Source organism: Loxodonta africana, chromosome 11 (genome assembly GCF_030014295.1).
Source record: "Loxodonta africana isolate mLoxAfr1 chromosome 11, mLoxAfr1.hap2, whole genome shotgun sequence".
Taxonomy (NCBI): domain Eukaryota; kingdom Metazoa; phylum Chordata; class Mammalia; order Proboscidea; family Elephantidae; genus Loxodonta; species Loxodonta africana.
The window spans coordinates 22208371-22280459 of record NC_087352.1 but is presented as its reverse complement, the minus strand read 5'-3'; the positions used below and the strand labels follow the sequence as shown (position 1 = coordinate 22280459).

Sequence of the window (72089 nt, the reverse complement as noted above, 5' to 3'; positions counted from 1 at the left end):
TCGAAATATTACAAAGCATCTTCTCAGACCACAAGGCAATAAAACTAGAAATCAATAACAGAAAAACTAGGGAAAAGAAATCAAATACTTGGAAAATGAACAATACCCTCCTGAAAAAAGACTGGGTTATAGAAGACATCAAGGAGGGAATAAGGGAATTCATAGAAAGCAACGAGAATGAAAATACTTCCCATCAAAACCTCTAGGACACAGCAAAAGCAGTGCTCAGAGGCCAATTTATATCGATAAATGCACACATACAAAAAGAAGAAAGAGCCAAAAGCAGAGAACTGTCCTGAAAACATGAACAAATAGAAAGTGAGCAACAAAAGAACCCATCAGGCACCAGAAGAAAACAAATAATAAAAATTAGAGCTGAACTAAATGAATTAGAGAACAGAAAAACAATTGAAAGAATTAACAAAGCCAAAAGCTGGTTCTTTGAAAAAATTAACAAAATTGATAAACCATTGGCTAGACTGACTAAAGAAATACAGGAAAGGAAACAACCCGAATAAGAAACGAGAAGGACCACATCACAACAGAACCAAATGAAATTAAAAGAATCATTTCAGATTAGTATGAAAAATTGTACTCTAAGAAATTTGAAAACCTAGAAGAAATGGATGAATTCTTGGAAAAACACTACCTACCTAAACTAACACAATCAGAAGCAGAACAACTAAATAGACCCATAACAAAAAAAGAGATTGAAACGGTAATCAAAAAACTCCCAACAAAAAAAAGCCCTGGCCCGGACGGCTTCACTGCAGAGTTCTACCAAACTTTCAAAGAAGAGTTAACACCACTACTACTGAAGGTATTTCAAAGCATAGAAAATGACGGAATACTACCCAACTCATTCTATGAAGCCACCATCTCCCTGATACCAAAACCAGGTAAACACATTACAAAAAAAGAAAATTATAGACCTATATCCCTCATGAACATAGATGCAAAAATCCTCAACAAAATTCTAGCCAATAGAATCCAACAACACATCAAAAAAATAATTCACCCTGATCAAGTGGGATTTATACCAGGTATGCAAGGCTGGTTTAATATCAGAAAAACCATTAATGTAATCCATCACATAAATAAAACAAAAGACACAAACCACATGATCTTATCAATTGATGCAGAAAAGGCATTTGACAAAGTCCAACACCCATTTATGATAAAAACTCTTACCAAAATAGGAATTGAAAGAAAATTCCTCAACATAATAAAGGGCATCTATGCAAAGCCAACAGCCAATATCACTCTAAATGGAGAGAACCTGAAAGCATTTCCCTTGAGAACGGGAACCAGACAAGGATGCCCTTTATCACCGCTCTTATTCAACATCGTACTTGAAGTCCTAGCCAGGGCAATTAGGCTAGACAAAGAAATAAAGGGTATCCGGATTGGCAAGGAGGAAGTAAAGTTATCACTATTTGCAGATGACATGATCTTATACACAGAAAACCCTAAGGAATCCTCCAGAAAACTCCTGAAACTAATAGAAGAGTTTGGCAGAGTCTCAGGTTATAAAATAAACATGCAAAAATCACTTGGATTCCTCTACATCAACAAAAAGAACACCGAAGAGGAAATAACCAAATCGATACCATTCACAGTAGCCCCCAAGAAGATAAAATACTTAGGAATAAATCTTACCAAGGATGTAAAAGACCTATACAAAGAAAACTACAAAGCTCTACTACAAGAAATTCAAAAGGACATACTTAAGTGGAAAAACATACCTTGCTCATGGATAGGAAGACTTAACATAGTAAAAATGTCTATTCTACCAAAAGCCATCTATACATTTAACGCACTTCCGATCCAAATTCCAGTGTCATATTTTAAGGGGATAGAGAAACAAATCACCAATTTCATATGGAAGGGAAAGAAGCCCCGGATAAGCAAAGCACTACTGAAAAAGAAGAAGAAAGTGGGAGGCCTCACTTTACCTGATTTCAGAACCTATTATACAGCCACAGTAGTCAAAACAGCCTGGTACTGGTACAACAACAGGCACATAGACCAATGGAACAGAATTGAGAACCCAGATATAAATCCATCCACGTATGAGCAGCTGATATTTGACAAAGGCCCAGTGTCAGTTAATTGGGGAAAAGATAGTCTTTTTAACAAATGGTGCTGGCATAACTGGATATCCATTTGCAAAAGAATGAAATAGGACCCATACCTCACACCATGCACAAAAACTAACTCCAAGTGAATCAAAGACCTAAACATAAAGACTAAAACAATAAAGATCATGGAAGAAAAAATTGGGACAACCCTAGGAGCCCTAATACAAGGCATAAACAGAATACAAAACATTACCAAAAATGATGAAGAGAAACCCGATAACTGGGAGCTCCTAAAAATCAAACACCTATGCTCATCTAAAGACTTCACCAAAAGAGTAAAAAGACCACCTACAGACTGGGAAAGAATTTTCAGCTATGACATCTCCGACCAGCGCCTGATCTCTAAAATCTACATGATTCTGTCAAAACTCAACCACAAAAAGCCAAACAACCCAATCAAGAAGTGGGCAAAGGATATGAACGCACATTTCACTAAAGAAGATATTCAGGCAGCCAACAGATACATGAGAAAATGCTCTCAATCATTAGCCATTAGAGAAATGCAAATTAAAACTACGATGAGATTCCATCTCACACCAACAAGGCTGGCATTAATCCAAAAAACACAAAATAATAAGTGTTGGAGAGGCTGCGGAGAGATTGGAACTCTTATACACTGCTGGTGGGAATGTAAAATGGTACAACCACTTTGGAAATCTATCTGGCGTTATCTTAAACAGTTAGAAATAGAACTACCATACAACCCAGAAATCCCACTCCTCGGAATATACCCTAGAGATACAAGAACCTTCACACAAACAGATATATGCACACCCATGTTTATTGCAGCTCTGTTTACAATAGCAAAAAGCTGGAAGCAACCAAGGTGTCCATCAACGGATGAATGGTTAAATAAATTGTGGTATATTCACACAATGGAATACTACGCATCGATAAAGAACAGTGACGAATCTGTGAAACATTTCATAACATGGAGGAACCTGGAAGGCATTATGCTGAGCGAAATTAGTCAGAGGCAAAAGGACAAATATTGTATAAGACCACTATTATAAGATCTTGAGAAATAGTAAAAACTGAGAAGAACACATACTTTTGTGGTTATGAAGGGGGGAGGGAGGGAGGGAGGGAGAGGGTTTTTTTATTGATTAATCAGTAGATAAGAACTGCTTTAGGTGAAGGGAAAGACAACACTCAATACATGGAAGGTCAGCTCAATTGGACTGGACCAAGAGCAAAGAAGTTTCCGGGATAAAATGAATGCTTCAAAGGTCAGCGGAGCAAGGGCGGGGGTCTGGGGAACATGGTTTGAGGGGACTTCTAAGTCAATTGGCAACATAATTCTATTATGAAAACATTCTGCATCCCACTTTGAAATGTGGCGTCTGGTGTCTTAAAAGCTAACAAGTGGCCATCTAAGATGCATCAATTGGTCTCAACCCACCTGGAGCAAAGGAAAATGAAGAACACCAAGGTCACACGACAACTAAGAGCCCAAGAGACAGAAAGGGCCACATGAACCAGAGACCTACATCATCCTGAGACCAGAAGAACTAGTTGGTGCCCGGCCACAATCGATGACTGCCCTGACAGGGAGCACAACAGAGAACTCCTGAGGGAGCGGGAGATCAGTGGGATGCAGACCCCAAATTCTCATAAAAAGACCATACTTAATGGTCTGACTGAGACTAGAGGAATCCCGGCGGCCATGGTCCCCAGACCTTCTGTTGGCACAGGACAGGAACCATCCCCGAACACAACTCATCAGACATGAAAGGGACTGGTCAGCGGGTGGGAGAGAGATGCTGATGAAGAGTGAGCTAATTATATCAGGTGGACACTGGGGATTGTGTTGGCAGCTCTTGTCTGGAGGGGGGATGGGAGGATAGAGAGAGAGGGAAGCTGGCAAAATTGTCACGAAAGGAGAGACTGAAAGGGCTGACTCAATAGGGGGAGAGCAAGTGGGAGTAGGGAGTAAGATGTATGTAAACTTATATGTGACAGACTGATTGGATTTGTAAATGTTCACTTGAAGCTTAATAAAAGTTAATAAAAAAAAAATACCAGTTTAAACAATCAGTCATAAAGCTTTTATTTGTGAGGGATTCATAAACTCTTTCAGTGGACTTTGTTCTGTTTAGGCCCCCTATCACTGCTGGAGGAGTCAATAATGGTAAAGTATATTTTCTTACAAAATGTTCATATTCATTGGCACTGAGTTATGGGAGTGAGTCCAGTGATTTGTCATGTAAATTATCACTATATTTTTCCAAATTATTCCACCGCCATTAATATAAACTCATTTCCTCCTAAACAAAAATTCCCTCTCCCCTCCTCTCCTGGAAACCACTAATAATCTTTGGATTCTATATGTTTGCTTTTTTCAAATAAGTGAAATCATACAGAATTTGTCCGTTTGTGTTTGACTCATTTTGCTAAGCATGGTGTTTTCGAGGTTCATACATGTTGTCGCATGCATCAGGACTTCATTTCTCTTTATGGCTGAGTAGTATTCCATTGTATGTATATGACAGATTTTGTTCATTCATCTATTGAAGGGCATTTTGTTTTTTTCCAGCTTTTACCTGTTGTAAAAGGTGTTGCCATGGACATTGTTGTACAAGACTTTGTGTTCCTCACTTTACTTCTTCTGGGTATGTACCAAAGACTGGGATGGCTGGGCCTTGGAAACAGTATGTTGGTGCCATAAAAAAGGCATATTCTGAAAACTCAGGTGTGATTTCTCAAAAGGATCTCCTTTGAGAAAGATTTCCAAAAAAGGAGCAGAGGAGGAAATGGCTGGTTCTCAGGTGAATGTCCTGTCCCAGGTCAGTTGCCATATTCCCATTTTCTCCTGAAATGTTATAATTTTAGAATTTGAAATCCTTTACTTTTCTACCTTGGATACTCCTGAATGTTTCCAATGACTTTATTTCCTTCTCTTCTGAGGCAAGTGAAGATTAGGTCTCTAGAATATATCTTCCCTGTGCTCCAGAGCTTTCTCTCTGTTTGGTCGTCTCTCCACTCTCCCTTGTTATATTCTGTGAAGAATTCTCTTCTTGAATTAATGATGTGGAAGTATTGAAAAGTTTCCTTTTGGGCAGATCACCCTGGGAAGGCCTTAATGCCCAAGATTCCTGAAGATTGTGGTCAGGTCTGGGGGTGTCAGTGAAGTGGGACAGCATGGTCTGTTTAGTGGCCATCTGGATTCTCCACCAGCTGAATGCTGACCAAGACTGGTGAAACCGCATTTTTAAACAGGATGGAATTAAGGGGTGGGAATAGTAAGGAAAATTCTGAAAAAGAAGAGCAGTAAACTTTCTTTCCACCACCTTTCTGTCAGCTTGCAGTAATATGGTTGCCTTCGTGATGCTTTGATACTTGAAACCATGGCACCAGTATTTCAAATACTAGCCAGGTCACCCATTGTGAAAAGGTTTTTATGGAGGTTCTAAACCTAGGAAGAAAGACCTGAGGATCTACTTCCAAAAATTAGACAATGAAATCCTTAAAGATCATGGGAGAACATTGTCCAACCCTCTTGCTTTGGACACATCATCAAGAGGGATCAACCATTGGATGAGAACACCATATTTGGTGAAGTAGAGGATCAGCTAGGGCAAGGGAGACCCTTGGTGAAATGAATGGGCACAATAGCTACAGTGATAGATCTGAACATGCTAACAATTGTGTGGATGACGCAGGACTGGCAATGTTTTGTTCTGTTGTACATAAAGTCACCATGTGTCAGAGTCTACTCCATGGCAGCTAACAACAAACTGTCTCTGTCACATGTATTAGGCATCTACAGATAGTGAATAAATATGCTACTGTAAGCATCATAGAAGATTTTTTAGAATAGAGTAGATAATTGTATAAAATAAGATCACTGAAATATAAAGCCTGCCTTTCAAATTAGATGATAAATTGAGCTTATTCAGTAATTGATTAACAACCACTAACAACATAGATATCTAATGACAGACAGTCCATGAAATAATCCTTCCAACCATACGGCAGTTATACATTCAGTGATTCTTCTGTAGAATTCATGATAATAATAAATTTCTACAAAGTAACAGAGAAACTAGCACAGAATTTAGCTTTGTTTTCAAACAGACTTACTTGAAATTCTGGTTCCACTGAATAGTAACCAAGTATAACACTTTTTCTTTTTATTTTTTAATTGTAGCAAAAAAAAGATAACAATATGTGCCCATTCAACATTTTTCCAGTGTACAATTCAGTGACACCATTTACATCGATCATGTTGTTCAACCATCACCAATAACTGTTGACACATTTTTTTTCCATTTTAAACAGAAATGCAATGCTTTCTCAACAATCACTCACTATTACATTTCTTGTATTATGTATTTACTTTGAGTAAAATTTCAAATACTTCTGAAATAACTGAGTAAGAGGTAAAGTATTTCTTTCCCTTCCATATCCCCCAATATCAATCACTCTCTCCAGAAGTAAACACTCATATCGGTACTATATCCCTCCAAATAGTTTTGAAATGCATGTAGAGATACCTGGTTATGTTTATGTATTCTATTTATTTAAACATCATATTTTATGCAAAGTTTGGGGATTTTTTCAAAACTTAAGTGATTTATTCTGTAGATATTTTCTACTTAGTAAATATAGATTTAGGTCCCTGGGTGAGGCAAATAATTTAGCGCTTCTCTGCAAACCAAAAGGTTGGCAGATCAAACCCAGCCCAAGGAGCCTTGGAAGAAAAGCCAGGCAATCTATTTCCAAATGGTCACAGCCATGAAAACTCAATTGTTCTATTTCCAAATGGTCACAGCTTTGGAAACCCAATTGTTCTTAGTTCTATTCTGAAACACATGTGGTCTCTATGAATCAGAATTGACTCAACAGCAACTGGTTTAAATATATATTTAGTCTTAAATCCATCTTTAGATATATTTAGTACATATTTTAAATTCCTCATGTAAGCATTCTCCTATTGATGACATGTTAGTTATGATCAAATTCAAAGGATGCTGCAATGATTGTCTTCAAACAAATCAAGTTTTACAAGTGCTTATTTCTCTAGGTTGGAGGTTGTGACCTGTAACTGCTGGGTCCAGGGTCACTGCATTTAAAATTCTGAAAGATACTGGCAAGTGGCCTTTCCTCAAAGCTGTACCAATGTTCTACAGCGCCAACAATGTATGAGTTTGACCCCACAGTCTCACCAATAGTCTTTATTACCACTCATTTTAACTCTACCAATCAGGTAGGTAATAATGACTATAATATTTACTTGTATTCTGCTTATTACATGTGAAATTGAGCACGGTTCATTATTTAATTATCACTTATTCATCATTTACTGCTATTTAATGTTCATATGTATTCTATAAAATAGATGTTCCTATAAAAAAATTTTTTTTTTTTTTTTACAAAAATAAGTTCTTAATGGTATTGTTGTTGTTAGGTGCCCTTGAGTAGGCCCCAGCTCATGGGGACTTTATGTGTAACAGAACAAAACATTGCTAGGTCCTGTGCCATCTTCATGATCATTGGTACACTTGAGTCCCTTGTTTTGGCCTAGTGTCAGTCTATCTCATTGAGGGGTTTCCCTCATTTTTTGCTGACCATCTACTTTCAAACAGCATGCCTTTTTCTAATGATTCAATGGTTGTTGTTGTTGTTAGGTGCCATTGAGTTGGTTCTGACTCATAGCAACCCTATGTACAACAGAACGAAACACTGCCCAGTCCTGTGCCTTCCTCACAATCATTGTTATGCTTCAGCCCGTTGTTGCAGTTACTGTGTTAATCCATCTCGCTGAGGGTCTTCCTCTTTTTCACTCATTCTCTACTTTACCGAGCAAAAGGTATTTGCAATGAAGAACTCGTTGGTCTTGCAAAATTCTATCATGCGATCTCTGTCATTGTTTCTATCACCAAGGCCATATTTTCAACTACTGATCCTTCTTTTTTTCTGATTTTTGCATTCCAATCACCATTAATTATCAGTGCATCCTGAATGCATGTTCAATCAATTTCAAGCAGCAGAAGTTGGTAAAAATCTTCAATTTCTTCATTTTTGGCCTTAGTGTGTAAATTTGACTAATAGTCGTATTAACTGGTCTTCTTTGTAGGCGTATGGGTATTATCCTATCACTGACAGCATTGTACTTCAGGATAGATCTTGAAATATTCTTTTTGATGATGAATGCAATGCCATTCCTCTTCAAATTATCATTCCTGGTATAGTATACCATATGATTGTCCAAATCCAAATGGCTGATACCAGTCCATTTCAGCTCACTAATGCCTGGGATATGGATGTTTATGTGTTTCATTTCATTTTTGATGATTTCGAATTTTCCTAGGTTAATACTTCCTACATTCCACATTCCAATTCTTAATGGATGTTTGCTACTGTTTCTTCTCATTTTGAATCATGCCACATCAGCAAATAGTCCTGGGAGCTTTACTCCATCCACGTCGTTAAGGTCGACTCTACTTTGAGAAGGAAGCTCTTCCCCAGTCGTGTTCTGAGTGCCTTCCAACCTGAGGGGCTCATCTTCCGGCACTATATCAGACCATGTTCCGCTGCTATTCATATAAGGTTTTCACTGACCCATTTTTTTCAGAAGTAGACTGCCAAGTCCTTCTTTCTAGTCTCTCTTAGTCTGAAAGTTCAGCTGAAGCCTGTCCTCCGTGGGTAACCCTGCTGATATTTGAATCCTGGTGGCATAGCTTCTAGCTTCACAACACACAAGGCCCCACTGTACAGCAAACTGACAGACGCATGGGGGGATTCAATGGTAGATTTTTTTTTTTTAATACTGTTCATTTTAATGCTATTTAGATAATACCTTGCAAATGATTTCTGATCCCTACTACCCAGAGCTAGGCCAAACTTCACAGGAGCCTGAAGATAAACAGGCAATTATATCTTTGGACAATGATCTTCTCAGATAGAGAAGCACAGGATACAGTGAGATATACTTACTTCACTGCCAGTCCCTCAAGTGTCAGATCTCAGTACTTCCTGCTTCACCTGTCAGCTTCAGGGATTATGGAAAAGGAATAGTGTCTCCCAAACACTCAACCTGACTGGCTGCAATGAGTCTTTAAACAAAAGCCAACTTTTACAAGTGTCTGTCTACAGGGCTCATGTGAAAGATCTCTCTCAAAAACACCAGAGACCTCTTTGGAGATGCTCACTAGAAGCTTCTAATTGTTTCTGAGAACTGGGAACTGGGAAAAAGTTTTTTACGAAATATTCTCTACTGCCCAATTGTGAAGTGTCTCCCAGGCCATCACCATCAGCCCCAGGAACGCAAGGTGGGCAGAGCTTGGAGTGAAAGCTCCCAAGTACACGGGCTTCTCTGTATTCTTGTGCTGGATCCTGCACATGCTGGTAAATATGATAGTCCCTATCTATGTGACTAGCAAGTGGAGTAATAAAACCATCACAAAGAAAAACCATTATGGATCCTGTTCTTCTGTTTGTCATGACAAAACTGCAGACTCACTGTTTGCGGCATTAACATTCCCTGATGTTGTATCTTTGGGACTCATGATCTGGGCCAGCAGCTCCATTGTTTTCATCCTGCACAGACACAAGCAGCGGGTCCAACACATTCATGGGAACGACATCTCCCCCAGGTGCTCCCCTGAGACCAGAGCTACCCAAATCATCCTTGTGCTGGTGAGCACCTTTGTATCTCTTTACACCCTTTCCTCCATCTTGCAAGTTTGTGTGGCTCTTTTTCATGAACCCAGTCAGTGTCTGATGAATATTTCTGCCATAATCACTGTGAGTTTCCCAACTGTCAGCCCTTTCCTTCTCGTGAGCCATGACTCCTGTCCAGGCTCTGCTGTATGTGTGCTGGAGCGAAAATACAATCCCCCATCTTGTCAGAAAAATATAAATTGTTTGTGTTTCACCAAGTTCACTTTCTGACATACTAATCATTCACAGAATCTTAAGCTCAATTACAAGCAAGTCTCATTGCACATAGGTGTATAAGACAGAGATTCTTTTCCAATAATAAGTGGTATATAATAGTAACAATGGTAAACAAAACCTATTGGAATTATTATATGAATACTTATATAATTGTATCTTACTAAACATATATAGTGGAGAAGTTCAGAGTCCAGTCAGTAATAAAACAGTTAGATACAGTGCAGAGATACCGGTAAGTTCTTCCTTCTGAGGTATTTTTGGATAGACTTGAACAGCCAGCCTTCCAGTGTGTAGCCTAGTGCTTAATCATTTACACCACTCAGGGACTAATGTATGCAATACGAGCAGCATTTAATACGTCTAATTAATGTATTTGCACCGCTCCCAACCCCAAGCTGAGTCCTGTGGTTGGGAAAGTCACAAAGTCATCATTGTTTTCCTCGTTGTCTATCCAAGTTTCTCTCCCTGTGAAGATCATTGCCTCAAGAGTGAGAACAGGTAATGGATCCAGAAACTTCCTATGTGACTAGTTCATATCATCACCATTATCTGATCTTGGCAGATATTTAAAGCTGCCACTTTTATTCATGAGAGAATTTTGGGATTTCATGATGTATCAGTGGCACTTAATTTTATTCCACAGATATTCAACAGTTTTGTAAAACTCTGACCTCATTTAAGATGGGATGTAAAATTTTAATTCAAAGAAAATATTGCTGCAAAAAATACAATTTTCAGAAAATTGGAAATATTTACACATAACACTAAACATTTCACATCATCACAAAAAGGTGTGTATGAAATATTTATAACATTATAGCCTAATCTCCAAAGTTGGGAACAACCCAAATGTCTAACAACTAGTGTATGGATAGAGAAATCGTGGCCCATCCATACAATGGAATACGACTCAGGGATAAAAAAGAGTCAACTATTGATATAAAAAACAGCATGGTTGAATTATAGGTATTAGGTTGAGCAAATGAAACCAGATTCAAAAAGTTATATCCTGTGTGATGTTAACCCAAAACAAGCCAGTTCTGTTGAGTGTCCTACTGTTAGCCCTTTCTTTAAAGGCGCATCTAGTGGACTCCATGCTGCCAACCTTTCATTTGGTACCCAGCAGGTAACCATTTAAGCCACCCAGTGATTCTTAAATGGTTCCATGTATATGATATTCTGTAAAACCTAAAGATACAGGAAATTGGATCAGTGTATCCCACAGTGTGAATTGGGGGATGGGTAGTAATTGTAAAGAGGCAGGAAAGAAATTTTTGAAGTGATGGAAAATTTCTGTACCATAATGGAAGCCTGTCTGAAGTCAGGGAATACCGGTACTTATATAAGGAGCACTACTCAGCAATTAAAAGGAATGAGCTCTGTCTACATGCAGCGACATAGATGAAGCTCAAAATCATCATCCTAAGGGAAAAGGACCAGAAAAAAGAGTACATTCTGTATGATTTCATTTACATAAAATTCTAGGGAGTGCAAACTAGCCTATAATGACAGAAAGCAGATCAGTGGTTGCCTAGGGAGTGGAGGGTATGGTCAGAGGGAGGATTACAAAGGGGTGCAAAAAACTATGGGTGATGATGGATATGTCCATTATCTTGGATGTGGTGATGGTTCCGCAGGCTTAGATATATGTCAAAGCTTATCAAATTGTATACCTTAGATATGTGCAATTTATTGTATGCCAATTATATCTCAATACAGCCGTTTTTAAAAAAGAAAGGAAAATCTCTCCACCTAGACCATTTTGGTCTTTACAGGACGGTATGTTGTTTGTGATCTTCAAGTTGATTCCTGCTCATGGCAATTCCCTGTGTTCAGAGTAGAACTGCTCCATAGGATTTTCTTAGTTGTAATCTTTTTTTTTTTTAATTGAGCTAGGAAGAAAAGAGAACACAAAAATGTGGAAGAGTAGATTGTAATTACGGGATTGTGTTTATTGAGAGGCAGTTTCACCAAGAAGGATGCCACAGTAGGGGTCAGAATAGGGTCTCCAGTGAGAAGTAATAAGAGAAATGTTTGAAAAAGAGTCAAAAGAGAAATCATGTGTATTTTAGCAATTTTATTTTTTCCATGTGGCAGTTCTATCTAGATAAATATACACCTGAGACTTGTGACTTTTTATGTTGACTTTTTTTTTAAAGATGAAACTATTCTCTTTTAGTTGCTGGAACTTATTTATTTTTCATTATTGTACTTTAGATGAAGGTTTACAGAACAAACTAGCTTCTCATTAAACAATCAGTTCATGTATTGTTTCGTGATATTGGTTACCAACTCCACAACATGTCAACGCTATCCCTTGTCTATCTTGGGTTCCCTATTACCAGCTCTCCTGTCCACTCCTGCCTTCTAGTCCTTGCCACTGGGCTAGTAGTGTGCCCCTTTAGTCTCATTTTGTTTTATGGGCCTGTCTAATCTTTGGCTGAAGGGTGAACCTTAGGAGCGACTTCATTACTGAGCTAAAAGCGTGTCTGAGGGCTGTACTCTCAGGATTTCTTCAGTCTCTGTCAGGCCAGAAAGTCTGGTCTTTTTTGTGAGTTAGAATTTTGTTCTACATTTTTCTCCAGCTCTGTCTGGGACCCTCTGTTGTAATCCCTGTCAGAGCATTCAGTGGTGGTAGTTGGGTACCATCCGGTTGTGGTGGACTCAGTCTGGTGGAGGCTGTGGTAGTTGTGGTCAATAGTTCCTTGGACAAATCTTTCCCTGCGTCTTTGGTTTTCTTCATTCTCCCTTTTTTCAGACGGGGTGGGACCAGTGGAGTATCTTAGTTGGCCGCTCACATGCTTTTAAGACCCCAGACACTAGTCACCAAAGTAGGATGTAGAATATTTTCTTTATAAACTATGTTATGCCAATTGAGCTAGATATTCCCCTGAGACCAAAATCCCCAGCCCTCAGGCCAGTAATTTGGTCCCTCAGGCAATTTGGATGTGTTTATGAAGCTTCCATGACCTTGCCTTGGTTAAGTTGTGCTGATTTCCCCAGTATTGTGTACTGTCTTATTCTAGGTGGGAAGAAATTTTGCCTGAGGATGGAACACAACTCAGAGTAAATCAATTCTTGATTTAAATGATTGAGAAGATAAGATTTTGGACTTAGAGTTGATGCTGGAGTGGATTAAAACTTCTGAGATGATGTGATAGAGTGACTGTGTTTTGCATGTGGGAAGGACATGAACTTTGAGTGGCCAAAGGGTGAATGTTATGGATTGAATCGTGGCCCCCCAAAATACGTGTTGGAATCCTATCCCCTATACCTGTGGATATAACTCCAGTTAGAAATAGAGTTCCTTTGTTATGTTAATGAGGCAATATCTGCGAAGGGTGTGTCTTAAACCAATCACTTATTTTTTTCTTGTAAAGAGCTTTCTTTAAAAATTTTCTGTCTTAGAGGTTTTCTGGTATCTTTTGCTCTTTGTAGTTTCATTGTGCTTTAGTTGAAAAAATACAGCAAAAGTTATTTTCTTATGCAAAATTTATACACAAATTGTTTTGTAACATTGGTTGCAATACCCACAATGTGACATCATTCTCCCACTTTACACCCTGGTTTCTCTGCGTCCTTTTATACAGTTTTTCTGTCCCTTCCTGGCTTCTCGTCTTGGTTTGGGGCAGGAGTTGCCCATTTCTTCTTATATTTTTGATTGAACTGAGAAGTACATGTGTTATTTTTTATTTTATAGGCCTGTCTAATCTCTATCTGAAAAGATGGCTTGGGGAGTGACTTTAGTTCTGCGTTAGTAGGGTGTCCGGGGGCCGTAGTCTCAGGGGTTCCTCTGGTCTATAAGACCAGGAAGTCTTGTCTTTTTTCCGTGAATTTGAATTTTGTTGTACATTTTCTCCCACTCTGTATAGGACTCTCAATTGTGGTCCCTGTCAGAGTGGATGGTGGTAGTAGTCGGGCATCATCTAGTTCTTCTGGGCCCGGGCTAGTGGAGGCTCTGGTTTATGTGGTTCTTTAGTTCTTTGGGCTAATATTGTCCTTGTGTCTTTGGTTTTCTTAATTCTTCTTTGCTCCAGATGGGATGGACCAGGAGATATATCTTAGTTGGCCGTTTGCAAGCTTGTAAGACTCCAGACTACTCACCGAAGTAAGATGTAGAACATTTTCTTTATTGACTTAAATGTCCCTTGAGGTATGGTCCCCAGCCCTCAGCCCCAGCAACTTGGTGCCTCAAGGTATTTGGATGTTTCTAGGAAGCTTCTATGACTTTGCCTTGGTCAAGTTGTGCTGACTTCCCCTATACTGTGTGTTGTCTGTCCCTACCAAGGTTGACACTTTTCTACTGTCTGGTTAGTGGTTTCCCCTCCCTAGGTGTGCCCTCCCTAATAACCATCAAAGATTTTTTTTTCCTGCATATAAAACTTCTCATGAGTTTTTATAATAGTGGTCTCATGCAATATTTGTCTTTTTGTGATTGACTTATTTTACTCAGCATAATACCCTCCAGATTCACCCATGTTGTGACATGTTTCATGGATTCATCATTGTTCTTTATCATTGTGTGGTATTCTATGTTTGATATAGTGCCAGAATATGAGTCCCTCAGATTAGAAGATACTCAAAATATGACTGGGAAAGAGGTGTTTCATGGATTGAAAAACATCCCCCCAAAAATGTGTATCAATTTGTCTGGGCCTTGATTCCCAGTATTGTGTGGTTGTCCTCTTTTTTGTGATTGTAATTTTATGTTAAAGAGGATTGGGGTGGGATTGTAACACTCTTACTAAGGTCACACCATTGATCCAATGCAAAGGGAGTTTCCCTCCGCTGTAGCCTGCACCACCTTTTATTTTACAAGAGATAAAAAGAAAGGGAAGCAAGCAGAGAGTTGGGGACCTCATACCACTAAGGAAGCAGCACCAGGAGCAGAGCATGTCCTTTGGACCTGAGGTTCCTGTGCTGAGATGCTCCCAGAACAAGGGAAGATGGATAACAAGGACCTTCCTCCAGAGCTGACAGAAAGAGAGAAACTTCCCCTGGAGCTGACGACCTGAATTTGGACTTGTAGCCTACTAGACAGTGAGAGAATAAATTTCTCTTTGTTAAAGCCATCCACTTGAGGTATTTCTGTTATAGCAGGACTAGATGATTAAGGCAAGCTGCCTCTTCAAAGTTGAGTAGACCTTAATGATATGGCTTAATGATAAGGCTTTCAGGACCTTATCTGCTGATGTGGCATGATTCAAAATGAGAAGAAACAGCTGCAGATATCCATTAATAATCAGAACTTGAAATATATGAAGTACGAATCTAGTAGCTCAATATGAAATGCAACGTGTAAAGATCAATATCCTAGGTATTAGCTGAAATGGACTGGTACTGGCTTTCAGAGCTGAACAGGATTGTGAATCAGACAATTGATGATCTACTATATCAAGAATGACAAATTGAAGAGGAATGGTGTTGCATGTATTGTCAAAAGAACATTTCAAGATATTTCCTGAAGTATAAAGATATCAGTGACAGAGTAATATCCATACATGTACAAGGAAAACTAGTTGATATGATTATTATTCAAACTTGTGCAACAACCACTCATGCCAAAGGTAAAGAAACTGAAGTTTTTACCAGCTTGTGCAGATTGGAATTGATCAAACATGCAATCAGGATGCATTGATAATTACTGGCTATTGGAATGGAAAAGTTGGAAACAAAGAGGAAGGATCAATAATTGGAAAATACAGCCCTGGTGATAGAAATGACACGTGATAGAATTTTGCAAGACCAACCACTTATTCATTGCAAATACCTTTTTGTTAACATTAATGGTGGCTATACACGTGAACCTCACCAGATGGAAAAACACAGGAATCAAATCAGCTGCATCTGTGGAAAGAGATGATGAAAAACTCAGTATCATCAATCAGAACAAGGCCAGTGGCCGACTGTACAACAGACCATCAATAGCTCATATGCAAATTCAAGTTGAAGCTAAAGAAAATTAAAACAAGTTCACAAGAGCCAAAATACGACCTTGAGTATATTCTACCTGAATTTGGAGACCATCTCAAGAACAAACTTGTTGCACTGAACACTAATGACCGAAGACCAGACCAGTTGTGGGATGACATCAAGGACATCATACATGAAGAAAGGAAAAGGCCGTTAAAAAAACAGGGAAGAATTGAAAGGCCAAAATGGAAGTCAGGAGAGACTCTGAAACTGGAATGGAAGAAATGATGAAGTAAAAGAGCTGAACGGAAGATTTTGAATGTCTGCTTGAGAAGACAAAATAAAGTACAGTAATAAAATGTGCAAAGACCTGGAGCTAGGAAACCAAAAGGGAAGGACATGCTCAGCAATTCCTTCACCAAAAGTGGTCTGTTGAAGTCTCCTACTATTATTGTCAAACTGTCAATTTCTCTCTTCAATGCTGTTAGAGTTTGTTTTATGTATTTGGAGTCCTGCCATTGGGTGCATATGTATTTTTTATGGTTATGTCCTCCTGGTGTATCGACCCTTTAATCACTATATAGTGTCCTTCCTTATCCTTTATGGTGGATTTTGTTTTAAAGTCTATTTTATCAGAGATTAATATTGCCAGTCTTGCTTTTTTTTTGGTTATTGTTTCCTCAATAGATTTTTTTTCTATCCTTTGAGTTTTAATTTGTCTTTGTGTTTAATGTATGCTTCTTGTAAACAGTATAGAGATGAATTTTTTTTTTTATTCATTCTGTCATTCTTTGTCTCTTTATTAGTGCACTTAAGCCATCTACATCCAGTGTAATTATCAATGAGTATGAGGCAACTGCTGTCATTTTGTATGTGTGTGGGTGGGGGCTTAAGGGTTTCTTTATTCCATTTAATTTTCTATGCTGAGTTCTTTTGTTTATAGATTTTCTTTTCATTTCTTTTGTTATTGTTGATTTTGAGTTTACTGAGTATGTTTTTCTTTTTCTTTTAATTTTGGTAGGTAAGTTTGTTAGCTTCCTTTGTGGTTACCTTGAAATGCATCTTTGTTTTCCTAAGTTTAAACCAAGCTTTTATTTCTTGATATTGCCCTGACCTAATCTTGGATTGTTGTCTGATGATGTTGGTTCTCTAACCGAAGGACTGCTTTTAATATTTCGTAACTTTGGTCTGGTTTTTACAAACTCCTTTGATTTCTCTTAATTTGGAAATGTCTTAATTTTGCAGTTGTATTTGAGAGACAATTTTGCTGGGTATATAATTCTTGGCTGGCAATTTTTTTCTTCAAGGCTTTAATATGTCATCCCATTGCATCTTGCCTGCATGTTATCTGCTGAGTAATGAGAGCTTAGTCTTATTGGTTCTACTTTGCAGGTGACTTCATTTTTCCCTAGCTGCTCTCAGGATTCATTCTTTGGTTTTGGCAAGTTTGATTATGATATGCCCTGGTGACTTGCTTTTGGAGTCTATCCTATATGGGGTTTATTGAGCTTCTTGAATGGATATCGTCTTGTCGGTCATGGTATTAGAGACGTTTTCTGCCAGCAAGTCTTCAACAATTCTGTGTTTTCCATTGTCCTCCCTGTTCTGGAACTCTGATTACACATAAGTTTTTCTTCTTCATAGTGTGTCACATAATTCTTAGGCTTTCTTCATTTTTCTTTCTGATTTTTCCTCTAAAAAATTGTTTGGTACATCTTGAATTTTTCTTTTGCTTTCTTTTGATATACCCAAGTAGGCTGAGTGTGTGTGCTACTCTTGTCGCTAATCTGGCTGCATTGAAGCTCTCACCTCCTGTCTCCAAGTGGGTGCAGCAGTGACTAGGTGTATGAGCACTGTTCTTGTGGGGCTGCTGAGGATGTAGGTGGCATTTTTCTTGAGGTGATGTATCTGCCCTGCTGGTTACATGTCCATAGGTGCATGGGATGTTCTCCTTGTTCACTGGGTTGGACGTTGTGTGTGCACTCTGCGATTTGCCAGTAATTTGGGGTAAAGGTGTCTGGGTCATCAGTCAACTGGTGGGTGTTGCAGATATTCTAACCAACATTCCCCAGTGGATGGGCTGCTTGGGGTGTTTGGAGCAGGCACAACCCTCAGGTTGGGGTGGTAGCTGGGGGGAGGAAAGCAGGTGATATCGCCTGCCCATGAGTGCCCATTTGGAGGCCATGCTCCTGTCCACTACAGCGTGTCATAAAGGAGGTTGTGCAGCCACGCCTTGTGTGCCCAGTGCTGTTAACAGGAGGGATTGGGTGCTGCCATTGGTCTTTTGGCATGGTGAAAGCCACAGGTCTGCAGTTGCAAGGAGTAGGGGGAGGGGATGTGCAAGTACAGTGGGAGTGCTTCTCAGGCCTGTGGACCTTTGGCACGGGGGACTGGTTTGTGTGTGGTAAGTAGGGCTGGTGCAGTTAACTTTTGCAGGGCATGAAACACTCCTGTCTGACCTTGGCCATGAGTACAGAAACTCCCCTGCTTGTTTGTACCAGGTGGAGTTGGTTGTGGCTGGGGACACTACTTCTTTGCTCAAAATGGCCACACTGTGCAGGATTGATCAACAGGGCACTGGCTCAGGTACCCAAAGGCGGTAGAAGGCATGCAAGTCCCTAGATACCCTGCACCAGTGGATAGGTGAAGGGGAGGATGCCCCAGACCAAGCCAAGGGCTACTATCTTAGAGGGTGGGGCAGTGTGGAATGCCACAGGTCTGCAGCTTCCTCTTAGCTTCTGGAAGTGAAGTGGGCTTCAGTGGTGAATTCCACCTGCCTTGTCCCAATATGGCTGTGCTGTGTTGGCTCACCCTGGTGGCACAGTGGTTAAGAGCCGGGCTGCTAACCAAAGATCCTCCACTGGAATTCACCAGCTACTCCTTGGAAACCCTATGTGGCAGTTCTACTCTGTCCTATACGATCGCTATGAGTCAGAATTGACTCGATGGCAATGGGTTTTTTGGTAATGTCCCAACATGGTTGCACAGTGCTGGCTTGGCCAGCATTGCACTGGCATTGGTGGCTGGAGAGGCTAGAGGGTGCTAAAAATCTGTGGACCCCCAGCTCTGGTGGCTGAGTGGAGGGACAGGCACCTCCAGACTGGGTTTGTGGGCTCTCAGCTTAGGGGATATGGCACTGTTGAATGCCCCCAGACTGATGTATCTGAGTGGGGAAAGGGCATGGATGAGGCGGTGGGAGTGCTCCTTGCCCCATAGTGCTGTGGGGCGTGGGGTGGGGCTGGGGCGTGTGTGATGGGTTGAGTGCGTTCAGCTAAAACTTTCACAGGGCTTGAAGCACTCCTGGATGACTCTTGAGGTATCTGTACTGTTGCTGCTGTTTAGCTGTACCAAGTTGGTTGGGTTTTGACTGAGAATGCTGTTTGGTTGTCTCAATATGTCTGTGCTGTGCAGATTTGACTAGCAGGATGCCAGTGATCCGTATTTCTCCATTTCTGCTGTTTTTGAATTGTCTCTTCTTCCACCCATCTCTCAGTCCAATTCTTCAGCTTTCTCTTTGATACTTAGGGTTCCTAAGTTGTCTAATATATCTGATTCATTTGGTTTTTTTTGGAGCATCTGACTATTCTGCCATCTTAGCCCCAAACTCAATCACTTTCTGAGTGATACAAAGAGCAACACTAAGAAACAAAGATAGAGTGAAATAAAGAACACACTTTTAAGAGTTATAAAATAAACTGAATCGTGTACAAAGCAAAGATGCTGAATTTTAACTTTTGACTTTGCAAAGTTATGATCTAAGAGGTGACATTGGACGGCCTCTTTACATAGAAGATTTTTCCTCCTAATATGGTGGAGCACAAGTCTTTTTGCTCAGTTCTCCTAGCTACCCCTTGGTGTCTTTGCTTCCTCGACATTCATGTTCTAGTGTCCCAAACACTCTCTTTTTGTAGATAGTGCCTGACTGACCCCATTTTCACAACAACACTCTTACTTGCTCTGTCTGCCTGAGGACTCTCTTTCTTCTTTAAGATGGATGTTCTCTGAATTTCCCTGCATTTTTCCCAGGGATTACCCCAATAAAGGAGGGATGTGAGCCTCATGGGATCCCCAGGAGGTCAGAGCTCTCAGGAGCAAGGAAGGACGTGGCTGGTATGGAGCGGGCACATAGGCAGTGTCCAAGAAAGGAGCAATGAATCTAAACACATTAATGCTGACCTCTTTCTTTCTTTAAAAAAATTTTTTTTGTGCTTTAAGTGAAAGTTTACAAATCAAGTCAGTCTCTCATACAAAAATTTATATACACCTTGCTATATACTCCTAATTGCTCTCCCCCTAATGAGATAGCCCACTCCTTCCCTCCATTCTCTTTTCTTTTTCATTCCACCAGCTTCTAACCCCCTCTCCCCTCCAGATAGGAGATGCCAACATAGTCTCAAGTGTCCACTTGATCCACGAAGCTCATTGTTCATCAGCATCTTTTTCTATCCCATTGTCCAGTCCAAACCCTGTCTGAAGAGTTGGCTTCGGGAATGGTTCCTGTCCTGGGCTAACACAAGGTCTCGGGGCCATGACCACCAGAGTCCTTCTAGTCTCAGTCACACCTAAGTCTGGTCTTTTTATGAGAATTTGGTGTCTGCATCCCACTGCTCTCCTGCTCCTTCAGGGGTTCTCTGTTGCATTCCCTGTCAGCGCAGTCATCGATTGTAGCTGGGTACCGTCTAGTTCTTCTGGTCTCAGGCTGATGTAGTCTCTGGTTTATGTGGCCCTTTCAGTCTCTTGGGCTCATAATTACCTTGTGTCCTTGGTGTTCTTCATTCTCCTTTGCTCCAGGTGGGTTGAAACCAGTGGATGCATCTTAGATGGCTGCTTGCTAGCATTTAAGACCCAGATGCTGCTCTCTAAAGTGGGATGCAGAATGTTTTCTTAATAGATTTTATTATGCCAGTGGATTTAGATGTACCCTGAAATCATGGTCCCCAAGCCCCCGTCCCTGCTACACTGGCCTTCGAAGCATTCAGTTTATTCAGGAAACTTCTTTGTTTTTGGTTTAGTCCAGTTGTGCTGACCTCACCTATATTGTGTGTTGTCTTTCCCTTCACCTAAAGTATTCTTATCTCTACTATCTAATTAGTGAATACCCCTTTTCCTCCTTCTCTCCCTCCCTTCTCTCGTAACCACCAAAGAATATTTTCTTCTCTGTTTAAACCATTTCTCGAGTTCTTAACAATAGTGGTCTTATACAATATTTGTCCTTTTGCAACTGACTAATTTAACTCAGCATAATGCCTTCCAGATTCCTCCACGTTATGAAATGTTTCACAGGTTCATCATTGTTCTTTATTGATGCATAGTATTCCATTGTGTGAATATACCATAATTTATTTATCCATTCATCCGTTGATGGGCACCTTCGTTGCTTCCATCTTTTTGCTGCCGTAAACAGTGCTACAATGAACGTGGGTATACATATATCTGCTCATGTAAAGGCTCTTATTTCTCTAGGATATATTCCAAGGAGTGAGATTGCTGGATCGTATGGTAGTTCTATTTCTAGCTTTTTAAAGAAGCACCAAATCGATTTCCAAAGTGGTTTTACCATTTTACATTCCCACCAGCAGTGTATAAGTGTTTCAGTCTCTCCACAACCTCTCCAACATTTATTATTCTGTGTTTTTTGTATTAATGCCAGCCTTGTTGTAGCAAGATGGAATCTCACTGTAGTTTTGATTTGCATTTCTCTGATGGCTAATGATCATGAGCATTTCCTCATGTATCTGTAAGCTACCTGAATGTCTTCTTTAGTGAAGCGTCTGTTCACATATTTGCTCATTTTTTAATTGGGTTATTTGTCTTTTTGTAGTTGAGTTTTTGCAGTATCATGTAGATTTTAGAGATGAGGTGCTGATCGGAAATGTCAGAGCTAAAAACTTTTTCCCAGTGTGTAGGTAATCTTTTTACTCTTTTGGTGAAGTCTTTGGATGAGCATAGGTGTTTGATTTTTAGGAGCTCCCAGTTATCTAGTTTTTCTTCTGCATTGTTAGTAATGTTTTGTATGCTGTTTATGCCACGTATTAGGGCTCCTAACATTGTCCCTATTTTTTCTTTCATGATCTTTGTTGTTTTAAATTTTATGTTTCAGTCTTTGATCCATTTTGAGTTTTTTTTTTTTATGGTGTGAATTATGGGTCTTGTTTCATTTTTTTTGCAGATGGATATCCAGTTATGCCAGCACCATTTGTTAAAAAAGACTGCCTTTTCCCCATTTAACTGCTTTGGGGCCTTTGTCAAATATCAGCTGCTCATATGTGGATGGATTTATGTCTGGATTCTTAATTCTGTTCCATTGGTCTGTGTATCTGTTGTTGTACCAGTAACAGGCTGTTTTGACTACTGTGGCAGTATAATAGTTTCTAAAATCAGGTAGACTGAGGCCTCCCACTTTGTTCTTTTTCAGTAATGCTTTACTTATCTGAGGCCTCTTTCCCTTCCATATGAAGTTGGTGATTTGTTTCTCCATCTCATTAAAAAATGTTGTTGGAATTTGGATTGGAATTGCATTAAATCTGTAGATCGCTTTTGGTAGAATAGACATTTTTACAGTGGTAAGTCTTCCTATCCATGAGCAAGGTATGTTTTTTCACTTACGTTGGTCTCTTTTGGTTTCTTGCAGAAGTGTTTTGTAGTTTTCTTTGTATAAGTCTTTTACATCCCTGGTAAGATTTATTCCTAAATATTTTCTTTTCTTGGGGGCTACTGTAAAGGGCATTGATTTGGTGATTTCCTCTTTGATGTTCTTTCTGTTCACGTAGAGGAATCCAACTGATTTTTGTATGTTTATCCTGTATCCTGATAATCTGCTGAACTCTTCTATTAGTTTCAGTAGTTTTCTGGAGGATTCCTTAGGGTTTTCTGTGTATAAGACCATGTCATCTGCAAATACAGATGCTTTTACTTCTTCCTCGCCAATCTGGATGCCCTTTATTTCTTTATCTAGCCTAATTGCTCTGGCTAGGACTTCCAGCACAATGTTGAATGAGTGGTGGTAAAGGGCATCCTTGTCTGGTTCCTGATCTCTAGGGGAATGCTTTTAGGTTCTTTCCATTTAGGATGATGTTGAGTTTTGGCTTTGTATAAATGCCCTTTATTATGTTGAGGAATTATCCTTCTATTCCTCTTTTGCTGAGAGTTTTTATCATGAATGGGTGTTGAACTTTGTCAAATGCCTTTTCTGCATCAATTGATAAAATCATGTGAATCTTGTCTTTTGTTTTATTTATATGATGGATTACATTAATTGTTTTTCTAATGTTGAACCATCCCTGCATACCTGGTATGCATCCCACTTTTTCACGGTGAATTATTTTTTTGTTACGTTGTTGAATTGTATTGGCTAGAATTTTGTTGAGGATTTTTGCGTCCAAGTTCATGAGGGTTGTAGGTCTGTAATTTTCTTTTCTTGTGGTGTCTTTACCTGGTTTTGGTATCAGGGCTATACTGGCTTCATGGAATGAATTTGGGAGTATTCCGTCCTTTTCTATGCTCTGAAATACCTTTAGTAGTAGTGGTGTTAACTATTCTCTGAAAGTTTGGTAGAACTCTGCAGTGAAGCCATCCAGGTCAGGGCTTTTTTTTGTATTGGGAGTTTTTTTGATTACTTTTTCAATCTCTTCTTTTGTTATGGGTCTATTTAGTTCTACCTCTGTTTGTGTCTTTCTTTCTTTAACTTTCTTAAAACCAGGGTTTCACATTCATAGTTATTTCTCTGTGTTATTTTGCATCATTCACATTTCACTTTGTAAATTTGTTATCTTATATCTGTTTTAATACATTTTCTCTTGTGGACTTGTTAAGGTGTTTGTTTCCTTACCTTTCATTTAGTGTTGTTTTAGCTAGATTAACCATGGAATGGTGAAAACGATTAAGTGCTGGACAACTACCTGAATGTTTGGTGGTTTGAACTCATCCAACCTCTAAATGGAGGCTTATCCTAAATGGAGGTTCAATATTAGGTGATCAATTAAACTTTATCAATATTAACAGAGAGTAAGAGGAAAATAATGTTATCACCACAATTTATGTGGGAGATAAATTAAAGAACACAAAAACCAGAAAACCAAACCAGTTGCCATGGAGCCAATTCCAACTTATAACGACCCTATAGGACACAGTAGAACTTCCCCGTAGGATTTCCAAGGAGTGCCTGGTGGATTCAAACTGCTGACCTCTCGGTTAGCAGCTGCAGCTCTTAACCACTACACCACCAGGGTTTCCAATGAACACAACGTCATGCCAAATAGGGAAAAAATATTTTTTTTGTACCAGAATTGTTCAGCAAATATCATGTACTGATTTAATTGTCAAGTACTTCCCCTAAAGGCAGGGATGGGACAAGGAGAACTGTCAGGACTAAAACTGTTTACCACAGCATTGGAGATCTAGGGCAAAAAAAAAAAAAAAAGGTGAAAAGAGAAGTCTACATCTTAAAAATTTAAATAAAGAAGGTAAAACTCTTACTGTTCCTAATTAGGCAACTGCAAGCCTAGGATTGATTGGAGAATTTTTTTCATCTTCAAATATTAGAACTAAAAAGAACAATGAGCAATGGGGCAAAACCAGCCTTTATATACAAAAATCAATATATTTCCACTTACACAGCAATAATAAAGGAGAGACAGGAGAAAAAGACATAGAGGGCACCTACAGAATATCAGAAAACGGAAAGAAATATATAATAAACGTTACAGGTTTTAATTGACATGGAGTCAATCCTGACTCATGGCGACCCATGAGAGAGTTTTCAAGGCTGTGACCTTTCAGAAGGAGATCACCAGGCCCACCTTCCCAAGTGACTCTGAGGATTTGAACTACTAGACTTCCGGTTAGTAGTTTGCCTTAACCATTTGCACCACGCAGAGACTTCTAAGCTTTCTCCGTAAGCATTATTGTGTTTCTAGTGTCCACCATTTATCTTATGATGTAAAGCACAATCTTCACAACCTTACCTCCAATTCCCATAAAAACTAAAACTTAATTTTTCCTCCATTTTCACCCCAGGGCATATGCATGACAATGTAGGCTACTGCCCCCACCCCTAGCTTCTAGAAGGATCATCCCACATGCTATTTATTTTTTCATGGAATGCCCTTACAATCTCATGCCCAGTTAAATCTTGGGAAAGTGTAATATCTCAGATTAAAAGCTACACACTCAAAGACATTTCCAGGACCTCTGCGTTATTTCATTGCAAAGTGTTTTATTATTGACTGGACTCTGAACTTGTTTACTACATACATTAATAAGGTAGAATTATATAAGTATTTACATGATAACCCCATAAGATTGCACTTATTATTGCTATTATTATTTATTACTGGAAAAGAATCTCCATCTTATTCACCAGCACTCAAGGAGACTGGCTCATAAATGGGATTAAGATTCTGTGATGGATGACTACATCAATAACTGAACTCGGTGAAAACTAGACAATTTATATGTTTTTGATGAGATGAGAGAATTGTGTTTTCTTTCCAGTGCACACACAGCACAGCCTGGACACACTGGAGTCACTGCTAAGGAGAAAAAAGGGGCTGACAGTTGGGAAACATGCAACAAACAGTGGTGAGATGTTTATCAGCCACCAACTTGGAGTATTAAAAAGAGTCACACAAGCATAGAAGATGGAGGAGAGGGAATAAAAAGATACAAAGGTGCTGAACAGAACAAGGATGGTTTGAGTGGCTCTGGACTCAGGGGAGGAGCTAGGGGAGAGGTTATTCCTATGAATGTGTTGGACCCGCTTCTTGTGTCTGTACAGAATGAAAACCATGAAGCCACCAGCCGAGGACATGAGTCTCAAATACACAACATCGAGGAATGAAAACAACATTGAATGTGGTAAGCGTGTGGTTGTGTCACGAACTACAGAAGAACAGTATCCAAAATCTTTTATCTTTGTGATGGTTTTATTGTTCCAATTGCCAGCCACACAAAAAGGAACTACGATATTTACCAGCATGTGCAGGATCCAGGAGAGGATATTGGAGGGACCAATGAACTTGTCAGCTTTTACCTTAAGCTCTGCCCATCTGGCATTCCTGGGGCTGATGCTGATGGCCTGGAAGACACTCAAGAGGCAGGTGGTACCAATGAACACTCCCCTGCCCACTCTTTGAACATATAAAACAAGTTTGCATCCAAAATCATTGAGGAAGCCTTTCCACCCAAAAGCTACCGTTGTCTGCGGGATTCCTTTAGAGAGAATGACCAAGGTGTTGGCTACAGTCATGTGCCTGAGAATCAAGTCTGTAGGCCTTAACCTGTACCCAGTGAGGTAGAGGAAGAGATAATGGTAAAGAAGAGAGAAATTCCCCAGGATTCCCAATGTAGTCTGTGATAAGAAGATCATGCCTATTGTAAAATCCCTGGAGAACATCCTCTTAGTTTCTGGTGACTGATATCTGCCTTTAGATCCAGAGGGTCCTGAATGGGAAGATGAGACGTGGGTCATATGTATCATGTCAACTGAAATCCACTGGGCTCCGCCTACCATTAATTTCCACTCAGAAACATTGACTTAAAGTTTGTTTTTTTTAAATTCCTTTTGGCAAGTGGTTTCCACAAGTTGAATAAAAAACCTTTAAAGGACACTTACAAATAAGGAATCACTGCTATGAAGTCAGTACATGTGGCAACTTCTCTGTTCTTCACAAACCTACAAACAGAAAATACCATTAATCACATTATAAGGGGATGATTAGGCACAGAGAAGTTAAGAGATTTGTCTAAATTCATAAGCTGGTTAGGGTCAGGGAGGGAACTTGAAACTGGCTGGGCTGGTAACCAAGATCACACACTTAACCTACATACTAACCTATGAAGCAAAGCAGCTGTGTTCTTCAAATAACCCTGGTGTGTATTCAGGTTTGTTTTTACACCTCATCATTTAATTTTAGATTGGTGGTACTTGATTTCATAATTCAGCTGTAACAGGTTTGCATTTATGCTGAATGATTTATTCTGTTGGCCAATATCCACAACAAATAAAGCTTTAGGTATCTTATTGAATCTACATGCACTGCTTGCCGTATAATACTACAGAAACCTGCCCCATGGTAAGTTGGTGAGTGCAAGAATGGCTCAATATTGACAAGGCAAAGTCTCATTTTCTTTTATGGCCAGAACAAAAGTACAATGGCACACACCACCAGAATTACTGAACATTCGTAATTCATGTCTCAAACTATGGGCCATGAAACACTAATATGGAATACGGTAGTGTATGGTAGAAACTGAGTTATTACTAATTTCAAATTATATCCCTATCTGTTTATTAATACCTCAGTTAAGCAAAACTATTAGTAATAAGGTGAGATTTTTGAAAGATACTAAGATGTAAGATACTTATGCTAAATGGAATCTGTACGGTGTCAAATCTTATGTGTTTTATGAATTAAAAGAGTAGATTTTGGGATTAATATTGGACTGTTTTTTAAACTCCCCATGTGTCTGTCAGTTTGCTGTACTGTGGGGGCTGGCATGTTGCTGTGATGCTGAAAGTTATGCCACTGGTATTCAAAAACCGGCAAGGTCCCCCATGGTGCACAGGTTTCAGCTGAGCTTCCAGATTAAGACAGTCTAGGAAGGACCTGGTGGTTTACTTCTAAAAAAAATTATCAGTGAAAACCTTATGAATAACAGCAGAACATTGTCTAAAGTTTTAAAAATAAAGATATCACCTCATGCCACCCAAGCTTGGGACTTGTGTCCTGAGGGGGTAATGTATAAAGATGTTCATCTTTCTAAGTAATCATAGAAATACCAATAAATCCACTACTTGATACCGTGACATATAAACCGGAAGACTAAAATGAAAATAACTGAAAATACCAAGTGTGGAAACAGCTGTTTTTACCTCAGAAAACTCACACCCTCTTGGAGGGTGTGAAAATTAGTACAAACATCTTAGAAAACTATTTGGCAGAATCTCCTAAAGCTGAAGGAGTGCAAACGTATGCCAGAAAAATTTCATTACTACATATGGACCAAAGATTTGAACACGACACCAAAACGCCAGTAAGCAACATCATGATAAACAGAGAAAATATTGAAGTTATCAAGGATTTCATTTTACTCAGATCTACAGCCAATGCCCATGGAAGCAGCAGTCAAGAAATCAAATGACATATTGCATTGGGCAAATCTGCTGCAAAAGAACTCTTCAGAGTGTAAAGAAACAAAGATGTCACCTTGACTAAGGTGTGCCTGACCCAAGCCATGGTATTTTCAATCACCTCATATGCATGTGGAAGCTGGACAACAAATAAGGAAGACTGAAGAAGAATTGATGCATTTAAATTATGGTGTTGGCAAAGAATATTAAATATACCATGGGCTGCCAGAATGAACAAATCCCTCTTGTAAGTACAGCCAGAATGTTCCTTAGAAGCAAGGATGGTGACACTTCATTTGGACATGTTATCAGGAGGGACTGGAGCCCTGGTGGCACAGTCGTTAAGACCCTGGCTGCTAATCAGTAGGTTGGCAGTTTGAATCCACCAGAAATCCTATGCGGCAGTTCTACTCTGTTGTATAAGGTGGCTATGAGTTGGAACCAACTCAATGGCAGTGGGTAGGGGCAGGCAGGAGGGAGGGCAGAAATGAAGACACAATGTTTAGGGAACACTGTCCTCTGTTGAGGGAGATACAAAAATTCAAGAATGGTGATCTACCCACTGCCATTGAGTCAGATCTGACTCGTAGCCACCGTATAGGACAGAGTAGAACTTTCCCACAGAGTTTCCAAGGAGTGCCTGGTGGGTTCCAAGCGCCGACCTTTTGGTTAGCAGTTGTAGCTCTTAAGGTCTGTGCCACTGAGGCTTCCAGAATGGTGATAGTTGAATAAAATGGTGAATATATTTAATATTAGTGCATTGTACATGTGAAGATGGTTGAGTTGGAAAATGTTCTGTCACCATATATTAATAACAATAAAGAAAGAAAAAAATATTCAAAAACTATAAATTCAAAACAATGTATGGAATATAAAAAGCCAAATGCAAAATAGTTACACTGTATAATTTCCTTTATATAAAATACATAAGAAGAAGGAAGAGGGGGACAGGAGCTGGTTGAACGGACACGGGGAATACAGGGTGGAGAGGAGAAATCTGCTGTCTCGTTAAGAGGAGAGCAGCTAGGAGCACACAGCAAGGTATGTATAACTTTTTGTATGAGAGACTGACTTGATTTGTAAAATTTCACCTAAAGCACAATAAAAATAAATAAATAAAATACGTAAGAGTTGAAAGTGATTTCTGCTCTTAGTTATGAGAATAGTGGTTAGTTACTCCTGAGAGTAGTGATTAGGAGGGTATACAAGGAGGCAAATTTAATGCATTGTAAAATGGTATTAAGGTATCCTCATCACTTAGTATATATTTAAATATTTAATAATTAAATTAAAATATTAACTAAAATAAATAAATAAAATATTAATTAAAATAATTAATAAAATATCTATTTAAATATTTAAAATGCGTACCAGAATTTTTTTAAGTTGAGAGAAGGTGAATAGCTCAGTGTTGCACTATTGTCCTTACATAGCCAGGGTGGAGGTGAAAGGTATTAACTACCTTGCCACCGTGATTACTTTTTAGTGTATGCTGTAATTTCTGGGTTAAAACCTAAAAGACAACATTCAGCTTCCATAGAAAAGGGCAAAATACAGAATTATTTAAAAATAACATCTAGAGAAAAAAATAAAATACAGCAGGTGCCATGAAGAGCACATAATGAGTTGCTAAATCCAGTCCCAAATATATCCATTATCATGTTACACACAGGTATACTAACTGATCCTGTGAAAGTCAAATATTGCTTGACTATATTCAATTGGATATTTTTTCAAGCAATACAATATAGCCAAGACAGAAAGAATCAAATAGAAAAATGAAAAATGCATTCTATGTAATTTTAACCAACTGATCAGCTAGCAAGGTGATGTAAATGTCAGATAAAACAGGCTGTAAGGCTAAAGCAGTTTATCATTGTTGTAGTTAGTATTATTTTTACATTTCTTACTGGGAATTTTCCAATATTATTCCTTGATGAATTAGAAACAATCTGGGCAATATATATACACGACATCATACACACACACACAGATTTATACATACAGAAACGTATAGATGTGTGTGTTTGTACCACCTCTCTCTCGTAATATGATTGGTTCATATGTGCTTGGTTTCTCTCTGTGTGATGAATAAGCAAACAACTGAACCTTGTGCAAAAACATACTATCAGGTATTTCCGATAATATGAAGGAGTCTTGTTTACTTATCCAGGCAAGCAAAGCCTGGAGACACTGGAGTCCTGGCCCATAAGGGCAAAGGGGCTGACAGTTGGGAAACACACAGAAGTCAGTGCAGATGTGTTCACCAGCCACCAATTGCGATGATTAAAAACAGCCAGAAAAATCTGAATGATGGAGGAGAGTGTAAAAAGATACAAAGGTACTCACCAGAACAGGGCTGTTTTGGGTGTCTCTGGACTCAGGGGAGGATGTGGGGGCGGCGTTGTTCCTATGAATGTTTCGGACTTGCTGTTTGTGTCTGTGCAGGTCGAAAACCATGGAGCCACTGGCCCAGATCATGAGTCCCAAACACACAATATCATAGAATGAAAACAGGGCCACATACAGTGAACTTGGGATTTTTCCATAAGTGACAGCCCAACAATATCCTAAATCTGTTTTCTCTGTGACAGCTTTATTGCTCCAATTGCTAGTCAGAGTCATAAGAAAACTGATTTACTAGCATTTGCAGAATCCAGCAGAGGAATATGAGGAAGCCCATGTACTTGGGAGCTTTTACTTTAAGCTCTGCCCACCTGGCATTCCTGGGGCTGATGGTGATGGCCTGGAAGATACTCCAGAGGTAGGTACAGCCAGTGGACACACACCCGGCCACTCTGTGAACACAGAAAAAAATTTGTATGCAACCTGACTGAGGAAATCTTTCCATCCCAAAGCTACTATGGACTCTGGGATTTTTCTAGAGATAATGAACAAAGATTTGGCTACAATTAGGTGCCTGGGAATCAAGTCTGTGGACCTTAGCCTGCATTTTGTCAAGTAAAGGAAGATATAATGGAAAAGAAGAGAAAAATTCCCCAGAACACCAAGTGTAGTCTGTGATAAGAAGATCATTTATATTGCCAAATCCCTGGAGGACATTCTCTCAGCTCCCAGTGATGGATGTAGGAATCACTGTTACAAAGACCATTCATGTGGAAACTTCTCGATTCTTCACAAATCTGCGAGGTAGTCACCACTATTACATGCATTATAGAGATAAGGAGAACTTAGGCACAGGCAGGTTAAGGTTAATTCGCAAGCCTTGTTAGGGGTAAAAAGGAGACTTGACGCCAGCTAAGCTGCTTTCAAAGAGTGCATTTAACCACCATGCTGTCGTAACCAAGCTTGATGGCTTTGTTCTTCCAATAATCCAGATCTGTCTTTAGTTTTCTTTTGACGTCTTGTCACTTTAGTTTCTGCTAAGGATGTTTTATTTTAAGATGTGGTTGTAACAAGTATCCATCTATGTGTGAAAAGTTATTCCACAGGCCAATATCGATGATGAATAAAGGTTTAGAGAACTTAATAAAAGATAGATTCACTGATTGTGGTAGAATACTACAGGAAACTTCCTCATGACCAGGTTGGATTTAATGAATCTTGGATATTAGGAGGGCAACAGATTACACATATGCTCTTATGTCAAGAACAAAATACAATGGCCGCTATCACAGGAATTACTGAACAATCTCATATCATGCCTTAAATTATGGAAGCTCAAACATTAATAGGAGATAAAATAATGGAGCTTAGATACTAAATCATTACTACATTCACTTCATATTCTCATTAGTTAATGAATGCATAGTTAGGTAGTAGTATTAGCCAATTGCCACCCACTTACACATATTATGCTAAGAATTAGATAGTCAGGTTAGTTCCATCAAACCCATTGTTGTATGCACAGAGTGTTTATAGAAATAACTACAGTACTACTGAAAATTTCTTTATGATTTTGCACATCGTGTTGAATGGCAGGTTAGTTTAGAAATTGCAACCTTGAGGAACCATAAAATTCAGATTTTGATACCACTTGGATTAAACACCAAGAACCACCTTCTCTGGGGATTTCATTAAATTACCTTGTAGTACCTGTGGGTTGGTGCCAGGTCTCAGACCTCCAATCTCCCTCCAAAAGCTCAGCTCATGCCTCAGGAATTGTCATGCTGGCACTGGACCAATCTCTAGAGTAGAGAAATCCCCTTTCCAGACATTATCGGTCACTCAGCTCCTGATCCTCCTCTTTCACTTCTAGAACCTACCTTTCAGGGTGAAATAGAAAATACTCACCTGACTCCTACCTACTGCCAAGGCAGTGGTCTTAGTGATAGCCACAACATCCAAAACAGTTGAGAAAGAGAGGCAGCCAGACCCTGAGATATGAGTTAGAGATTCTGTGACCTCACCTTTCCGTAGAACTGCAATTATCATCTTACCTGTAATGATGGTCCACCACTGGGAAGCTGAGAAAAGTTCTGAAAAACTTTGTCCCACTTTTTGCTTCCCAGAAAGCCAAGTGTCTGGTGAGCATTCTCCAAAGAAGCCATTGGAGTATTGTGGAGACTCTTCATTTTCAAGCAGAGACGGGGAGGGCATAAGCAACGCATACCCCCGTCTCCCAGAACAAAAGATGGGCCTAGGTTTTTAAAAGTTCTTGGGTGGGAAAAGATTCATATTTATTCACAGGCACAGGTGGGGTTTTCTGGCAAGTAAACAGCTTTGGGCTAGGATAGGTTAACTAAGGTGTGTGTGCAGCAGCTTTCTAAGATGGCTTCTGTAGCCGGAGGCCTCTGGGATTAGTAGCAGGACTTATTATGGGGTGTCACACCTATGCAGACTCTCTCTTCCCGGGTTCAATTCCCTGGCTGCTGCTGCAGCCCCTCACTGCCCCTGGTGGAAGGTCACAGGTGGATGTTCTGCACATGTCCCTGGGGCTGGTTTTCTCCGACTGCTTCTGAAAGACAACTTTAAAGAAGTTTGGGGGCTATTTTCTGATATCTTGCCCCATTGTTCTGGGGAATGGCTTTGTTTCAGTGCCCTCGCCCATTTCTTGTTACTTTGTTTGCAGATTTGGGGGGCCTTCTGTTCCCTGTCTTAGAATTATTGTCCTTAAGTGCTGCCAAATTTCCTGTCACTCTAAACAGAAACTTAGTACTTTACAAATCATGGCCCCCTCCCTCCCACCACCCCTGGTAAACACTAATAAACTTTGGCTTCTATACAATTGCCTGTTTTTGTCATTTCATGTAAGTGAAGTCATTCAAGAGTTGTTCTTTTCTTATTGACTTATTTTACTCAGCATAATGTTTTCAAGGTTCATCCATGTTGTAGCACGTACTATGACTTAATTTCTCTTTATGGATGAGTGGTATCCCATAGTATATATGTACCACATTTTACTTCAGTCCACAATCAATGCCCATGAAAGAAGTAGTCAGCAACTCAAATAACATATTGCATTGGGCACATTTGCTGCAAAAGATATCTTTAAAGTGTTAAAACATGAAGGTGTCATCTTGAGGACTAAGGTGCACCTGACTCAAGCCATGGTATTTCCAGTCACCCCATATGCATGCTAATGTTAGACAAAGAAGAATTGATGTCTTTGAATTATGGTGTTCATGAAGAATATTGAATATACCACGGACTGTCAGAAGAATGAATACATCTGTCTTGTAAGAAGTACATCCAGAACGCTCCTGAGAAGCAAGGATGGGGAGACTTTGTTTCACTTACTTTGGACATGTTATCAGGAGGGACCAGCCCCTAGAGAAGGACATCAGGCTTGGTAGAGGGTCATCGAAAAAGAGGAAGATCCTCAACTAGATGGGTTGACACATGGCTGCAACAATGGGCTCTAGCCTAACGATTGTGAGGATGGCTTCTTTAAGATGGATGTTCTCTGAATTTCCTTGCATTTTTCCCATGGCTTGGCCCAAGAAGAGAGGGATGTGAGCTTCACAGGACCCCCAGCAGGGCAGGGTTCTCAGGAAACAGGAAGGAGATGGGTGGTATGGAGCAGGCACATAGAAGGTGTCCAAGGAAGTGTGCAGGAGGGAGTAATGAACCCAGACACATCAAAGCCGACCTCTTTCTTTCTTTACCTTTCTTAAAACCAGGATTTCACATTCATAATTGTTTCTCTGGGTTATTTCACATTATTTACATTTTACTTTGTAAATTTGTTATCTTATATCTGTTTTAATACAGTTTCTCTTGTGGATTTGTTAAGGTGTTTGTTTTCTTATCTTTCATTTAGTGTTGTTTTGGGTAAACATGGAGTGGAGAAAACTTTTAAGTGCTGGACTACTAACCAAAAGGTTGGTGATTTGAACTCATCCAGCCTCTAAATAGAGGTTTATTCTAAATGGAGGTTCAATATTAGGTTATCCATTAAACTTTATCAATATTAACAGACTGTAAGGGGAAAATAATGTGATCATAACAATGTGTATGGGAGAAAAATTAATGACCACAAGATCGTTCCAAATAGGGAAAAGTATTTTTTGTACAAGAAATATTCAGCAAATATCAGGTACTGATATAATTGTGAAGCACTTTCCCTAAAGGCAGGGATGGGACAAGGAGAACCATTAGGACTAAAACTGTTCACCACAGCACTGGAAATCTAGGACAAAAAAAATAAGAGGGGAAAAGAGAAGTCTACGTCTTAAAAAATTAAATAAACAAGATAAAACCGTTATTATTCCTGATGAGGTGACTGCAAGCCTAGGATTCATAGGAGATTGTTTTTCTTATTTAAATACGAGAACTAAAAAAAGAACAATGAGCGATGGGGCAAACCCAGGCTTCATATACAAAAATCAATATATTTCCACTTACATAGCAATAATACTTAAGAAGAGATGGGAGAAAAAGAAATGAAGTGCCCATGTAGAATATCAGAATAAGGAGAGCAATGTATAGTAAATGTTATAGTTTTTAGTTGCCGTGGAGTCAATCCTATGAGAGAGTTTTCAAGGATGTGACCTTTCAGAAGCAGATAACCAAGCCTGTCTTCCCAAGTGACTCTGACGATTTGAACTGCCAAACTTTTGGTTAGTAGTTCAGCTTGGCCATTTGCACCACCCAGAGACTTCCATGCATTCTCCATAAGCATTATTGTATTTCTAATGCTCACTATTTATTTAATGACGTAAGGCACTATCTTCACAACCTGACCTCCAATTCCCATAAAAACTAAATCTTAATTTTCCCTCTTGTTTCACCACAGGGCACATGCATGGCAATGCAGGCTATTGCCCCACCCCTAGCTTCTAGAAAGACCATCCCACATGCTATTTATTTTTCTATGGAATGTCCTTACAATTCCATGGCCAGTTAAATCCTGGGAAGATTTAATATTTCAGATTAAAATCTACACACAGAAAGACATTTCCATTATCTTTGCATTATTTCATTACACAGTGTTTTATTATTGACTCGACGCTGAGCTTCTCCACTACATACATTAATAAGCTACAATTACATAAGCATTTACATAATAATTCCATATGATTTCATTTATTATTGCTATTATCATTTATTCTTTATTACTGGAAAAGAATATCTTATTCGCCAATGCACAATGAGGCTGGCTTATACTTGGGCTGAAGATTCTGTGAAGGGTGAGTATATCAATAACTGAACTCGGTGAAAAATAGACAATTTATATGTTTTTGATGAGATGAGAGAATTGTGTTTTCTTTCCAGTGCTCACACAGCAGAGCCTGGATACACTGGAGTCACTGCTAAGGAGAACAAAGGGGCTTATAGTTGGGAAACATGCAACAAACAGTGGTGAGATGTTTATCAGCTACAAACTTGGATTATTAAAAAGAGTCACACAAGCTTGGAAGATAGAGGAGAGGGTATAAAAGGATACAAAGGTGCTGACCAGAACAAGGATGGTTTGAGTGGCTCTGGACTCAGGGGAGGATCTAGGGGAGAGGCTGTTCCTATGAATGTGTTGGGCCCGCTCCTTGTGTTTGTACAGAATGAAAACCATGAAGCCACTAGTCCAGGACATGAGTCCCAAACACACAACATCAAGGAATGCAAACGATGCGAATGCAGTAAGCGTGTGGTTTTGTCACAAAGCACAGAACAGTATCCAAAATTTTTTATCTTTGTGATGGCTTTATTGCTCTGCCAGTCACATAGAAAGGAACTATCATATTTATCAGCATGTGCAGGATCCAGGAGAGGATATTGGAGGGACTAATGCACTTAGCAGCTTTTGCCTTAAGCTCTGCCCACCCCTGGGGCTGATGGTGATGGCCTGGAGGACACTCAAGAGGCAGGTGCAGCCAATGGACACTCCCCTGCCCACTCTGTGAACATACAAAGGAAGTTTGCATCCAAAATCATTGAGAAAATCTTTCCACACAAAAGCTACCATTGTCTGCGGGGTTCTTTTAGAGAGAATGACCAAGGTGTTGGCTACAGTCATGTGCCTGAGAATCAAGTCTGTGGACCTTAACCTGCACCCAGTGAAGCAGATGAAGAGATAACGGTAAAGGAGAGAGAAATTCCCCAGGATTCCCAATGTAATCTGTGATAAGAAGGTCGTCCTTATTGTTAAATCCCTGGAGAACATCCCCTCAGTTCCTCGTGAATGATATGCATCTTCAGGTCCAGAGGGTCCTGCATGGGAAGATGAGACATGGTTCACATGTATCATGTCAACTAAAATCCACTGTGCTCTGCCTACCATTAATTCCCACTTAGAAACAGTGACTCAAAGTTTTCTTTTGTTAAGTGGTTTCCAGGAGTTGAATAAAAAATCTTTAAAGGACACTTACAAATCAGGAATCACTATTATGAAGACAGTATATGAGGTAACTTCTTTATTCTTCAAAAACCTGCAAGCAGAAAATACTACTACGCACATTATAAAGTGTGGGAAGGGAGGATTAGGCACAGAGAAGTTAAGAGATTTGTCTGAATTCACATGCTGGTTGGGGCAGGGAGGGAACTTGAAACTGGCTGGGCTGATAACAAAGATCATGCATTTAACCACCATACTAACCTGTGAAGCAAATCAGCTGTGGTCTTCAAATAAAACTAATGTATATTTGGTTGTGTTTTTGCACCTTGTCATTTGAATTTAGATTGGTGGTATTTGATTTGATAATTTAGCTGAAACAGGTTTGCATTTATGCCTAATGGTTTATTCTGGAGGCCAATATCCACACAAATAAAGCTTTAGGTATCTTAGTCAATGTAGATGCGCTGCTTGTAGTATAATACTACAGAAACCTGCCCCGTGGAAAGTTGGTGAATGCAAGAATGGCTCAATATTAGGATGACAAGGCAAAGACTCATTTTCTCTTATGCCAAGATCAAAAGTACAAATGCGCCCATCACAGGAATTACTGAACATTTTTAATTCATGTCTTAAACTATGGGCCATGAAACAGTAATATGGAATATGGTAGTGTATGGTAGAGACTGAGTTATTACTGATTTCAAACTGTACCCCTATCTGTTTATTAATATCTGAGTTAAGTGAAACTACTGGCAATGATGTGAGGTTTTTGAAAGATATTAAAATGTAAGATACATATGCTAAATTGAATCTGTAAGGTATCAAATCTTGTGCATTTTATGAATTAAAATAGTAGATTTTTGGATTACTATTCAACTATTTTTTAAACCCCTCACACGTCTGTCATTTTATCATACTGTGGGGGCTTGTGTGTTGCTGTGACACTGGAAGCTATGCCACTGGTATTCGATACCAGCAGGGTCACCCATGGTGAAGAGGTTTCAGGCGACCTTCCAGATTATCACAGCCTAGAAAGAAGGACCTGCCGGTTTACATCTGAAAAGAATTAGCCAATGGGAACCAAATAATAGCAATGGAACATTGTCTAAAGTATTAAAAAGCAAAGATATCCTGAAGAATAAGGTACGCCTGACCCAAGCCATGGTGTTTTGAATTGCCTAACAAGAATGCAAAAACTGGACAGTGAATAAGGAAGACCAAAGAAGAACTGATTCCCTTGAATTATGATATTGGCGAACAATATTCACTATATCATGGACTGCCAAAAGAAAGAACACATCTGTCTTGAAAGAAGTGCAGCCAGAATGCTGCTTAGAAGTAAGGATGGCGAGACTCCCATTCACATACTTTGGACATGTTATCAGGAGGGATCAGTCCCTGGAGAAGGATATCATGCTTGGTAGAGAGTCAGTGAAAAAGAGAAAGACCCTCAATGAGATGGACTGACACAGTGGCTGCAACAATGGGCTCAAGCATCACAACCATCATGAGAATGGCTCCTGACCAGGCAGTGCTTTGTTGTACACAGGGTTGTTTTGAGTCAGAACCAACTAGATGGCCCCTAACAACAACAACGTTTTTTAAACCAGAGGAATATCACAAATACATTTGAGCCTTACAGCTGCTGCCTGAATCTCATGATTATAAAGTCACCTTTTCTGTAAATGCTGCTTCCGTAACTTCAACAAGGAAACCAGTCTCACCATAATCAACAGACCACTTTTGTTTTCAGTACAGATGAAATTCCTCTCTGCACTAATGCATCATCACCCACAGTTAGAGAACTCACCTCTGTCCCAGCAAAAACCACTGATATGCAGTTTCTTCACAGGATTACATGATTCATACAGATCCATCCTGTGTCTATCACAGGCACTTGAGGTTCACCTCTGATCATCCTGGAAGTTTTGTCTGTGATCCCTGTCACAATTTCAGTGGATTTCATATTGATTTCAGAATTACAATCCTCCCAAAAAACCCAAACCCGTTGCCGTTAAGTTGATTCTGATCCATATGGATCTCATGGGTTTCAGAGTAGGACTGTTCCATAGGATTTTCTTGTCTGTAATATTTAGGAAGCAGATCACCAGGCCTTTCTTCCTCGGATCTGCTGCGTGGGCTTGATCATCCAACCATTAGGTCAGTAGCCGAGACTAAACCATTTATGCCACAGAGGGACTTATTAAAACCAAAATAAAACCCATTGCTGTCGAGTCGATTCTGTCCCATGGTGACCCTACGGGACAGAGTTGAACTGCCCCATAGGGTTTCAGGGAGGATCTGGTGGATTTGAACTGCTCTCCTTTTGGCTATCAGCCAAGCTCTTAAATATTGAGCCACCAGGGCTCCAAGTATCTTAAAAATCAAGGTTTCATTATCAATGGGATGAAACTGCAATAATACTGTCCTTAAGAATTAGGCTAAATTTCATTAGGAGACATCAGAGATTGAGGTGCAGTCTAGGATGCCTGACTCCCTCTTCTAGCTCAGCTTATGTCTCACACCTCCTTCCTGCGTGGCTTTGACACTAACCCAGGTTCATAATCAAGAGAAACACTTTTTTATTTAATCACTTACCCAGGCTTCTGATACACCTCCTTCCCTTATGAACTCTGCCCCTCAGATAAAAAGAAAGACTTGGGGATTTACTTCTGAAAAGAATTAGCCAGTGAAAACCTTATAAGTAGCAGTGGAACATTGTCAAAAGTGTTAAAAAGCAAAGCTATCACCTTGAAGACTAAGGTGTACCTGACCCAACCTATGGTGTTTCAATCGCCTCATATGCATGTGTTCCACATGTCTGTCAGTTTGTTGTACTGTGGGGGCTTGTGTGTTGCTCTGATGCTGGGAGCTGTGCCACCGGTATTCAAATACCAGCAGGACCACCTATGGCAGATAGGCTTCAGCTGAGCTTCCAAACTAAGACAGAGAAGGAAGAAGGACCTGGCAGTCTACTTCTGAAAAGAATTAGCCAGTGAAAACCTTATGAATAGCAGAAAAACATTGTCTGACATAGTACTGGATGAGGAGCCCCTCAGGCTGGAAGGCACTCAAAATATGACTGGGAGGAGGTGCCTCCTCAAAGTAGAGTCAACCTTAGTGATGTGGATGGAGTCAAACTTTCAGGACCTTCATTTGCTGGTGTGTCACCACTCAAAATGAGAAGAAACAGCAGCAAACATCCTTTAATAATTGGAATGTGGCATGTATGAAGTATGAATCTAGTAAAACTGGAAATCGTCAAAAATGAAATGCAACACATAAAGATCTATATCCTAGGCATTAGTGAGCTTAAAGGGACTGGTATTGGTCATTTTGAATCAGACAATCACATGGTCTACTATGCCGGGAATGACAACTTGAAGAGGAATGGTGTTGCATTTGTCTTCAAAAAGAACATTTAAAGATCTGTCCTGAAGTACAACACTGTCAGAGATAGGATAATATCCATACTTCTACAAGGAAGACCAGTTAACACGAATATTATTCAAATTTACTCACCAATCACTAAGGCCAAAGATGAAGAAATTGAAGATTTTTACTAATGTCTGCAATCTGAGATTGATTGAACATGAAATCAGGATGCACTGACAATTACTGGTGGTTGGAATGCAAAAGTTGGAAACAAAGAAGAAAGACAGGCAGTTGGAAAATATGGCTTTGGTGATAGAAACGATGACAGAGATCGCATCATTGAATTTTGCAAGAAGAATTCTTCATTGCAAATACCTTCTTTCACCAACATAAACGGCAACTATTTACACGGACCTTGCCATATGGAATACACAGGAATCAAATCGACTACATCTGTGGAAACAGATGATGGAAAAACTCAATATCATCAGTCAGAATAAGGGTAGGGGCTGACTGCAGATCAGACCATCAATTACTCATATGCAAGTTCAAATTGAAACTGAAGAAAATTAGAAGTCAATGAGAGCCAAAGTACAACCTTGAGTATATCACACCTGAATTTAGAGACCATCTCACGAATAGATTTGATGGATTGAACTCTAATGACCGAAGACCAGATGAGTTGTGGAATGACACCTAGGACATCATAGGTGAAGAAAGCAAGAGGTCATTAAAAAATAAGAGAGAAAAAAGGACCTAAATGGATGTCAGAAGAGACTCTGAGACTTGTTCCTGAATGTTGAGTAGCTAAAACAAAAGGAAAAAATGATGTCATAAAAGAGCTGAACAGAATATTTCAAAGGGCAGCTCAAGAAGTCAAAGCAAAGTATTATGATGACATGTGCAGAGATCTGGAGATATAAAACCAAAAGGAAAAGACACGCTCAGCATTTCTCAAGTTGAAAGAACGGAGGAAAAAATTCAAGCCTCAAGTTGCAATACTGAAGGATTCTATAGAGAAAATATTAAATGATGCAGGAAGCATCAAAAGAAGATGGAAAGAATGCACAAAGTCACTATACCAAAAAGAAATGGTCAATGTTCACCCATTTCAAGAGGTAACATATGATCAGGAGCCAATGGTACTGAAGGAAGAAGTCCAAGCTTCACTGAATGCATTGGTGAAAAACAAGGCTCCGGGAAATGACAGAATACCAATTGAGATGTTTCAACAAACGGATGCAGCACTGGAAGTGCTCACTCGTCTATGCCAAGAAACTTGGAAGATAGTTATCTGGCCAACTGACCAGAAGAGATCCATATTTATGCCTGCTCCCAAGAAAGGCAATCCAACCAAATGCAGAAATTATTGAACAATACCATTAATATCACATGCAAGCAAAATTTTGCTGAAGATCATTCAGAAACAGCTGCAACAGTATATCAACAGGGAACTGCCAGAAATTCAAGCCAAATTTAGAAGATGACATGGAACCAGGGATATCACTGCTGATGTCAGATGGATCCTGGCTGAAAGCAGAGAATACCAGAAAGATGTTTACCTGTGTTTTATTGACTATGCTAAAGCATTCGCCTCTGCGGATCATAACAAATTACGGATAACATTGTGGAGAGTGGGAATTCCAGAACACTTAATTGTTCTCACAAGGAATCAGTACATGGATCAAGAGGCAGTCAGTCAAACAGAACAAGGGGAGACTGCATGGAAGGGTGTGTGGCAGGGTTGTATCCTTTTAGCACACCTATTCAATCTGTATGCTGAGCAAATAATCAGAGAAGCTGGACAATATGAAGAAGAACAGGGCATCAGGATTGGAAGAAGACTCATTAACAACATATGATATGCAGTTGACACAACCTAGCTTGCTTGCAAGTGAAGAGGACTTGAAGCACTTACTGATGAAGATCAAAGACCAGAGCCTTCAGTATGGATTTCACCTTAACATAAAGGAAGCAGAAATCCTCACAACTGGGCCAGTAAGGAACATCATGATAAACAGAGAGGAGATTGAGGTTGTTAAGGATTTTGTTTACTTGGATTCACAATCAACACTCATGGAAGCAGCAGTCAAGAAATCAAAAGACGCGTTGCATTGGGCAAATCGGCTGCAGAAGAACTCTTTAAGGTGTTGAAATGCAAGGATGTCACCTTAAGGACTAAGGTGCATCTGACTGAAACCATGGTGTTTTCAATTGCATCATATGCATGCGAAAGCTGGACAACGAATAAGGAAGACAGAAGAAGAATAGACGCCTTTGAATTATGGTGTTGGCAAAGAGTATTGAATGTACAATGAATGGACTGCCAAAAGAACGAACAAATCTGTCTTGGCAGAAGTACGACCAGAATGCTCCTTAGAAGCAAGGATGGCAAGACTGAGTCTCACGTACTTTGGACATGTTATCAGGAGGGATCAGTCCCTGGAGAATGACATCATGCTTGGTAAAGTAGAGGGTCAGTGAAAAAGAGGAAGACCCTCAATGAAATGGATTGACACAGCGGCTGCAACAATGGGTTCAAGCCTAGCAACAATTGTGAGGATGGCACAGGACTGGGCGGTGTTTTCTTCTGCTGTGCATGGGGCTGCTATGAGTCAGAACTGACTTGACGGCACCTAACAACAACAGCAATATAGGCATATGAAAGCTGGACAATGAATAAGGAAGACTGAAGAAGAGTTGATGCCTTTGAATTATAGTGTTGGTAAAGAGTATTGAATACACCATTTACTGCCAAAAGAACGAACACATCTATCCTGGAAGAAGTACAGCCAGAATGTTCCTCAGAAGTAAGGATAAGACTTTTTCTCGCACACTTTGAACATGTTATGAGAGAAATCAGTCCCTGGAGAAGGATAACATGCTTGGTAAAGTAGAGGGTCAGTGAAAAAGAGGAAGATGCTCAAGTAGATGGATTGACACAGTGGCTACAAAAATGTGCTCAAGCATAAAAAGGATTGTGAAGATGGTACAGGACTGGGCAGTGTTTCATTCTGTTGTACTAAAGGTCACTATGAGTCAGAACCAAGTTAATGGCACCTAATAATAATAACACATCATCAGGAAGACCAATTGCTAGAAAAAGACATCTGGTGAAGTAGGAATTCCTGAATTTGGATCTAGCTTTTCAGTAGTACAGGTGGCCTGGTGCCTCCCATGCTTGGGGCTTGTGTCTGAGGGGGTAAATGTATAAAAATGTTCAACTTTCTAAGTAACCAAGGAAATACCAATAAATCCACTACTTGATACTGTGACACATAAACTAGTAGACTAAAATGAAAATGACAGAAAATACCAAGTGTTGGCACAGAAGTTTTTACCTCAGAAAACTCATACACTCCTGGAGGGTAAGAAAATTCATACAAACATTTTAGAAAACTTATTGGTAGCATCTGCTAAAGCTGAAGAGATGTAAACATATGACCCAACAACTCCACTACTACATCTGTAGCAAAGATTTGAATATGACGCCAAAACACCAGTAAGCAAAATCATGATAAACAGAGAAAACATTGAAGTTGTGAAGGATTTCGTTTTACTTGAATCCACAATCAACACCCGTGGAAGCAGCAGTCAAGAAATCAAAAGACGTATTGCGTTGTGCAAATCTGCTGCAAAAGACCTCTTTACAGTGTAAAAGTGGGAAGATGTCACTTTGAGGACTAAGTGCACCTGACCCTAGTCATGGGATTTTCAATCGCTTCATATGATTGTGAATGCTGGACAATGAATAAGGAAGGCCGAAGAAAATTGATGCCTTTCAATTATGGCGTTGTCGAAGAATACTGAGTATACCATGGGCTGCCAGAAGATGGAACAAATCTTTCTTGTAAGAAGTACAGCCAGATGCTCCTTAGAAGAGAGGACTGTGAGACTTTGCCTCATGTACTTTGGACGTGTTAGCAGGAGGGACTGGAACCCTGGTGGTTCAGTGGTTAAGAGCCTGGTTGCTAATCAAAAGGTTGGCAGTTCAAATCCACCAGCCACTCCTTGGAAACACTATGGGGCAGTTCAACTCTGTCTTATAGGGTGGCTATGAGTTGCAATCAACTCAACAGCAATGGGTAGGAACAGGCAGGAGAGATGGCAGAAAGGAAGGCAAAACGCACATAATAAGTTCCTAAATCGAATCTCAAATATACCCAATATCATGTTAAATATGTATATACTAACTGGTCCTGTGAAAGTCAAATATTGCTTGACTGTATTTAACTGGGTATTTTTTCAAGCAATACAATATAGCTAAGAGAGAAAGAATAAATTAGAAACATGAAAAATGCATTCTATGTAATTTGAACCAGTTGATTAGCTAGCATGGTGATATAAATGTCAGATAAAACAGACTGTAGGACTAAAGCAGTTTATCATTCTTGTAACTAGTATCATTTTTACATTTCTTACTGGGCAATTTTCCGATATTTATTAGAAACAATAAATTAGAAACAATCTGACCGATATGCATACACAACCACATACATACAAACACACACACACATATATATACTTAAATGTATGCATGCATGTGTGTACCACTTCTCTCTTGTAATGTGATTGGCTCATATGTGCTTGGTTTCTGTGTAATGAATAAGCAAAGAACTGAACATTGTGCAAAAACATATGATTAGGTATTTCTGATAAGACAGAGGGATGTTGTCTTGACTGATCCAGGCAAATCAGAGCCTGGAGACACTGGAGTCTTGGCTCATGAGGAAAAAGGGGCTGAAAGTTGGGAAACACGCAGAAGTCAGTGCAGAGATGTTCACCAGCCACCAACTGGAATGATTCAAAAGTCAAAAAAAATTGAATGATGGAGGAGAGTGTTAAAAAGACGCAAAGGTACTCACCAGAACAAGGCTGTTTTGGGTGTCTCTGGACTCAGGGGAGGATGTGGGGGAGACGGTGTTCCTATGACTGTGTAGGGCCTGCTGTTTGTGTCTGTGCAGGATGAAAGCCATGGAGCCGTTGGCCCAGATCATGAGTCACAATATCATAGAATGAAAACAATGCTGCATACAGTGACCTTGGGATCTTGCCATAAGTGACAGTAGAACAATATTCTAAATCAGTTTCCTTTGTGATAGTTTTATTGCTCCAATTTCTAGCCACATTCACAAGAAAACTGATATTTACTAGCATTTCTAGGATCCAGCAGAGGAATATGCAGAAGCCCATGTACTTGGGAGCTTTTACCTTAAGCTGTGCCCACCTGGCATTCCTGGGGCTGATGGTGATGGCCTGGAAGACACTCAAAAGGTAGGTGCAGCCAGTGGACTCACCCTTGGCCAGTCTGTGAACATAGAAAAAAAAAATTGCACCCAAATTCGTTGTGGAAATCTTTCCACCCCAAAGCTGCCATGGTCTCTGGGATCTCTCTAGACAAAATCAACAAAGCTTTGGCTACGAATAGGTTCCTGAGAATCACGTCTGTGGACCTTAGCCTGAATTTAGTAAAGTAAAGGAAGATATAATGGAAAAGAAGAGAAAAACTTCCCTGGATACCAACTGTAGTCTGTGAGAAGAAGATCATTCGCATTGTCAAGTCCCTGGAGGACATTTTCTCAGTTACCAGTGACAGATGTAGGAATCACTGTTACAAAGACCATACATGTGGAAACGTCTTTATCCTTCACAAGTCAACGAGGTAGCCATTACTATTACTTTCATTATACAGGTAAGGAGAACTTAGGCTCAGAGAGGTTAAGTGATTTGTCTAAATTCACAAGCTTATTAGAGGTAGAAAGGAGACTTGACCTGTCTAAGTTGGTTTCAAAGACAGTGCATTTAACCACCATGCTGTGGTAACCACGCTTGATGGCTTTGTTCTTCCAATAATCCAGATCTGTCTTTAGTTTTGTTTTGACATCTTGTCACTTCATTTTACACTGATGATATTTTATTTTAAAATGTTGGTTGTAACAAGTTTTCATTGATGCCTAAAAATTTATTCCATAGGCCAATATCAATTATGGATGGAGGTTTGGAGAACATAATAAAAGATTCACTGATTGCAGTAGAATACTACAGAAACCTTCCTCATGACCAGGTTGCCTGGATATTAGGATGGCAACAGAAGGACACATCTTCTCTTATGCCAAGAACAAAATACAATGGCACTTATCACAGGAATTATTGAACAATCTCATATCTTGCCCTAAACTATGGAACCTCAAACATTAATACGAGATAAAATAGTGGAGCTTAGAAACTAAATTATTACTGCTTTCACTTCATATTCTCATCAATTAATGAATGCATATTAGGTAATAGTATTAGCGGTGATGTGAGATTTGTGAAAGATATTAACATATAAGACACAAATGAAAAACGAACTTTCTAAGGCATGACATCTTGTGCATTTTATACATTGAAATGGTTGGTTTTTTCACTGATATTAGAATACTTTTCAACCAGAGAAAACAGCACAAGATATACTTTAGCCTGACAGCTACTGTGTGAAATCCATTATTATCACAATACCTTTCCTCTAACTGCTGCTTCCCTAACCTTAAAAGGGAAACCAGGCTTCCCATAATCAACAGACCATGGATGTTTTCAGGAGACACAATTACTGCCTCCATTAATGCACCATACGCCACAGTTAGAGAAAACATTTCTATTCCAGCAACTACCATTCAAACTACTTCTGCACAGGGTTAGATGATTCACGTAGATTCATCCTGCTCTGAAGTACAAGTATGGAGCTGTTACAGTCACACCTCTTGTAACCTCCCCTATTTTTGACTCCTGCAAAGTAGGCTGAACAGCAGATTGATTCCAAAATCACAGCCTTTCAGCACATTCAGAATCAGGCTTCATGATGACAAGGTTAATCCCCCAAAATCACTCTTCTTGAGGATGACACTAAATGACATTAGGAGCCAACAGGGATTAGGATAGGGTCTAGGACCTCCACCTCTCTGTTCCAGCTGAGCTCAAGCTCAGGAATTAGTCCTCCTTACTGTGGGGCCCTGGGCCAATTTTGAACCCAGAAGGTTTCCTTATTCAGATAGGATCCCTTATTCAGACCCTGATAGGCCTCCTTCCCTTACAGACTCTGCCTCTCAGATGGAAATAGAAAACACCTGACTCCTTTCTGCTGTCAGGATGGTGGGCTCAGTGTGAAGGTCAAGAGAACCACTGGGTGTGTGGGAGGGAGAGAGGCAGACCCTGAGATATGAGTTTGAGATTCTGTGACCTCAGCTCCCCACAGAACTGCAATTATCACCTCACCTGTAGTTTCAGGGACACCTCACAATTGGCCAGTTGAGAGTATTTTGTAAAAACTTTCTTCCAGTTGCCAGTTCTCAGAAACAATTAAAATTTTCTAGTGAGAATCTCCACAGAGGTCTCTAGTGTTTTTGAGTGAGATGTTTCTGATGATCCCTGTAGGCAGACACTTGTAAAAGTTGGATTGTTTGAAAACAGCCATTGCAGACAACAGGTTGTGTGTTTGGGAGATGCTCTTCCTTTTGCATCATCTCTGCAGCTGACAGGGGCTCACACAGGGAAACAGGAAGTGCTGAGATCTGACCCATGAGGGACTGGCAGTGAAGCAGCTGTATCTCACTGCATCCTGTGCTTCCCTGACAAGTTCCTTGTCCAAAAATATACTTGTCTGTTAATCCTCAGGCTCCTAAACTCCAAAAACGGGAAGGTTATGAGCACAGACAGTAAAGGACACAGAGGCCATGAGAAAGATTTTTCCAGAAGAGGAGTAAAAGGAAGAAAATGGTACCTTTAATTTATATTAAAAATCATTAGAAACCATCTGTACAACTCCGTGCAAATTTATTGGAATGTGTAGCTGACATGGATATTTTCTAGCAATGTATATTTTATAAATATTGATCCAAGAAGAAGTAGAAGTACTGAACTGAACAATACATATAGAGAAAACAGAGGTATTTTTAAAGGTCTCCACATCATTAGGAAGACCAGTTGCTAGAAAAGGACATCCTGTTTGGTAAATTAGAGCAATTCCTGAATTTGGATTCACCTACTCAGAATGACTTGGGGTGTTGGGACCCCAAGTTTGGAACTGGTGTCCTGAGGAAGTAATGGAAATCCCCTAATTTAGAGCCATTCAGACAGAGGTGAGGGTAGTTTGGAAGACCCCTAACTTGAGGCTGGTTTCTGAAGTAAAGACAACCTTCTGAGGACCTTGTCCTTAACATATGCTGGGTCTGGGTAGTCGGGATCAGAAGTCATTTGCAGTATATTCTTTAGAGAGCCTTAAAGAATAAAAAATAACCTCTACCATTGAATTACTAGAAAGGGACATCATGTTTGCTAAAGTAGAGGGTCAGCAAAAATGAGTGAAAGACTCAATGAAATGGATTGACGCAAAGAAATGGATTGACACAATAGTCACAACAATAATCTAAGCATCCCAATCATCATGGATATGGCACCGGACTGGGCAATGTTTCCTTTTGTTATAGGTAAGGACTCCATGAGTTGGGGACAAATTAAGGGCGCCTAACAACATTGAAAACTTATTTTTCTAAATGTAAGCAAATTCCTTTTATAGAATGCAGGTGAATGTTAAATAATAGTAAATGATGAATAAATAACAAATAAATAAGTAATGAACCTTGCTCAATCTCACAGGTATAAGCGGAATGGAAGTAAAAATATTAGTCACTTTTACTTATTTGATTGGCCTAATTACAATGAGTGGTAATAAGCACTATTGGTAGGGCTGTAGGGCCATACTCACACATTGTTGGTGACACAGAATATTGTTTCACCCTTGGGGGAAGGCCGCTTGCCAGTTCCCATCAAAATTTTAAACATAGTGACCTTTGACCCAGGTGTCACAGATCAATTTATGACCACCCTTAATTAGGCTTCCTCTATTCCCTTTTTTTTATTCCCTGGCCTCCCTAGACCTTACAGTTCTCCTTGTAATTGCGGTCTTAGTTTCTTAGTGATGGTATAACAAAAATACCAGAAGTGAGTGAATTTGAAAAAACAGGAATTTATGTTCTCATAGTTTATGAGGCTAGAAGTTTGAATTCTGGGTGTTGACTCTAGAGAAAGGCTCTCTGTTACCCTTAATGGCCCTGCATTGAGGGGAACTTTGCCCAGGTTGTCACAGAAAGAATGTGGGAACCTCCATCCTGGTGACACCTTCAGCACATCCTCTTCTTCTAGAGAGGAGGCGGAGGCTCCCCTGGTCCCTCTTTATCTTCTTATTGCTCTATTTTCTGAGTCAGTAACCAACAAGAAAGCAGTTATTCTCATATCCCTTTCCAGCCTTAGCTCTTCACAATGTTTTCTAATCTTTGCTTCTGCTTCAAACTGGGCATCCGTAACTAAGCCAACCACCCAGAGAAATGGCCGTCCCACCCTGGATCAGCCTGGTGGGCATCCTTAACTAGGCTGGTCAGTTTTAAACCTTCAATAACTTCTGCCAGCCTGCAGGAGTTTTGAGTCTCTTCTTGTACTACCTTGGTGATCCACAGGCATCAAGCAGACTCACCACTGGGCCCACATTTAAGTCTGGAGCCAACCAGGGATTTCCCACTGAGGATTCCCTTTTCTCTGCCCATTGTTTGCAATTCCACTGGCAGCACCATTTCTTTTACCCCTCTGGACAAGGGGTAGTAGTCTTCAAACAAAAGGGTGGAGCCAGGGAGGCGGAGCCAAGATGGCGGACTAGGCAGACGCTACCTCGGATCCCTCTTACAACAAAGACACGGAAAAACAAGTGAATCGATCACATACATAACAATCTACGAACCCTGAACAACAAACACAGATTTAGAGACGGAGAGCGAACTAATACGGGGAAGCAGCGATTGTTTTCAGAGCCTGGAGCCAGCATACCAGTCAGGTACGGCACAAGCACAGAGAGCTGCTCCACCCCCCTGAACTAACCCCGGGAGGGGGACCAGCCAGTTCCGCGGGCGGCGTGGGACGCAGCTGGTAGGAGAAGTCCCCGGGAGGCAGTGACTGGTCTTGGAGCGGGGAGAACAGCGTCCCAGCCGGGACACTCGGTCACGGCACAAGCACGGGGAGCTGCTCCACCCATCTGAACTAATCCTGGGAGGGGGCCCAACTGGTTCGTGGGGGCGGCACGGCCCCGCGGCTGGAGGGACGAGAAGTCCCCGGGAGGCAGCGACTGATTTTGGAGTCGAGAGTGCACTGTCCCAGTAGGGGAGCCTTGACGCTGGGCGTGGGGCTGGAAGCGGAGGATCTGACCGTGACTCCAGCGGGCCAGACCCCCCGGGGGCAATCTCCACACAGCCAGCACACATAGGCGACGCGCCCCGTGGGAATCTCAGATATAATAGTCATTCCAAGCAAGACAAGCAACTCTGGCTATATTCTGAGGTGCTACTCTCCTATCTCTCTGTTCCCTCCCCCACCCTCCCCAGGCGGCTTCATTAACATCTGAATAGCCTGAGCCAGAGGGAGAACTCTGATAGGGATCTGACTGCATTTTTTTTTTAGCAGATTTTCTGGAAAAACTAGTTTCCCAGTGAAGGCTCGGAGACAACAATCCATATCAAACCACTTAAAGAAGCAGACCATGACAGCTTCTCCAACCCCCCAAACAAAAGAATCAAAATCTTTCCCAAATGAAGATACAATCCTGGAATTATCAGATACAGAATATAAAAAACTAATTTACAGAATGCTACAAGATATCACAAATGAAATTAGGATAACTGCAGAAAAAGCCAAGGACCACACTGATAAAACTGTTGAAGAACTCAAAAAGATTATTCAAGAACATAGTGGAAAAATTAATAAGTTGCAAGAATCCATAGAGAGACAGCATGTAGAAATCCAAAAGATTAACAATAAAATTACAGAATTAGACAATGCAATAGGAAGTCAGAGGAGCAATTAGAATGCAGACTGGGACATCTGGAGGACCAGGGAATCAACACCAACATAGCTGAAAAAAAATCAGATAAAAGAATTAAAAAAAATGAAGAAACCCTAAGAATCATGTGGGACTCTATCAAGAAGGATAACTTGCGTGTGATTGGAGTCCCAGAACAGGGAGGGGGGACAGAAAACACAGAGAAAATAGTGGAAGAACTCCTGACAGAAAACTTCCCTGACATCATGAAAGACGAAAGGATATCTATCCAAGATGCTCATCGAACCCCATTTAAGATTGATCCAAAAAGAAAAACACCAAGACATATTATCATCAAACTCACCAAAACCAAAGATAAACAGAAAATTTTAAAAGCAGCCAGGGAGAAAAGAAAGGTTTCCTTCAAGGGAGAATCAATAAGAATAAGTTCAGACTACTCAGCAGAAACCATGCAGGCAAGAACGGAATGGGACGACATATACAGAACACTGAAGGAGAAAAACTGCCAGCCAAGGATCATATATCCAGCAAAACTCTCTCTGAAATATGAAGGTGAAATTAAGATATTTACAGATAAACACAAGTTTAGAGAATTTGCAAAAACCAAACCAAAGCTACAAGAAATACTAAAGGATATTGTTTGGTCAGAGAACCAATAATATCAGATATCAGCGCAACACAAGGTCACAAAACAGAACGTCCTGATATCAACTCAAATAGGGAAATCACAAAAACAAACAAATTAACATTAATTAAAAAAAAATACACATAACGGAATCATAGAAGTCAATAGGTAAAAGATCACATAATAAAAAAGAGGGACTAAATACAGGAGACATTGAACTGCCATATGGAGAGTGATACAAGGCGATATAGAACAATACAAGTTAGGTTTTTACTTAGAAAAATAGGGCTAAATAATAAGGTAACCACAAAAAGGTATAACAACTCTATAACTCAAGATAAAAGCCAAGAAAAACATAACGACTCAACTAACATAAAGTCAAACACTATGAAAATGAGGATCTCACAATTTACTAAGAAAAACGCCTCACAAAAAGTATGTGGAAAAATGAAATTGTCAACAACACACATAAAAAGGCATCAAAATGACAGCACTAAAAACTTATTTATCTATAATTACGCTGAATGTAAATGGACTAAATGCACCAATAAAGAGACAGAGACTCACAGACTGGATAAAGAAACACGATCCATCTATATGCTGCCTACAAGAGACACACCTTAGACTTAGAGACACAAACAAACTAAAACTCAAAGGATGGAAAAAAATATATCAAGCAAACAATAAAAAAGAAGAGGAGTAGCAATATTAATTTCTGACAAAATAGACTTTAGACTTAAATCCACCACAAAGGATAAAGAAGGACACTATATAATGATAAAAGGGACAATTGATCAGGAAGACATAACCATATTAAATATTTATGCACCCAATGACAGGGCTGCAAGATACATAAATCAAATTTTAACAGAATTGAAAAGTGACATAGATACCTCCACAATTATAGTAGGAGACTTCAACACACCACTTTTGGAGAAGGACAGGACATCCAGTAAGAAGCTCAATAGAGACACGGAAGATCTACTTACAACAATCAACCAACTTGACCTCATTGACTTATACAGAACTCTCCACCCAACTGCTGCAAAGTATACTTTTTTTTCTAGCGCACATGGAACATTCTCTAGAATAGACCACATATTAGGTCATAAAACAAACCTTTGCAGAGTCCAAAACATCGAAATATTACAAAGCATCTTCTCAGACCACAAGGCAATAAAACTAGAGATCAATAACAGAAAAACGAGGGAAAAGAAATCAAATACTTGGAAAATGAACAATACCCTCCTGAAAAAAGACTGGGTTATAGAAGACATCAAGGAGGGAATAAGGAAATTCATAGAAAGCAACGAGAATGAAAATAGTTCCTATCAAAACCTCTGGGACACAGCAAAAGCAGTGCTCAGAGGCCAATTTATATCGATAAATGCACACATACAAAAAGAAGAAAGAGCCAAAATCAGAGAACTGTCCCTACAACTTGAACAAATAGAAACTGAGCAACAAAAGAATCCATCAGGCACCAGCAGAAAACAAATAATAAAAATTAGAGCTGAACTAAATGAATTAGAGAACAGAAAAACAATTGAAAGAATTAACAAAGCCAAAAGCTGGTTCCTTGAAAAAATTAACAAAATTGATAAACCATTGGCTAGACTGACTAAAGAAATACAGGAAAGGAAACAAATAACCCGAATAAGAAATGAGAAGGACCACATCACAACAGAACCAAATGAAATTAAAAGAATCATTTCAGATTATTATGAAAAATTGTACTCTAACAAATTTGAAAACCTAGAAGAAATGGATGAATTCCTGGAAAAACACTACCTACCTAAACTAACACATTCAGAAGTAGAACAAGTAAATAGACCCATAACAAAAAAAGAGATTGAAACGGTAATCAAAAAACTCCCAACAAAAAAAAGCCCTGGCCCGGACGGCTTCACTGCAGAGTTCTAACAAACTTTCAGAGAAGAGTTAACACCACTACTTCTGAAGGTATTCCAAAGCATAGCAAATGACGGAATACTACCCAACTCATTCTATGAAGCCACCATCTCCCTGATACCAAAACCAGGTAAAGACATTACAAAAAAAGAAAATTTTAGACCTATATGCCTCATGAACATAGATGCAAAAATCCTCAACAAAATTCTAGCCAATAGAATCCAACAACACATCAAAAAAATAATTCACCATGATCAAGTGGGATTTATACCAGGTATGCAAGGCTGGTTTAATATCAGAAAAACCATTAATGTAATCCATCACATAAATAAAACAAAAGACAAAAACCACATGATCTTATCAATTGATGCAGAAAAGGCATTTGACAAAGTCCAACACCCATTTATGATAAAAACTCTTACCAAAATAGGAATTGAAGGAAAATTCCTCAACATAATAAAGGGCATCTATGCAAAGCCAACAGCCAATATCACTCTAAATGGAGAGAACCTGAAAGCATTTCCCTTGAGAACGGGAACCAGACAAGGATGCCCTTTATCACCGCTCTTATTCAACATCGTGCTGGAAGTCCTAGCCAGGGCAATTAGGCTAGACAAAGAAATAAAATGTATCCGGATTGGCAAGGAAGAAGTAAAGTTATCACTATTTGCAGATGACATGATTATATACACAGAAAACCCTAAGGAATCCTCCAGAAAACTCCTGAAACTAATAGAAGAGTTTGGCAGAGTCTCAGGTTATAAAATAAACATACAAAAATCACTTGGATTCCTCTACATCAACAAAAGGAACACCGAAGAGGAAATAACCAAATCAATACCATTCACAGTAGCCCCCAAGAAGATACTTAGGAATAAATCTTACCAAGGATGTAAAAGACCTATACAAAGAAAACTACAAAGCTCTACTACAAGAAATTCAAAAGGACATACTTAAGTGAAAAAACATACCTTGCTCATGGATAGGAAGACTTAACATAGTAAAAATGTCTATTCTACCAAAAGCCATCTATACATTTAACACACTTCCGATCCAAATTCCAATGTCATATTTTAAGGGGATAGAGAAACAAATCACCAATTTCATATGGAAGGGAAAGAAGCCCCGGATAAGCAAAACACTACTGAAAAAGAAGAAGAAAGTGGGAGGCCTCACTTTACCTGATTTCAGAAGCTATTATACAGCCACAGTAGTCAAAACAGCCTGGTACTGGTACAACAACAGGCACATAGACCACTGGAACAGAATTGAGGACCCAGACATAGATCCATCCACGTATGAGCAGCTGATATTTGACAAAGGACCAGTGTCAATTAATTGGGGAAAAGACAGCCTTTTTAACAAATGGTGCTGGCATAACTGGATATCCATTTGCAAAAAAATGAAACAGGACCCATACCTTACACCATGCACAAAAACTAACTCCAAGTGGATCAAAGACCTAAACATAAAGACTAAAACGATAAAGATCATGGAAGAAAAAATTGGGACAACCCTAGGAGCCCTAATACAAGGCATGAACAGAATACAAAACATTACCAAAAATGATGAAGAGAAACCCGATAACTGGGAGCTCCTAAAAATGAAACACCTATGCTCATCTAAAGACTTCTCCAAAAGAGTAAAAAGACCACCTACAGACTGGGAAAGAATTTTCAGCTATGACATCTCCTACCAGCGCTTGATCTCTAAAATCTACATGATTCTGTCAAAACTCAACCACAAAAAGACAAACAACCCAATCAAAAACTGGGCAAAGGATATGAACACACATTTCACTAAAGAAGATATTCAGGCAGCCAACAGATACATGAGAAAATGCTCTCAATCATTAGCCATTAGAGAAATGCAAATTAAAACTACGATGAGATTCCATCTCACACCAACTAGACTGGCATTAATCCAAAAAACACAAAATAATAAATGTTGGAGAGGCTGCGGAGAGATTGGAACTCTTACACACTGCTAGTGGGAATGTAAAATGGTACAACCACTTTGGAAATCTATCTGGTGTTATCTTAAACAGTTAGAAATAGAACTACCATACAACCCAGAAATCCCACTCCTGGGAATATACCCTAGAGATACAAGAGCCTTCATACAAACAGATATATGCACACCCATGTTTATTGCAGCTCTGTTTACAATAGCAAAAAGCTGGAAGCAACCAAGGTGTCCATCAACGGATGAATGGGTAAATAAATTGTGGTATATTCACACAATGGAATACTATGCATCGATAAAGAACAGTGACGAATCTGTGAAACATTTCATAACATGGAGGAACCTGGAAGGCATTATGCTGAGCGAAATGAGTCAGAGGCAAAAGGACAAATATTGTATAAGACCACTATTATAAGATCTTGAGAAATAGTAAACCTGAGAAGAACACATACTTTTGTGGTTACGAGGGGGGGAGGGAGGGAGGGAGGGAGAGGGTTTTTTATTGATTAATCAGTAGATAAGAAATGCTTTAGGTGAAGGGAAAGACAACACTCAATACATGGAAGGTCAGCTCAATTGGACTGGACCAAAAGCAAAGAAGTTCCGTGATAAAATGAATGCTTCAAAGGTCAGCAGAGCAAGGGCGGGGGTCTGGGAAACATGGTTTGCGGGGACTTCTAAGTCAATTGGCAAAATAATTCTATTATGAAATCATTCTGCATCCCACTTTGAAATGTGGCTTCTGGGGTCTTAAATGCTAACAAGCGGCCATCTAAGATACATCAATTGGTCTCAACCCACCTGGAGCAAAGGAAAATGAAGAACACCAAGGCCACACGACAACTAAGAGCCCAAGAGACAGAAAGGGCCACATGAACCAGAGACCTACATCATCCTGAGACCAGAAGAACTAGTTGGTGCCCGGCCACAATCGATGACTGCCCTGACAGGGAGCACAACAGAGAACTCCTGAGGGAACAGGAGATCAGTGGGATACAGAACCCAAATTCTCATAAAAAGACCAAACTTAATGGTCTGACTGAGACTAGAGGAATCCCGGCGGCCATGGTCCCCAGACCTTCTGTTGGCACAGGACAGGAACCATCCCCGAAGACAACTCATCAGACATGAAAGGGACTGGTCAGCGGGTGGGAGAGAGACGCTGATGAAGAGTGAGCTAATTATATCAGGTGGACACTTGAGATTGTGTTGGCGACTCTTGTCTGGAGGGGGGATGGGAGGATAGAGAGAGAAGCCGGCAAAATTGTCACGAAAGGAGAGACTGAAAGGGCTGACTCAAGAGGGGGAGAGCAAGTGGGAGTAGAGAGTGAGATGTATGTAAACTTATATGCGACAGACTGATTGGATTTGTAAACGTTCACTTGAAGCTTAATAAAAGTTAAAAAAAAAAAAAAAAAGACATACAGGGGAAAAAAAAAAAAAGGGTGGAGCCGATGCTCCTGGGCAGGAGACTTGCCAATGGAGCTAAAAGAACTGTAATGCTTGTGCAGGGCAAAAGAGGCCCGAGTGTGCCCAGTGCATGGGTTGCATGGCTCCCCCACTGGGTAGCGGAGGCCAGGGTAGTGTGGCGACAAGAGAGTCCTGCAGGCTCTGATAGTGTGGCGGGAGCTGGTAATAGAGGCCCGCAAAGCCCTGCAACAGAGCTGAAGGCTCAGTCGCGTGTGACAGCTGGAGGCAGCAGAGACATGAACACAGCTTTTGACCTGAACCTTGGCATGCCTGCCTAGCGACATAAGAATGGATATGAGTAATTTAGGGTAGTAGTTCCCCTTTGGGGAATCTGTTATTGTTTACTGCTTGGTTTTTATGAATAATAACAGCTTTCACTTTGCCAACACCGTGTAAGCTTCTCTTGTGTCTGGCTGATTCACGGATGAACGTAGCACCCATAGAGTGGCTGACGGATGCCAGAGGGTTGTGTCATTCGTAGTAGCCTAGAAGTTTGAGGCACAGCCTGGCTGAGTGTGCAATGTAGACAGCGCATACACTGACTCACGTCCATAAATGCTTCTAGCCATCCGTATTGAGATATGTTCATATTTTTTAGTTTCATGAGTGAAGTCACTACGTCACTGATGTTTGATTTACATTTCCCTTACATAAAATCTAAATCCAGGATCAGTAAATGTATATTGATCATTCATTAGTTCTTCAACTAATTGCTCATATCTTTTTCCTACTATTAAACTTTATTATATAGAGGATATGTTTTTCAACTGATCCTGTTTTATTATAGGATAAAAAGAAAAAAATCAAATATTTATTCTAATATAGGTATTCTTTTAAACATATAATATTTTCTTTTATCTAATTTATCATAATTTTGTGTTTGCATTTTTCACTGATATCATGGAGTCTTTCATCATATAAATGTATTTGTAGGTGACCTAAATGGAGTAAAAATAAAATAACACTGCTATTGACTCGGGTGTTTTGTTTTGTCCTATGGTTTATAATTTCCTCTTTCTACAACAATGAAGAAAATATTAACGTTTTTCTAGCATTTTATATTTTAAATAAGTAAATATTTCATCCTTATGGAATTTCCTTTACTGCATGTGTGAGGTGGAGACAGGGCTGTTCTCTCTTCCCTTGCATTTCCCCTCCTCCCTAGACTCCCTAGAACTCTCAGTTCTTGTTACAGGTAGGGGTCTTAGTTTTTTTGTGCTGTTATAAGAAAAATACCACAAGTGAGTCAATTTGAAAAACAGAAATTTATTTGTTCACAGTTTAGGAGGCTAGAAGTTTGAATTCAGGGTACTGACTCAAGAGAGACTCTCTCTGTGGGTACTTCAGGAAGATCCTTGTCTCTTTCGGTTTGTTTTCTTTAGTTCCTTGTTGATCTCCACATGCAACAGTCTTTCTCCATTTGTCCATCCTTGTTTCTGTACCTGATATGTTCCATTTATATATCAAAAGTGATTGGCTTATAACACACCTTACATTGAGACTGCCTCATTAGCGTAACAAAGAAAACCCTATTCCTAAAATGGGATTGCATATACGTGTATAGGGGTTAGGATTCCAACATATATTTTTGGAGGACATGACTCAATCCATAACAGTAGGGGAGAGCAATTTAGCTTCCAGTGAATGGGGCCAATTCAATGAAAACATGGTACAAATTGGTTTGAACCCACTGCAAGACTTGAGAGAATTATAAACAAAAATTGACAGAACTAATGGGAGATGTAGATAAAGTCACAGTAACGGTTTGCAAGTTTCATACTCCTAGCTAAGGAACCCTAGTACAAATTGGTTAAGCACTTGGCTGCTAACTGAAAAGTCAGTGGTTCAAACTCACCAGCTACTCCTTGGGAATAAAGACCTGGTGATCAGCTCCGATAAAGTTTACAGCCTAGGAAACCCTATAGGGCAGTCCTAGTTTGTCATATAGGGTGTCTATGAGTCATGATCAACTCAAATACACACAGCAACAGCAACAACTCAAAAACTGATAAAAAAAAAAAACATTAAAAATATCCATAAGAATATATGTCTGAATAAGACCATTAAAAAACTTGACCTAATGAGTACATAGACATCCCTTCTACCCCAAGGAGAGAACCCACGTTTTGATCGGGCGTGTGTTTCAAAATTACCAAAATGGACCACAGAGTAGGCCATAAAGGAACTCCCAAACAGTTCCAAAAGATTGCAATCATCTAGACTGTAGTTTCTGAATACTGTGGAATTAGATTATAAATCAATAGAGAAGATAACAAAATTCTCAACTGGTCAATAATGACACTAGGCAACTTGAAATACCCACAGGCCAACTAGTGCATCCAAGAAAAATAAGAAAATATTTTGAACTGAATGATACTGTTGCTAGTTGCCATCATTGGTTGCCAACTCATGCACAACAGAAAGTTGTGCCGTGATCTGCTGGGGATCGGATTTTGTGATCCATAGGGTTTGTCTTAATGTGGAAACCACACCGAAACCTGTTCAGCATCATAGCAACATGCAAGCTGCCATTGACAGACAGGTGACGGTTGCCCATGAGGTGCAGAGGCTTGATTCAAACTGGGTCTCTTGCATGGGAGGGGAGAATTCTGCCACTGAACCACCATTGTTCAAATGATATTGTTGTTGTTAGTTGCCATGGAGTCAGCATCATCATCAATCACAAAAATCACAAGGATTATTTTCATGATAATAAAAAACCAAACACCCTCTTTTCCTCTCCTTTCCACCCATTGTATCCATTAATAAGACCTTTGGTCTCTATATAGTTGCCTGTTCTATATAGCTCATATCAACGAAATCATACAATATTTGTGACTTGTTTTATTAACCATCATTTTTTAAGTCAGTGCACACATCTCATCATGTCTTTCTTTTTTCCCCCTGCATTTCATTTTTCCAAAGATTACTTGAAAATATTTTTAATATACTAACCTTTGTGCATGAACATTCTTACATATCAAATGCCCACCATTTCTCTTACGTTGTAAGAAACAAAAATTAGAACTTGGACTCCGATTCCTTCAACAACATTAGCCTAATTTTTCCTTCAACTTATTCAGGCCACTTATATTACAATGGTATAATATAGGGCCACACCCCTTTCTGAGATACCAGTTTCCCAAAGGTCCATCGAGATGATATGCCTATTTTTATGAAACTGACCCTAAATTTTCATATCAAGTTAAATGTTTTGAAATATCTGCATCTTAGAGATTAAAAATACCTGCACCAAGACAATTCCAGTAATTCCATATTATTTTATCAGTCTTGGAGGAATTACAGCCAAAAAGCTCCTTGGAAACAAGGATGGTGAGACCTGGGCTTGCTTACATTGAGCATGTCACCTGGAGAGACCAATATTTGGAGAAGGACATCATGCTTGGTAAAATAGAGGGTGATCCACAAAGAGACCCTCCATGAGATGGATTGACACAGTGGCTACAAAAATGGGCTCAAACATACCAACAATTGTGAGGATGGTGCAGTCCAGGCAATGTTTCTTTCTGTTATACCATAAAGTTGGCACGAGTTGGAGCCGACTTGGCAACAACTAAAAACAGCAACCACCACATTATTTATTCCCAAACTAACAGTTCTATTATTGCACAGACTCTGAACCATTCCATTGCAATCATTAATAAAATACTAGTCTATAGGTCCTTACATAATAATGACATCAGATTTCATTTATGATTGCTACTAGTATTTACTATTTATCATTGGGACAGAACCTCAGTCTGTCTAGTTCACCACTCTCTCTGCAATGAGGGCCACATGTAACTGTTCTTCAGATTCTGTGAGGGATTTCATCATTGACTCCATATGGTGCAAAATACATGAATTATGTTTTTCTGATGAGAGATGGAAATTGTGTATTCCTTCTATAGCAGACACAGCAAAGTCTCAATATATGGGAGTCATTGCTCATGAGAATAAAGGCGCTGACTGTTGGGAAACCTGGAGTGATTAATGCAGACATGTTCACCAGCCACCAACTGGGATTATCCAGAAGAGCCAAATAAGCAGAAATAATGGAAGGGAGGGCATAAAAGGACACAAAGGTGCTCACTAGGACAACTAAACTTTGGGTGGCTCTGGTCTCGGGGGAGGGTCTGAGGGAGAGATTGTACCTATAAATCTGTTTGACTCAATGCTTGTGTCTGTACAGGATGAAAACCATGGAGCTGCTGGCCCAGGACATGAGTCCCAAACACAAAATATCATGGGAGGATATCAATGTTGCAAAGCGTGTAAATGTAATATTGTCATTAAGTGGAATAGAACAGTATCCCCAATTATTTTTCTTTGTGATGGATTTGCTCCTTTTGCCAGACATATAAACAGGAAAAATGGCATTGGCCAGCATATGCAGTATTCAGGAGAAGATATTGGAGAGACCAATGTAATTCAGGGCTTTTAGCTTAAGTTCTGCCCTCCTGGAGTTCCTGGGGCTGATGATGATGGCCTGGAAGACACTCAAGAAGCAAGTGCTGCCAACGGACACACCCCTGGCCACTCTGTGAACATATAAAACAAATCTGCATCCAAAAATCATTGAGGAAGCATTTTAATCCGAAAGCTGCCATTGCCTGGGGAACTCCTATAAAGAGAATGACCAAGGAATTGGCTACATTCAGGTGCCTGAGAATCGAGTGTGTGGACCATGACTTACATCCATATAAATAAAAGAAGATTTAATGAATCATGAATGAGAAGTTTCCCTGGGTTCCAAAGACTATCTGGAATATGTGGGTCATTGCTTTTTTCAAATCCGAGAATGACATTCTGTCATTATCCAGGGGCTTTAGATTCAAATTCATAAGCAGAGGGGGTTCTGCATGGAAATATGAGCTGTAGACAGCACTGTTCATGTAAATTAGAATTTAAAAAATTCACTTACCATTACTTCACCCTTAGAATTAAGTTCTAAAATATGTTTTCTTTGCGAAGAGATTCCCAGTATTTCCTGTGTTTCTTTTTGTAGCACTCACAATGTATTTGGTCAATGTTACGAACACTTTACCTTTTCTGAATTATTTAATATTCATGGCTCTGTGCTTTAGGTGCTCAAATTATTCTCCTTTGTTGGACAGAGAGAATTTAGCCACAGGGAGGTTGAGACTTGTCATGGATAGAATCGTGTCCCCTCAAAGTATCTGTCAACTTGGCTAGTCCATGATTCCCAGTATTGTGTGATTGTGTACCATTTTGTCTTCTGATGTGATTTTCCTATGTCTTGTAAATCCTACCTCTATGACATTAATGAGATGGGATTAGTGGCAGTTATGTTAATGAGGGAGGACTCAATGTACAAGGTTAGATTTTGTCTTAAGCCAATTTCTTTTGAGATATAAAAGAGAGAAGGGAGCGGAGAGACATGGGGACCTCATACCACCAAGTAAGCAGTGTGGGGAGCAGAGCGTGTCCTTTGAACGTGAGGTTCCTGCTTAGAGAAGTTCCAGCTTTGGTTTGGTTTTCATTTTGAGTAAAATGTAGATACCCTGACACATTTCCACAACTGAACTGGATTTAGTCAATAAATATTAACATGGTAAGACATTCATTCATTTTTTTTTGACCACAAATTAAAGTACAATGATATGCATCACAGAAATTATTGTATAAAACTATGCTTTGGTCCAAATCACTGACCATGGAACATGATAGAGTACTTTGAGGTAAAATCTAAATTAACCCTTATCAGAGACCATGTAATCATGTATTATTATTTTTTTTTTGAAAAATGAAGAGAAACTATCATTAATATTTGTTTTGGAGAAGATATTAAAACATAAGACAAGCACAGAAAATGGAGTCTTGAGTGTTGGATAAATTGAAATGGGAGAGAAATGAGTAGTGAGCTGGGAAATAACATTGGAATATTTTTAAGCAAAAGAAAATAGCACAAGACACATTTGTATCTTAGATTGGAGGCCTGAGTCCTCAATTTTTTTTCTGCTGTCTAAAATAGTCAATTATGAAAACATTTCCTTAAAAGTTCTTTTTCTCATTCGGGTTGGAAAATAGTCTCACCATTATCTCATAACAGACCACAGCTACTTTCAATAGATACACATGTACTGCCTTCAGTGAGACTGTCACACCCAAATTACAGAAAAATAATTCTATTTTACCAGTTGCCACCCACTTACACAGGTTATGCTGAGAATTAGATAGTCAGGTTAGCTCCATCAAACCCATTGTTGTATGCACAGAGTGTTTATAGAAATAACTACAGTACTACTGAAAATTTCATTATGATTTTGCACACTGTGTTGAATGGCAGGTTAGTTTTGAAATTGCAATTTTGAAGGACTGTAAAATTCAGATTATTTTTAAAATTTTTATTGTGCTTTAAGTGCAAGTTTACAAATCAAGTCAGTCTCTCATACAAAAACTTATATACACCTTGCTACATACTCCTAGTTGCTCTCCCTCTAATGAGACAGCACACTCCTGCCCTCCGCTCTATATTTTTGTGTCCATTCAGCCAGCTTCTCATACCCTCTCCAGACAGGAGCTGCCCACATAGTCTCATGGGTCTACTTGAACCAAGAAGCTCACTCTTCACCAGTGTCATTTTCTATCCATAGTCCAGCCCAATCCCTGTCTGAAGAGTTGGCTTTGATTATGATTCCTGTTTGGGGCTAACAGAAGGTCTGGGGACCATGACCTCTGGTCTCAGTCAGACCATTAAGTCTGGTCTTTTTATGAGAATCTGAGGTCTGCATCCCACTGCTCTCCTACTCCCTCAGGGGTTCTCTGGTTTATCCCCTGTAAGGGCAGTCATCGGTTGTAGCCGGGCACCATCTAGTTATTCTGGTGTCAGGCTGATGTAGTCTCTGGTTTATGTGGCCCTTTCTGTCTCTTGGGCTCATAATTACCTTGTGTCTTTGGTGTTCTTCATTCTCTTTTGCTCCAGGTGGGTTGAGACCAATTGATGCATCTTGGATGGCCACTTGGTAGCGTTTATGACCCCAGATGCCACTCTCCAAAGTTGGATGCAGACTGTTTTCTTAGTAGATTTTATTATGCCAATTAACCTAGATATCCCCAGAAAGCATGGTTCCCAATCCCCTGCCTCTGCTACGCTGGCCTTTGAAGCATTCAGTTTTTTTAGGAAACTTCTTTGCTTTTGGTTTAGTCCAGTTGTGCTGACCTCTCCTGTATTGTGTGTTGTCTTTCCCTTCACCTAAAATAGTTCTTATTTACTAGCTCGATGGCACTGGGTTTTTTTGGTTTTACTATCCAGTTAGTGAAAACCCCTCTTCTGGCTGCCCTCCACACTCTTGTAACCATCAAAGAGTATTTTCTTTTCTGTCCAAACTATTTTTCAAGTTCTTATAATGCCAGTCTCACACAATATTTGTCCTTTTGCAACTGACTAATTTCACTCAGCATAATGTCTTTCAGATTCCTCCATGTTAGGAAATGTTTCACGGATTCATCATTGTTCTTTATTGATGCATAGTATTCTATTGTGTGAATACACCATAATTTATCCATTCGTCAGTTGGTGGGTAACTTAGTTGCTTCCATCTTTTTGTTCTTGTAAACAGTGCGGCAATGAACATGGGTGTGCATATATCTGTTCATGTAAAGGCTCTTATTTCTCTAGCATATATTCCAAGGAGTAGGATTACTGGATCGTATGGTAGTTCTATTTCTAGTTTTTTAAGGAGCGCCAAATTGATTTCCAAAGTGGTTGTACTATTTTACATTCCCACCAGCAGTATATAAGTCTTCCAGTCTCTCCACAACATCTCCAACATTTATTATTTTGTGTTTTTGGATTAGTGCCAGCCTTGTTGGAGTGAGATGGAACCTCCTTGTAGTTTTGATTTGCATTTCTCTAATGGCTTATGATCATGAGCATTTCCTTATACATCCATTAGCTACCTGAATGTCTTCTTTAGTGAAGTGCCTGTTCATATCCTTTGCCCATTTTTTAATTGGGTTATTTGTCTTTTTGTTGTTGTGGTTTTGCAGAATCATGTAGATTTTAGAAATCAGATGCTGAATGGAAATGTCATAGCTAAAAACTTTTTCCCAGTCTGTAGGTAACATTTTTACTCTTTTGGTGAAGTCTTTGGGTGAGCATAGGTGTTTGATTTTTAGCTCCCAGTTATCTAGTTTGTCTTCTGGTGTTTCTGCATTCTTAGTAATGTTCTGTATACCGTTTATGCCATGTATAAGTGCTTCTAGCATTGTCCCTATTTTTTTCTTCCATAATCTTTATTGTTTTAGATTTTATATTTAGGTCTTTGATCCATTTTGAGTTCATTTTTGTGCTATGGGTCTTGTTTCATTTTTTTTTTTTTTTTGCAGATGGATATCCGGTTATGCCAGCGCCATTTGTTAAAAAGACTGTCTTTTCCCCATTTAACTGACTTTGGGCCTTTGTCAAATATCAGCTGCTGATATGTGGATGGATTTATGTCTGGATTCTCAATTCTGTTCCATTTGTCTATGTATCTGTTGTTGTACCAGTACCAGGCTGTTTTGACTACTGTCAGGGTATAATAGGTTCTAAAATCAGGTAGGGTGAGGCCTACCACTTTGTTCTTCTTTTCCAGTAAAGCTTTGCTTATCCGGGGCCTCTTTAACTTCCACATGAAGTTGGTGGTTTCTCCTTCTCATTAAAATATGTCGTTGGAATTTGGATCAGAATTGCATTGTATCTGTAGATTGCTTTTGGTAGAATAGACATTTGTACAATGTTGAGTCTTCCTATCCATGAGCAAGGTATGTTTTTTCACTTATGTAAGTTTCCTTTGGTTTCTTGCAGTAGTGTCTTGTATAGGTCTTTTACATCTCTGGTAAGACTTATTCCTAAGTATTATATCTTCTTGGGGGCTACTGTAAATGGTACTGATTTGGTGATTTCCTCTTCCATGCTCCTTTTGTTGGTGTAGAGGAATCCAACTGATTTTTATACGTTTATCTTGTATTCTGATAATCTGCTGAACTCTTCTATTAGTTTCACTAGTTTTCTTGAGGATTCTTTAGGGTTTTCTCTATATAAGATCATGTCATTTGCAAATAGAGATACTTTTACTTCTTCCTTACCAGTCTGGATGCCCTTTCTTTCTTTATCTAGCCTAATTGCTTTGGCTAGGACCTCCAGTACAATATTGAATAAGAGTGGTGATAAAGAGCATCCTTGTCTGGTTCCTGATCTCAAGGGGAATGCTTTCAGACTTTCTCCATTTAGGATGATGTTGGCAGTTGGCTTTGTATAAATGCCCTTTATTATGTTGAGGAATTTTCCTTCTATTTCTATTTTGGTTAAAGTTTTTTTTTTTTTTTTTTTATCATGAATGGGTGTTGAACTTTGTCAAATACCTTTTCTGCATCAGTTGATAAGATCATGTGGTACTTGTCTTTTGTTTTATTTATATGATGGATTACATTAATGGTTTTTCTAACATGAACCATCCCTGCATACCTGGTATGAATCCCACTTGGTCATGGTGAATTATTTTTTTGATATGTTGTTGAATTCTATAGGCTCAAATTCTGTTGAGGATTTTTGTATCTTAGTTCATGAGGTATACAGGTCTGTAATTTTCTTTTTTTGTGTGTGTCTTTACCCTGTTTTGCTATCAGGGATATGCTGGCTTCATAGACTGAGTTTGGGAGTATTCCATCCTTTTCTTTGCTCTGAAATACCTTTAGAAGTAGTGGTGTTAACTCTCTTCTGAAAGTTTGGTAGAACTTTGCAGTGAAGTTGACCGGGCCAGAGCTTTTTTTGTTGTTGTTGTTGGGAGTTTTAAAAATTTTCCTTTTCAATCTCTTCTTTTGTTAAGGGTCTATTTGGTTATTCTACCTCTGTTTGTGTTAGTTTAGGTAGGTAGTGTGTTTCTAGGAATTCATCCATCTCTTCTAGGTCTTCAAATTTGTTAGAGTACAGTTTTTCACAGTAATCTGATATGATTCTTTTAATTTTAATTCTGCAGATGGACCATGGGCACCCAATGCTTTTGGTTGTAAGGACTGGGAGGTACCAGTTATCCTTGGACCCCTGTTGTGGGTGGCTTGGTGACCTGAGTGGAGCCACCAGTCCTTAGGCCCCTGATGTGGATAGGTGAGGATGCAGTTTAATAGGCAAAGTGGTGACAAACATCAAACACCCACCTCTCCACTACACAGCTGAAACAGTTGCAGTCTGCCAACAAGGGCCTATTCTCCTGAAATAGCCCCACACAGGCCTATGCAAGAGGAAAATGTATTCAAAGTCCACGGACTGTTTATGCCTGGACAGGAGTTGGTCTGTCCTGAGCTCCCCAGGTTAGTGGAGCTGGCAAATTATCTTTTCCCCCAATTGTGAATTTATTCCTTCTCCAAGGCTGGGAGGATGGCTCCAGGCACTCAACAGGGCCTATCTCAGGCTCAGGGAAATCAACAGCCACTGAAGCCAGCTTGGGGGCTGGGGGCATGGTAAAATATACGTGAGTACTTAGCTTTTGCTGAGAGTGCCGTTCTCTGGTTCTGGACGTGTGAATAGGCTGTGGGGGTGGCTGCTTCTCCCTGAGGAAACTGCGGCTGAACGCTACTACCAGCCTGCCACAGCCGCTTTCGGGAATGGTGTCTGAGGGATCCCAGCGATTCAGGTCCAGTAACCCCTCTCTGCTCCTGAACCGTCTCTTCCTCCACCTGCCACTCAGTCTGCTTTCTAACTTTGCCTTTGCTATTCAGGGCTCCTAGGTTGTCATAAATATAATTGTTTTACTTGTTTTTTCCAGTCTTTGGTGTAAGAGGGAAACACAGGAAGTGTCTGGCTATTCCACCATCTTGACCCTGCCTAAATGTTATAGTTTTTAATTGCCATGGAGTCAATCCTGACTCATGGCAACCCCATGAGAGAGTTTTCAAGGCTGTGACCTATCAGAAGCAGATCACCAGGCCTGTCTTCCCAAGTGACTCTGAGGATTTGAACTACCAAACTTTTGGTTACTAGTTCAGCTTAACCATTTGCACCACCCAGAGACTTCTAAGCATTCTCTGTAAACATTATTGTATTTCTAACATCCACCATTTATCTTATGATGTAATGCACAATCTTCACAACCTGACCTCCAATTCCCGTAAAAACTAAAACTTGAATTTCCTTCCAATTTCATTCCAGGGCATATTCATGACAATGCAGACTATTGACCCCACCCCTAGCTTCTTCCAGAAGGACCATCCCACATCTATTTATTTTTCTATGGAATGTCCTTACAATCCCATGACCAGTTAAATCTTGGGAAAATTTAACAGCTCAGGTTAAAAGCTACACACTTAAAGGCATTTCCAGGATCTCTGCACTATTTCATTACAAAGCATTTTATTATTGCCTGGACTCTGAACTTCTCCACTACATACATTAATAAGATACAATTACATAAGTATTTACATAATAATTCCAACAGATTTCACTTATTATTGCTATTATTATTGGAAAAGAATCTCCATCATATTCACCAATGTGCAATAAGACCGGATCATAAATGGGCTTAAGATTCTGTGATGGATGAGTAAATCAATAACTGAACTCAGTGATAAATAAACAATTTATATTTTTTTGATGAGATGAGAGAATTGTGTTTTCTTTCCAGTGCTCACACAGCAGAGCCTGGATACACTGGAGTCACTGCTAAGGAGAACAAAGGGGCTGACAGTTGGGAAACATGCAACAAACAGTGGTGAGATGCTTATTAGCCACCAACTTGGATTATTAAAAAGAGTCACACAAGCTTGGAAGATGGAGGAGAGGGTATAAAAAGACACAAAGGTGCTTACCAGAACAAGGATGGTTTTAGTGGCTCTGGACTCAGGGAAAGATCTAGGGAAGAGGTTGTTCCTGTGAATGTGTTGGACCTGCTTCTTGTGTCTGTGCAGGATGAAAACCATGGAGCCACTAGTCCAGGACATGAGTCCCAAACACACAACATCAAGGAATGAAAACAATGCTGAATGTAGTAAGCCTGTGGTTTTGTCACGAAGTACAGAACAGTATCCAAAATCTTTTATCTTTGTGATGGTTTTATTGCTCCTATTGCCAGTCACATGGATAGGAACTATCATATTTACCAGCATATGCAGAATCCAGCAGAGGATATTGGAGGGACCAATGTACTTGGCAAACTTTACCTTAAGTTTTGTCCACCTGGCATTCCTGGGGCTGATGGTGATGGCCTGGAAGACATTCAAGAGGCAGGTGCTGCCAATAGACACTCCCCTGCCCACTCTGTGAACATAGAAAACAAGTTTGCATCCAAAATCATTGAGGAAGCCTTTCCACCCAAAAGCTACTATTGTCTGGGGGATTCCTTTAGAGAGAATGACCAAGGTGTTGGCTACAGTCAAGTGCCTGAGAATCAAGTCTGTGGACCTTAACTTGCACCCAGTGAAATAGAGGAAGAGATAATGGTAAAGAAGAGAGAAATTCCCCAGGATTCCCAATGTTGTCTGTGATAAGAAGATCATCCCTATTGTTAATTCCCTGGAGGGCATTCTCTCAGTTCCTGGTGACTGATATTTGTCTTCAGATCCAGAGGGTCCTGCATGGGAAGATGAGACATGGGTCATATGTATCTTGTCCACTGAAATCCACTGTGCTCTGCCGACCATTAATTCCCACTTAGAAACATTGAATTAAAGTTTTCTTTTCTTTTTTTCTTTTGCTAAGTGATTTCCATGAATGGAATAAAAAACCTTTAAAGGACACTTGCAATACAGAATCACTGCTATGAAGATGGTACATGTGATATCTTCTTTATTCTTCACAAATCTACGAGCAGAAAATACTATTACGTACATTATAAAGTACAAGCCAGGGAGGGATTAGGCACAGAGAAGTTAAGAGATTTGTCTAAATTCACATGCTGGTTGGGGCAGGGAGGGAACTTGAAACTGGCTGGGCTGGTAACCACCATACTAACCTATGAAGCAAATCAGCTGTGTTCTTCAAATAAACCTGATGTATATTTAGTTGTATTGTTACTCCTTGTCATTTGATTTTAGATTGGTGGTACTTGATTTCATAATTTAGCTGTAACAGGTTTGCATTTTGCTTAATGATTTATTCTGTAAGCCAATATCCACAACAAATAAAGGTTTAGGTATCTTATTCAATATATATGCACTGCTTGCATATATATTGACCTGTGGCAAGTTGGTGAGTGCAAGAATGGCTCAATATTAGGATGACAAGGCAAAGCCTCATTTCTCTTATTCCTAGAAGAAAAGTACAATGGAACCCATCACAGGAATTATTGAATATTCATAACTGATGTTTTAAACTATGGGCCATGGAACACTAACATGGGACATGGTAGTGTATGGTAGAAACTGAGTTATTACTGATTTCAAATTATATCCTTATCTGTTTATTAATATCTGAGTTAAGTAAAACAACTAACAAAGAGGGAGATTTTTGACAGATATTAAAATGTGAGATACATACACTAAATGGAATCTGTAAGGTATCAAATCCTGTGCATTTTGTGAAATAATAGAGTAGATTTTTGAATTAATATTAGACTATTTTTTAAACCCCTCAGGAGTCTGTCAGTTTGTCATACTGTGGGAGCTTGCATGTTGCTGTGATGTTAAAGCTATGCCTTTGGTATTCAAAAACCAGTAGGGCCACCCATGGTAGATAGGTTTCAGCTGAGCTTCCAGACTAAGACACTGTAGGAAGGACCTGACAGTTCACATCTGAAAAGAATCAGCCAATGAAAACCTTATGAATAGCGGCAGAACATTGTCTAAAGTGTTAAAAAGCAAAGATGTCACCTTGAAGGCTAAGGTACATCTGACCGAAGCTGTGGTGTTTTCAATTGCCTCATATGCATTTGAAAGCTGGAGAAAGAATAAGGAAGGTTGATAGAAGAAATGAAGTCTTTGAATTATGATGTTGGCAAAGAATATTGAATATATTATGGACTGCCAAAGAACAAATATGTCAATCTTGGAATATGTACAGCCAAAATGCTCTTTAGAAGTGAGGATGGCGAGACTTGGTTTCACCTACTTTGGACATGTTATCAGGAGGAATCAGTCCCTGGAGATGGATACCAGGCTTGGCAAAGTAGAGGGTTAGCAAAAAAGAGGAAGACCTTCAATGAGATGGATTGACACAGTGGCTGCAACAATGGACTCAAGATTAACAACCATTGTGAGGATGGTGCAGGACCTGGCAGTGTTTCATTCTGCTGTACGGAGGGTTGCTATGAGTTAGAACCAACTGAACCATACCTAACAATAACAACAACACATTATCAGGAAGACCAATTGGTAGAAAAGGTCATCTGTTAGGTACAGCAGAAATTCCTGAATTGGGATTCAACTGATCAGACGTGAGGGTGGCCTGATGCTTCCCAAGCTTGGGAATTATGTCCTGAGAAGGTAATGTGTAAAGATGTTCAACTTTCTAAGTAATCAAGTAAATACCAAAAAAGCTACTACTTGATATTGTGACATATAAATCAGAAGACTAAAATGACAATGACAGAAAATACCAAGTGTTGACACAGGTGTTTTTACCTCAGAGAACTCATACGCTACTGGAGGGTGTGAAAATTAGTACAAACATTTTAGAAATCTATTTGGTAGCATCTCCTAAAGCTGAAGGGATGTAAACATATGACCTAACAGTTCTGCTACTACATCTGTACCAGAGATTTGAACATGACATCAAAATACCAGTAAGCAACATCATGATAAACAGAGAAAATATTGAAGTTGTCAAGGATTTCATTTTACTTGATCCACAATCAACGTCCATGGAAGCAGCAGTCAAGAAATCAAAGGACGTATTGCATTGAGTAAATCTGCTACAAAGACCTTGTTAGAGTATAGAAATGCAAAGATGTCATTTTGAGGACAAAGGTGCTCCTGACCCAAGCCATGGTATTTTCAATCGCCTCATATGCATGTGAACACTGACAACTAATAACGAACACTGAAGAAGAATTGATGAATACCGTTTTAAATTACGGTATTGGTGAAGAATATTGGCTATACCATGGGCTGCCAGAAGAATGAACAAATCT

At 39.6% G+C, this 72089-nt stretch overlaps 2 protein-coding genes and 2 pseudogenes across 2 annotated transcripts; all 4 read right to left on the bottom strand.

Moving 5' to 3' along the window:
• Positions 1-25298: 25298 nt before the first annotated feature.
• LOC111749561 (vomeronasal type-1 receptor 2-like) lies at positions 25299-26349 on the bottom strand. The gene has a single exon (XM_023543475.2). The coding sequence runs from the start codon at positions 26347-26349 to the stop codon at positions 25405-25407; it is 945 nt and encodes a 314-aa protein (XP_023399243.2). The 3' UTR covers positions 25299-25404.
• Positions 26350-35719: 9370 nt separating this feature from the next.
• On the bottom strand, positions 35720-36767 carry LOC135232682 (vomeronasal type-1 receptor 4-like; annotated as a pseudogene).
• Positions 36768-60889: 24122 nt separating this feature from the next.
• On the bottom strand, positions 60890-61919 carry LOC104845565 (vomeronasal type-1 receptor 2-like; annotated as a pseudogene).
• A 6647-nt stretch (positions 61920-68566) lies between these two features.
• On the bottom strand, positions 68567-70142 carry LOC104845564 (vomeronasal type-1 receptor 4-like). Its single transcript, XM_010587005.3, has one exon. The coding sequence runs from the start codon at positions 69661-69663 to the stop codon at positions 68605-68607; it is 1059 nt and encodes a 352-aa protein (XP_010585307.2). The 5' UTR covers positions 69664-70142; the 3' UTR covers positions 68567-68604.
• Positions 70143-72089: the final 1947 nt, after the last annotated feature.

Coding starts and splice junctions, on each gene's coding strand:
- LOC104845564 (XM_010587005.3), bottom strand. CDS start 69,663: ATGGTCGGCAGAGCACAGTGGATTTCAGTGGACAAGATACATATGACC.
- LOC111749561 (XM_023543475.2), bottom strand. CDS start 26,349: ATGTTCTCCAGGGATTTTACAATAGGCATGATCTTCTTATCACAGACT.